Here is a 72,089-nt window from a genome sequence, read left to right as displayed (position 1 = left end):
ATCGGTCCACCTGGGAAGGGAAAGAAGCGTTCTTTCCAACGTCCCAAGAAGAACGTGCCCTTGAAAAAGCAGACTTCGGGTCCCGTTGTGGCAGCCATACCAGTGAAGGCTGACAAGACTGTTGACATCTGTCATCACTGCAAGAAGCCTGGACATTGGAGGCGTAATTGCAGGGAATATCTGACCCAGAAGAGTTCTGGAAACGGTATGTTCTATATTGAAGTAAACATTTCAATTAACTCTACTTCTTGGGTATTGGATATCGGATGTAGCTCACATCTCTGTAATGAGTTATAGGTGATGGGAAGAAGTAGGAGGCTCAGGGAAGGTGAGACCTTCTTGAGGATGGGCAATGGAGCAAAGGTTGCTGCCAAGGCTGTGGGAGATATTTACTTGCATTTGAACAATGATTTTAAGTTGATTTTGAGAGATGTTTTGTTTGTACCAGACTTGGTGAAGAACAATATTTCCATTTCTATGTTAGATAAAGATGGATTTTCTTGTTTATTTAGCAAAGGTGTTTGCAATATTTACAAGAATGAATGTTTAATTGGTACTGGAGAACTTGAAAACGATCTCTACATCTTAAAATTGAAAGATATTCCACTTAACAATGTCCAAGCTATAACAACAAACAAGCGCAAACAAGATACTCTAAATTCGGCACAATTATGGCATGCTCGATTCGGACATATTTCCCTAAGAATGATGAACAAGCTAGTGGGAGTGGGCATTTTTGATATGTCTGATATTAATGCTCTCACGACTTGTGAATCCTGTCTAAAAGGAAAGATGACCAAAATTCCCTTTAAGGGCCATGTGGAGCGAGCCAAATGGTTATTGGATTTGATCCATACCGATGTTTGCAGTCCGCTTAGCATCACCACTAAGCATGGACATGCCTGCTTCATCACCTTTACCAATGACTTCTCGAGGTATGGGTATGTGTATTTGATGAAATACAAGTCTGAAGCCTTTGAAAGGTTCAAAGAATTCAGAAGTGAAGTAGAGAAGCAATTGGGACGAAGCATCAATACACTTCCATCGGATCGAGGTGGTGAGTACTTGAGTGCCGAGTTCCAAGAGTATCTTAGGGAGAATGAGATTCTCTCGCAATGGACTCCACCCGCTACACCACATTTGAATGGTGTTTCGGAGCGTCGTAACCGGACTTTGATGGACATGGTTCGGTCTATGATGGGGTTCACGGAGTTGCCGCCATCCTTTTGGGGATATGCGCTTGAGATTGCGGCACTGTTGTTGAACAATGTCCATTCAAAGGCAGTTGACAAGACACCATATGAGATATGGATGGGTAAGCCACCCAAATATTCTTATCTTAGAATATGGGGGTGCCCTGCTTATGTGAAGCAGGTAGTGGAAGATAATTTGGATAGTCGATCCATTTTATGTTACTCCGTGGGATATCCAAAGAATTCGGTTGGATACTACTTCTATCATCCCAAAGAAACAAAGGTGTTTGTTTCTAGGAATGCAACCTTTTTGGAAAAGGAATTTCTATTGGATAGAAAAGGGGAGATGATAGAACTCGAAGAGGTTCGAGAGACACCCACAATTATATAACCCACACCCGAAGAGCCAAGAGAGGAGATACAAGCTCCTAGAAGATCCGAGAGAGTCTCGAGACCACCTATGAGGTATGGTCTGCTTTTTGAAGAGGGCCATGATGAGCCTATCCATGGATGTGATCCAAGGACCTTCAAGGAAGCGTTATCTGATGCCGATTCATCCAAGTGGCTTGAAGCGATGGAATCCGAGATGAATTCCATGCATTCGAACCAAATGTGGAATCTCGTGGATCCACCTGAGGGAATTGTTCCCATAGGGTGTAAATGGATTTACAAGAGGAAACTTGGGGCGGATGGGAAGGTATTGACCTTCAAGGCACGATTGGTGGCAAAAGGATATACTCAAAGACAAGGAGTTGACTTTGAGGAAACCTTTTCTCCAGTTGCAATGTTCAAGTCCATAAGGATTTTGCTAGCCATAGCTGCATAGTATGACTATGAGATATGACAGATGGATGTTAAGACAGCCTTTCTTAATGGGGATATTAAGGAAGAGATTTACATGCCTCAACCCGAAGGGTTTACATCTATCGGAAGTGAGCATATGGTATGCAAACTTCAAAGATCTATTTATGGTCTAAAGCAAGCATCTAGGAGTTGGAACCTCAAATTCGATAGTACAATCAAAGAGTTTGGTTTTGCTAAGAATTCTGAGGAACCCTGTGTGTACAAGAAGGTCAGTGGGAGTGCTGTGACATTCCTTGTGCTTTATGTTGATGACATTCTACTCATTGGGAATGATGTAGGGATGTTGCAATCAACTAAGATATGGTTAGCAAGTAAGTTCTCGATGCAGGACTTGGGTGAAGCATCTTTTGTATTGGGAATACAGATCTATAGAGATAGATCAAAAAGATTGCTTGGTCTCACCCAGTCCACATACATTGATACCATCGTGAAGTGGTTCTCGATGGATGAGTCCAAGAGAGGACATCTACCAATGTGTCATGGCGTGTTCCTATCCAAGTCTATGTCTCCCAAGACTGATGCAGAGATAGCGGCGATGACCAGCATTCCTTATGCATCTGCGATTGGTAGCATCATGTATGGGATGATATCTACACGTCCTGACGTGGATTTTGCACTAAGTGTAGTGAGTAGATATCAATCCAACCCTGGTCTTCCACACTGGAAAGCTGTGAAAGACATCCTCAAGTATTTGAGAAGGACCAATAAGTTGTTCTTGGTCTATGGGGGTGGAGAACTGAAACTGGAAGGCTATACCGACTCTAGCTTCCAAAGCGATATCGATGACTCGAAGTCAACCTCTGGATTCATATTCATGCTCAATGGTGCTGCTGTCTTTGGAAGAGTTCCAAGCAAGACAATACAGCGGATTCCACCACTGAGGCCGAAAATATAGCTGCATCAGATGCAGCAAAGGAGGCTGTTTGGATTAAGAATTTCGTTCAAGAGTTGGACGTCATTCCTTATATATTTGATCCTGTCCCGGTGTTGTGTGACAACACGGGAGCTATAGTTCAAGAAAAGGAGCCAAGGTCTCATCAGAAGTCTTAAACATGTATTGAGAAAGTACAACATCCTCCGAGAGATCATGGAAAGAGGAGATGTCACGATTGACAAAGTCGGCTCCGCAGATAATGTTGCTGATCCACTAACTAAGCCTTTACCCGGACCATTGTTTGAGAAGCATCGCGAATCGATGGGTTTGAAGCATATGGGTAGTTGGCTCTAGTGCAAGTGGGAGATTGTTAGAGTAGGTGCCCGTCGAGCCAAGTGTTGGCCGAGGGTTCATGATTAAACTCTATGTATAAACAGTCTTTATTTTAATAATATTTGAAATTATTATTTTGGCACATCTTTATCTGTATACCCATGCTAGTTGTATAGATAAAGCCCTTGAATATACAAATAGTAGAAAGAATATGAGATGCTCATATGATGAGTATCATGAAACTCATATTTGGAATACTGTATATTCTGAATAGTTCCTAGTCGATTCAGCCGCCACTAAGAAGGATATAGGCCGCTCGAGTTCGAGACTAGTATCTGCGATGTGAGTACCATGTTTCACTGGTAGGGGACATTGTGATGTCCGAGCATGCAGATAGGTGCTCCTGGTAGAGTGCACTGAACAACCCTCCATAAAGGACTTTCCAAGTGGTTCTCACTTATCTAGTGAAAAATCCTAGTTTATGATTGTACACTATTAGTCCTTATGACCCGGGACAACATTGAGACTCTATGTGCTACAATTACACTTTGACTTGTTTACCGACTCTCATGAGGTCATCAGATGGCAAGGTTGGGTGTTCTGTCGAAACATATAGGAGTCGATGCATTGTAGTCGGGGATTCACCGCTTACCTTCGGGTATGGATATCCTATGTGTTCTCATGTGTATGTAGGTTGAAATATCTGATCAGAGTATGATGGTAATTATGAAAGGGGTTTTATAGATTACACCATCGATGCAACTACGACATGACACATAGTATCGATTCATTGACAACTCTCGATAAACCAATGGTTTTCGAATCGGTCGGGATATATGAGTTGAAGGGACCGTACTGTACGCTAACCATAATTGAATGGTTTTTGCAGGCACTATCATTTGATACCTAGGGAATCATGTAAGCAATGCTGCTAGGCGTTTAACACGGTTGGTTGGGTACTATCAGACTTGTGTTCTGACGTTCTTGTTATCAAGGAGTTGATAAGTAAGAATGGAGCAATTAGGGTATGCTCATATAAGGACATGTTTAGTCCGAATCACATGGAGATGTGAACCCACGGCTAGTTGTATCAATGAACCATTGAGGGCCACACAAGTACTAGCTTTGTAGATCCCGTTGAGAAGTAAAATAGTTCAATGTGTTGAACGGCTTATAAATGAGTTTATAAGCGTAAGAAAAATAGAAGTATGACTTCTATGAGAGAAATGTAACTTTTAATTTTTGAATGTGTACCTAAATTAAAAGGTTGGCCAAATAAATAATGTATTTGAAAATTGTGATTTTCATAAACATTATTATGGACTAAATTAAATTAATTCAAGTGTTGAATTAATTAAACACTAGTGGGCCTAGTAGAGTCCAAATAATTAAATTAGTTCAAGTGTTGAATTAATTAAATAACATTCGGCCTAGTAGAGCCCAATTGGAAATAATTATATAACTAGTGGACTTGAGTAAAATCAAGTAAAATTTAATTGGGCTCAAATATGTTTGAGACAATTAAATTAAAGTCCATGGGCCTTGTAATTGTTACAAGCCCACTCAAAAAGGCATGCAAGGGAGGTGAAGAGTTGGGAGACAACTTTTTGTACAACCAAGGAATGGCATGCACATGCTTAACTCAACTTTTTCAAGGACCACGAAAAGTCTTCCACTCTCCCTTCACTCCTCACTTGGCCGAAATTTTTGTGAGAGATCCTCCCCCATTTTTTCTCTTCAATTTCTTCTTCAATTTTTGAGGAAATAATTCACTTCTCCTTGAAAAATCTTCTTATTTTTCTAGTGCAAAATAAGAAGGGTTCTAGTTAGTTAGCGGTGGGCCTAATTTTGATGTAAGGAGAAGGCTTGTAGATTTTCTTGCCATTCAAGAGCTAAGGTGTTTACACCTTAGTTGAAGCCATCATCAATCTTTTAAGATTGATAGGTAAAGATTTTCTTAACACCCTATGTATGACATTTTGTGTTTAGTATATGTTACACACTAGTACTAAGGTGCTCGATTTTGCTCTTGCAAAAACCGAAAATTTTGTACCTTCCGTTGCGCATTCGGGCACCTAAAATCGATCCCTTTCAAACTGAAGGGGAGGGGCGGCTGCTCTCTAGTGCCAAGAACCCTAAAATTTTCTTTTAAAAAGGTGGAATGGTAACAAGAGAGATGTGTGTGTGTGTTATACGTGTAGGTGTGTGTGTGTTGTGATAAAAAAAACAATTGTAACGTGTGTGTGCATATTAGTGGGGAAATTAGGGCTAATTAATATGATTAAAATGTATCTACCAATTATTTAACACGCTAATTTAAAGTTAATCCCATAATAACCCCACTAGATTTTTCTTAAATTTAAATAAAATGCACAAGTGCTACAACTTTAAAAGTTTGAAATCATATAATTACCTAATAATTTAATTAGGCTACTAAAATGCTTAAAACTAATAAATCATTTAAAATGCCCCTTTTCAATTTAAAATAAAATACCGCATTTTAAAATTTTGCCAAAAGTCGTCACCGGTCTTCTCCTCAATCCCGCCTCGAATAATCGCCTGAAATATGAAACTCGAAACACATTTTAACATGCATCACATAAAAATAAATAATTTAAAATAATGCATTTAGATAAATCATGCATGGCAAAATGATACGAATCCTCGTATGAATGAAAGGCAAGCACGAATATAGAAATCGCACCCTCAATTCAATAACAAACAATGAACGATTATGTTGTCCCGATCTTTTGAAACAAGTAACGATTTTGTGATATTCACCTCTAAGCGATTATAACTTAGCAACAAATATCAACGATAAAACAATTGAATTTCAAACGAACCTTCAAAGAACTTGTTTTGACAATCCGTGCGAAGAACAATCGACAAACGCCACAAAGATGAAAATCTTTGATAAGTTTGATTTGGTTTTCTTCTTGTGAAGAACAAAGCTAAAAGCTTGGAAAATTGAGAGAACTCAATGTATTTGATATCAATCTTCAATTATCTCGTTTTTGGTCATTACAATGCATTATATAATTAATAAAACCCATAAAAAGTAGTGTAGAAAGCATTAAAGAAGATAACTAGCAACTTTGACACGGAAGTTGACAATAGACCGCGGGTGCGCTGCATACTGGACCGCGGGTGCGGTGCCGCTTCGACGAAGTTCGGATGCAAAGGACCGCGGGTTCGGTCCTTTTAGGAGCGCGGGTGCGCTCGCCTTCGGACCGCGGGTGCGGTATAGCTTCGGCAATATTCTCTTAAATTTGATTATTATGGACCGCGGGTGCAGTCCCTGAACTGGCGCGGGTGCGCTGTACCTTCGGCAATTGCACTTGAATAACATTCCAAAATCCTCCAATATTATTCCCACGATTCCCAACCTCTTCTAATTTAGACATCCAACTTGTAGGACTTCCTTGATAGCTCATCATGAGTCCTTGAAGTGCATCTTTAAACTTCTTACTTCGTCCCCTCGTTATAGGTCCTTCGGGCAACACCAACGACTCTCATGCTTTCTTTGGTGCTTGATCAACTACATTTGCATCATTCTCCCCTTCTTGAAAAGGATTTGTCCTCAAATCTTGATCATCTCCTACATCATACAACGAAAGATCACTAACATTAAAAGTAGAACTGACATTATACTCACCTGGTAGGTCTAATTTGTAGGCATTGTCGTTGATCTTTTCAAGTACTTGAAATGGTCCATCACCCCTAGGTAAGAGTTTTGAACGTCGCTTTTTCTGGAAATCTTTCCTTCCTTAAGTGCAACCACACCCAATCTCCCTTTTCAAAAACCATCTTTTTCCTTCCCTTGTTGGCTTGCTTCGTGTATTGTAAATTCTTCTTCTCAATGTTATCCTTGACCTTCTCATGCAAACTTCTAACGAATTCAGCTTTCTTCTTTCCATCCATGTTCAACCTTTCACTCACAGGTAAAGACATCAAATCCAACGGAGTCAAAGGATTAAAACCTTATACAATTTCAAATGGCGAATAATTTGAAGTAGAATGCACGCAACGATTATAAGCAAACTCAACAAAGGGTAAACAATCCTCCCAATTCTTTAAGTTCTTCTTGAGTATAGCATGCAAAAGTGTTCCTAGAGTTCTATTAACAACTTCAGTTTGTCCATCCGTTTGAGGATGACATGTAGTAGAAAACAACAATTTTGTGCCAAGTTTAGCCCATAACGTTTTCCAAAAATAACTCAAGAATTTAACATCACGGTCCGAAACAATAGTCCTAGGCATGCCATGCAACCTAACGACTTCTCTAAAGAATAGATCCGCAATGTGAGATGCATCATCAGTTTTGTGACAAGCAATAAAATGTGCCATCTTAGAAAATCTATCAACAACAACAAATATAGAATCTCTCCCCTTCTTTGTCCTAGGCAACCCCAAAACAAAGTCCATAGAAATATCAACCCAAGGTTCACTAGGGACGGGAAGTGGTGTATACAATCCATGTGGTTGTGTTCTAGACTTAGCTTGTCTACAAGTAATGCACTTATCACAAACACGCTCAACGTCACGTTTCATATGTGGCCAATAAAAATGCTCATGCAAACAACTCAAAGTTTTAGCCACACCAAAGCGCCCCATCAAACCACCACCATGTGCCTCCCTTACAAGTAACTCACGAATTGATGACTTAGGAATGCACAATCTATCTTCTCTAAATAAAAACCCATTATGCAAATAAAATTTGTCATGTGGACCATGCATACATGTTTCAAATATCTCCTTAAAATCCTCATCCAACAAATACAACTCTTTCATATGTTCAAATCCCAAGATTTTCGACTCCAAGGTAGAGATTAATACGTACCTCCGTGATAGTGCATCAGTCACTACATTATCCTTACCTTGTTTGTATTTGATTATGTAGGGAAATGTACCTATGAATGCCACCCACTTAGCATGGCACTTGTTCAACTTCTGCTGCCCCTTAAGGTGCTTAAGAGACTCATGATACGTGTGAATCACAAACTCTTTAGGCCTCAAGTAGTGTTGCCACACCTCCAAAGTCCTCACAAGTGCGTACAACTCCTTGTCATACGTTGGATAGTTCAGCGCTGCTCCATTGAGTTTCTCACTAAAATAAGCCACTGGTCGTCCTCCTTGCATCAAAACACCACCAATACCTACACCTGAAGCATCACATTCAATTTCAAAAGTATTAGAAAAATCAGGCAAAACAAGTAAAGGCGCATTAATTAACTTTTGTTTAATAATATTAAAAGACTTCTCTTGCTCTTCGCCCCAATGGAATGGAACGTTCTTCTTAATCACCGCCGTCATCGGTGCCGCCAGTGTGCTAAAATCTTTTACAAACCTCCTATAGAAGCTTGTAAGACCATGAAAGCTTCGAACTTGACTAACATTAGCAGGTGTTGGCCAATCTCGAATAGCACTTACCTTGTCCTCATCTACTTGTATCCCCTGCGAACTTACCACAAAACCAAGGAAGACAAGTTTGCTTGTACAAAAATCACATTTCTTTAAATTAGCATATAAATTTTCAGCCCTTAGTGTGATTAGCACAATTCTCAAATGATTAACATTCTCATCCAAGTCTTTGCTATATACTAGGATATCATCAAAGTAAACAACAACAAATTTTCCTATGTATGCACGCAAGACATGGTTCATTAACCTCATAAAAGTGCTAGGAGCGTTAGTTAAGCCAAAAGGCAATGACCATCCACTCATATAACCCGTACTTGGTTTTAAAAGCCGTTTTCCACTCATCACCTTCTCTCATCCTAATTTGGTGATATCCACTTTTCAAATCAATCTTGCTAAAAATACAAGCACCATGCAACTCATCTAACATATCATCTAGTCTAGGTATGGGATGCCTATACTTAATGGTTATGTTATTGATTGCCCTACAATCTACACACATACGCCATGAGCCATCTTTCTTAGGAACTAATAAAACAGGTACAGCACAAGGAGACATGGACTCACGAACAAAACCCCTATCTAATAATTCACTTACCTGCCGTTGAAGCTCCTTGGTCTCCTCCGGATTGCTTCTATACGTTGGACGATTTGGTAATGCACTTCCGGGCAAAAAATCAATTTGGTGCTCAATCCCCCTCAATGGTGGTATTCCTTGAGGTAGCTCCTCCGGAAATATATCATCAAACTCCTGCAAAAGGGAAACAACAATGCTCGGAAGATTTCCGGCTATATCACTTGTGTTAAAGAGAATCTCTTTGTAAAGAATCAACACAAGTGTATCATGTGTGTGCAGCAATTGTTTCATGTCACTCTTTTGGACCATATATATTTTCTTTTTGGTCTCTTTCCTCTCATTTTCTTTTTCCTCATTTTTCTTTTGTATGGCTATCTCAATTTTTTTTATCACTTTTGTTTTTAGCCATTTCATTTTTCTTTTCAAAGGTCATCTCACTTTTTAATTCACTATTTCTTTCGGCCTCATCTCTCTTATTTTTTTTCAATTGGTCCTCCAACATTTGTTTTGGGGACAAAGGAAGTAAAACAATGGGTTCTTTCTTGAGTACAAAAGAATATTTATTTCTAAACCCATCATGTGTCACTTGCCTATCATATTGCCATGGTCTTCCTAACAAAATATGACAAGCATGCATTGGTACCACATCACACAATACCTCATCAACATACTTCCCAATCGAAAATGCAACCAAAACTTGTTTGTTCACCTTCACTTCAGCACAGTCGTTCAACCATTGTAGCCTATATGGTTGATGATGTTTCAAAGTAGGCAAGCTCAATTTTTCAACCATCTCAAGACTAGCAACATTGGTACAACTTCCTCCATCTATAATAACGTTGCAAACTTTGCCACTGACAAAACATCTAGTATGGAACAAGTTTTCCCGCTGATTCGTCTCCTCTTCTTTGACTTGGGCACTCATGATACGCCTAGTCACTAATGCCTCACCCACAACTGCTTCATATCCCTCATCAGGATCCTCTAAAGCAGGCATCTCATCTTCATCCTCTCCATCATCTCCCTCACTATGAGATTCATACTCCCCATAATTATTCAACACCATCACCCTTTTATTGGGACATTGGCTAGCAATATGTCCAATTCCTTGACACCTAAAACATTTAATATCTCTAGAACGATTAATAGGAGTTTCAGGTTTACCTTGCATTCCCTGCTTAGTCACCTCCTGTTTAATGTCAACTTTGGGCTTGACCACTACCTTGCTTTCTTCACGTTTAACAACGTTGGAACGCCAAGGTGTTGATGTATTCCCAGTTTGTGTGGTACGACCAACTCCTCTCCTTTTGAGTTGTTGCTCCACTTTTATCGCCATTTGCACCATTTCATCTAGATCCAAGTAATGTCTAAGCTCCACTTGGTCTTGAATTTCCCTGTTCAAACCACACAGAAAACGAGCCATAGTAGCCTCCCTATCCTCATCTATGTTTTCTCTAATCATGACTACTTCCAATTCTTTATAGTAGTCCTCAACACTCTTCACACCTTGTCTCAAAGTTTGTAACTTCTTAAACATTTCTCTATAGTAGTGATTTGGTACAAACCTCTTCCTCATTACGCTTTTCATCTCCGCCCAAGTTTCTATAGGCCTCTCATTGCATCTTCTCTTAGTGGTCACTAATTGATCCCACCAAATAAGTGCATAGTCAACAAATTCAACCACGGCCAACCTAACCTTCTTTTGTTCGGAATAATGGTGACAATCAAACACAAATTCAACTCGCTTTTCCCATTCTAAATAAGCCTCTGGATCCGACTTACCATGGAACGACGTAATTTTCATCTTAATGCTACCTATGTTATTATCTTCCTTATTCCCATCATCGTACCTACCACGTAAGGCTTCTCTTCTTCCCCTACCAAATCCTCTACCTCTTCCGCTTCTACCCCAATTCTCGTTTTGGCTCTCCTCTTCTCCTTCCAAATCATAATCATTCTCTTCTTCATCCACTCTACCCAAACCTTTAGGCTTAGATTTATTTTCACTCGTACTAACTTCAAGCCTATCCAACCTCATATAAAGGATCCAACTCGGCCCTCAACATTCTACTAAAATGCCCAAATAATGCCTCCATTTGAACCTTAGATAACCCTTGGTTCGAACTCTCTCCTACTTCCCTCTCCATTTTAATTTCAGATTTTGTACCTGCAATAAAATGTTAGTAGAAATAAAAGATTTTCCTCACCCAAATTCTCACGATCACTCCAAAGAAATAACACTCGCACTCAAATGTTTTTCACTAGAATTTGATAGTTCTCTCAAAGGTGTGCTCAATCTTTATATATATATTATTATTATTATTTTTTCTTAATCAAACTAACAAGATTCAACTTGTGAACACTTGCAACTGTTTCACATGGATTGCACAAAAACAAGAACGACAGAATAACACAGAACAAATTTTTTTCGGAAATTCTGGATTATCAAAAGATGATAGAAATAACGCAGATCTTAAAATAGAACAAAGGATAACACAAAACTTGAAACAGAACAAATTTTTGTTTTTGTTTTTGGTAGATATGACAATAGAAACAAAAGGATACCACAGATCTGAAAACAGAATGAAATTTGAGACAGATCTGAAAAATAACAACAACGATACTTACTTGAATTCAATGAGCCAAAGCTCTGATACCAAATGATACGAATCCTCGTATGAATGAAAGGCAAGCACGAATATAGAAATCGCACCCTCAATTCAATAACAAACAAGGAACGATTATGTTGTCCCAATCTTTTGAAACAAGTAACGATTTGTGATATTCACCTCTAAGCGATTATAACTTAGCAACAAATATCAACGATAAAACAATTGAATTTCAAACGAACCTTCAAAGAACTTGTTTTGACAATCCGTGCGAAGAACAATCGACAAACGCCACAAAGATGAAAATCTTTGATAAGTTTGATTTGGTTTTCTTCTTGTGAAGAACAAAGCTAAAAGCTTTGAAAATGGAGAGAACTCAATGTATTTGATATCAATCTTCAATTATCTCGTTTTTGGTCATTACAATGCATTATATAATTAATAAAACCCATAAAAAGTAGTGTAGAAAGCATTAAAGAAGATAACTAGCAACTTTGACACGGAAGTTGACAATAGACCGCGGGTGCGCTGCATACTGGACCGCGGGTGCGGTGCCGCTTCGGCGAAGTTCTGATGCAAAGGACCGCGGGTGCGGTCCTTTTAGGAGCGCGGGTGCGCTCGCCTTCGGACCGCGGGTGCGGTATAGCTTCGGCAATATTCTCTTAAATTTGATTATTATGGACCGCGGGTGCAGTCCCTGAACTGGCGCAGGTGCGCTGTACCTTCGGCAATTGCACTTGAATAACATTCCAAAAACCTCCAATATTATTCCCACGATTCCCAACCTCCTCTAATTTAGACATCCAACTTGTAGGACTTCCTTGATAGCTCATCATGAGTCCTTGAAGTGCATCTTTAAACTTCTTACTTCGTCCCCTCGTTATAGGTCCTTCGGGCAACTCCAACGACTCCCATGCTTTCTTTGGTGCTTGATCAACTACATTTGCATCACAAAAACTCATTTTTAAATTAAAATAAATGATATAACAAATAAATAAATGCATGGATTTTACGTATACTGATTTTGGGCTCTACACACACTTACAAGTTAATAACACACACACACAAACGTTGAAAAATATGAGAGTAGCTAGGGTTCTTGAAAGTTCTTTCAGCAGCCACATTTCTCCTTGCAAATTTCTGGTGATTTACATCTTTTTTTTAGCAAGAATCGTGTAGCAAGCGTTCCCTGGTCATCTCCCATAATTCACCACGTCGATATTCATTATCTTCGATCGTTTAGACGCAAAGGCATATATATTCTTTTATTTTTACATCAATCTTGTCTTAGTAAGTATTTTGATGCGTATTGTATGCAAAATCCGTGTATGTTGTGGAAATGTTTGAGCAAAAATGTTTTGAAAAGATTTTGGATCAAAATTTTGGATCTCAAAAGCGAGTCTACTGTCATTTCGAATCCTGCAAATTTTCGGTCGGTTTTCTGGAAAACTTTCAACATATAAAACATAGTACTTTTTGATACCTTCGATTTGATAGTAAATTCGAAATTTTCGGACAAGAAACGATAAAGTTATGATCATCATCGCGTGACTGCTCAAACTGTGTTGGTTTTCAAAAAATTTCGCGCAAGGTGGCGCTCGGGCCTCGGGCACGAGATTTTACCGCCCGAGTGCCAAACACTGTGGAAAAAAAATTAAAAAAATTTGTCTTAGGCAGGCATGCATAATGTAATAGTATGTTCGACGTACAAAAAAAATGTTTTATTTTTTAGGTATGCTAAATGTATTGTAACCAGTTATGAACAGGTTTGGAAGCCAGAGAACGTATCCGGGGACCTCTTGTCCCCGGTAAAGTATGACCGGATTTTGATCAGGATTGGAAAGCGGTAACCTATGACTAGGGACCAATCCACCCGATAAAGTATGACCGGGGATCTTATGTATGTGGTAGTGGACATCCCTGCCAGCCCAGTACTGTGATTTAGTCTGATCAGGCGCATTTATGTATGAGTCACTTACTTTGAAACATATCTCTACGCAAAATGATGATGATTATGTATGTTCACGTATGTATGATGCAAGTACTTTTATGAAAATGTTAATGAAAAGTTTTACGATATGATGGCACGTCTATGTTTATGTAAGTACGTTCAATTTTAAGTATGTACACTCTGCTTTAAAATGCATGTGGTTTTATTACGTATTATTTGTTATTCTGAGTTTATACATGTTGAGTCTTTAGACTCACTAGACTTGATCGATGCAGGTGAGGACGAGTTAGAGGAAGCGAGAGGTGGGAACCAGTGAGTCGGCTCGGATTGCACGAAGGCTAAACCCGAGGACCTCCTATGTTTTCAAAACTTTTCAAGCATGTTAATTTTAGTTACTCTGATTTTATGAAACTATTTCATGATGTTTAAACGAGTACATTTTTGCCAAACTTTGTGATGCGATCATGGTAGGCCAAGCCCCAAGAGAAGCATGGGATCCTTTGGAGTTGTCGGCATGACCAATCACGAGGGGACGACTGAAGAGATTCAAGGAAGCATTGCAGGGGCTTATGAGCAAGGATGAAGGAATTACAAGCGAGGTGCAAAGTGCTAAAGTGTTTGTGATGCAAGGAAGTAAGTTTGGGAGCCAAAGGAACATTATTCAAGTGATAAATAAAGAGGAGTCCAGAAGCATTGGCGCCCGAGCGGCCAAAGATTACTGCCTGAGCGCCACACTTACTGTCCGAGGAGAAAAATTCCAGAACGCCTCGCGCCCGAGCGGTCACATTTTTACCGCCCGAGTGCAAGTAGTACAGAACCCTCGGCGCTCAAGCGGTCAAATTCTACCGCCCGAGCGCGAGTCATTTTCGAGAAATTATTTATTTCCTTGATTAGAGTCCTAATTATTTTGGCAACTAGATATGGTTATCTTTTGAGTATGTAAAAGATATTGCACGAAATTTTTAACACAATTCAGATATTATTATTGAGTTTATCAAACTTTTGAGAATTTTCTCTCAAGCTTTTCAAAGCTTTTGATTTGTAACCAAAATCAAACTTATCAAAGTTTTACTTTGTGGCGTTTGTCGGTTGATTTCATACGGATTGTCAAGGATAGGTTCTTTGAAGGTTGTCTGTTTTTCAATTGTTTAATCGTGAATATTTGTTGCTAAGTTTTATCACTTAGAGGTGAATATCACAAATCCATACTTGATTCAAAAGATCGGGACAACAAGAATTCCTTGTTCGTTATTGAATTGAGGGCGCCTTTCATATTTAATCGTGTTTGCTTTTCTTCGTACGAGGATTCATATCACTTTGTTTGTAATCATTTTTATTTCAAATATTTTAGACAAGCAGTTATTTTTATCTCAATTTGAAAGATTATTATTTATTTAAGAAAATTTTTATTTTTTCGCAAATTTTAAGTAGTTCAAAATATGGTACGTTACAGTTGGTATCCGAGCAGTGTTCTTGTACAGGGTTATGCCTACTGCCAGTTGTGAGAAGCTCACGAAGTCACACCTCAACTCTGTAAGTTTATCTTTCATGTAGTAAGCATCAAGTCATGATTTCAGCATGTACATGTTTTAAGCTTGAATTACGTGCATCTTATGATATAGATATTATGTTCATGCATGTTGGGTTTACATGTTGGATAAATATTGGAACAGTATGCCTCCTATATGTATGATTGCCCGTGGAGCAAGGGATGAGAATAGAGAAGCTCAAGATGGGGAGAGGGCCACTCCTCCTTGTCCACCCTCAGACAGGTTCAGATGGTTGTAGGGATGACTCAGTTCTTCGCACAGTTTGCGGGGAACCATGCTGCCATAGATACGGGAGCGAGGCCTAGACCAGAGGCGGTATATGAGAGGTTCAGGAGGATGGACCCAAAAGAGTTCTTGGGGACTACTGACCTGATGATAGCTGAGGGATGGATTAAGTCCATCGAGGTAATTTTTGCTTTCACGGAGCTGCAGGATGTAGACAGGGTCAGGTATGCCACTTTCCTGCTGACAGGAGACGCCCAACTCTGATGGGAGAGCGCATATGTGTCAGTGAACTTGCAAACACTGACTTGGACTGGTTTCAAGGAGGTCTTCTACTCCAAGTACTTCATTGAGGAAGTACGCTCCCGCCTGACCAGGGAGTTCATGACATTACGACAGGGAGACAGGAGTGTAGCCAAATTTGTGAGGAAGTTTGAGAGGGAGTGTCACTTCGTGCACCTGATTGCTAATGATGCTTGGGAGAAGCTGATGCATTTCATAAATGGTTTACGGCCGATCTCACGCCATGATGTTAGAGTTACTGGTCCTACCACCTATACTATTGTCGTGTCAAGAGCTTTGGCGGCAGAACCGGACCAGAAGGACATGGAGAATGATAGGCAGGGCAAGAGGCCCTATCAGGCACCCCAGCAGCAACCCTCTCAGCAACAACAGCAGTTCAAGAGGCCTTTCCAGGGACAGCCGGGAAAGAGGTCCTTTCAAGGACCGCCGGAAGGCAAACGTCCTATGCCACAAAAGAAGGCCCCTCAGCAGCATGAGTACACAATGTACCCGAAGTGCAACCGTCAGCATATGGTCTAGTGTTTATGGGGCTTGAGTAAATGCTTCAAGTGTGGGGCCAATGATTACATGCTGAAGGACTGGCCACAGTGGAGCCAGACATATCAGGAGAAAGCGTTCGCCATTCATGCCGAGGAGGCGAACCCAGACATGACTCTACTGACTGGAAATATCTTTGTAAATAGATTAACCACGAAGGCCATGTTAGATTCCGGGGCCATTAACTCTTTTATCTCAAAGACGTCCGCTAATTATTTGAATGTCCAGTCCATTGGACTCGACGTGAACTTCTCCGTGATATTCCCATCGGGGGAGCAGTTATCGGCTACTAGTGTGGTCAGAGATATCGATCTTGAACTACATGGACACCTAGTTTATGTCGTCCTGATTGTGTTGCCCATGCCAGAATTTGATGTCATTTTTTGTAAGGACTGGTTGATGAAGAACTGAGTTCTAATTGATTTTCAAAAAATATCAGTGTTGGTAAGACCGTTGGGCATGGAGCAATTTCTTTTTGAGCCAGACTGGTGGAGAAGTTTCCCTCGCATGATCTCTTGCATGCAGGAACAGAAACTTATACATAAGGGGTGTCAGGCATTCTTGGCCAGTATTATATCAACACTTGACGCACCCACCCCATCGATATCTGATGTACCAGTTATCAGATATTTTCCTGAAGTTTTCTCAGACGACGTCACAGCCTTCCACCAGAGAGAGAAGTGGAGTTCGCCATTAACCTTGTGTCAGGCAGTGTGCCAATATCTAAGGCACCGTATGGTTTGGCCCCAGCAGAGATGATAAAGCTCAAGCAACAAATTCAGGGGCTCCTAGACAAAGAATTCATCCGCCCTAGTTTCTCACGATTGGGCGCACCAGTGCTCTTTGTAAAGAAGAAAGATGGGAGCATGAGGTTGTGTATCGATTACCGAGAATTGAATAAGGTAACGATCAAGAACAAATACCCATTACCAAGGATCGAGGACTTATTCGATCAGTTGCAGGGAGCTACAGTGTTATCTAAGATAGATCTATGTTTTGGGTATCATCAACTGAAGGTAAAAGATGCAGATGTTCATAAGACAGCCTTCAGAACTAGATATGTGCATTACGAGTTCTTGGTGATGCCATTCGGACTGAAGAATGCTCCAGCAATTTTTATGGACCTAATGAATCGAGTATTTCAACCCTTCCAAGTTCAATTCGTCATAGTATTCATTGATGATATTCTTATATACTCGAAGATCCATGAGAAGCACAGTCAGAATTTGGGTACAGTTTTTCAAGTCATGCAGAGTTGCAAGTTGTTTCCAAAATTCAGTAAGTATGAATTTTGGTTAAAGAAAGTAACATTTTTGGGACATATCATATCTAATAGTGGCATTGAGGTGGATCCATCTAAAGTGGCCGCAGTAAAAGAATAGGTTGAGCCGAAGAACACGTAAAAGATCCGTAGTTTCCTAGGCTTGGTAGGCTACTACAGGAAATCTATTCAGGGGTTCTCTTCAATTTCAGTGCCACTCACTTTTTTGACTAAGAAGAATACTAAATTTGTATGGAGTGAAGGATTTCAAAAGAACTCTGATACTTTGAAGCAAGCTTTTATCACAGCGCCAGTCTTAGCCATGCCAGTAGGACAAGGCAATTTTGTGCTATACACTGATGCTTCTAAGCTCGGGTTAGGCGCAATATTGATGTTGCACGGTCGGGTTATAGCTTATGCCTCTAGATAGTTGAAAGTGCATGAGGAGAACTACTCGACTCATGATCTCGAGTTAGCTGCCATTGTCTTTGCGTTGAAGATATGGAGAAATTATTTGTACGGTTAGAAATGCCAGATATTCACTGATCACAAGAGTGTCAAGTATTTCTTCACGCAGAAATAACTTAACATGAGATAAATACGTTGTCTGGATTTAGTAAAAGACTACGATTGTGAAATTAGCTACCATCCAGGGAAAACTAATGTTGTGTCTGATGCTTTGAGCAGAAAAGTTGCATTCGTAGCACAGCTGTCAGTGCAGAGATCTCTTCAGTCAGATATTCATAGGTTTGGCCTGGAATTTTATCTTAAGGGTAGAGCTCCAAAGCTGTCTAATTTGACAGTCCAGTCTTCTTTGCTAGACCAAATCCGTAGAGGTCAGCCTTCTGATGAGCAGTTAAAGAAATGGAGACTGAAGGATGAGGCCAAGGGCAGTGTGATCTACACAGTGTCTGATGGTATTGTGAAGTACAGAGGAATGATGTGGGTGCTTAGTGTTGATTCGATCAGAGAGGATATTTTGATAGAGGCACATACATCTCAGTATTCAATCCATCTAGGGGGTACCAAGATGTACAAGGACTTACAGATGCTGTATTGGTGGCCCGGATGAAGCGAGATATTCGACACTTTGTATCTGAATGCCTCACTTGTCAGCAAGTAAAAGCAGAGTATCAGAGGCCAGCCGGGATGCTTAAGCCGCTTCCTATTCCTGAGTGAAAATTTGAGAATATCACTACAAGAAAATAGACCTATAGTGACAGGGAAATATCATCATTAAAAATTCAAAACCCGTAGTTAAATACCTTTAATGACGGGAAATTTCCCGTCATGGACCATCGTTATTGCCCTCCTTGGTAAAGGTAATTAATGATGGGAATGACGTCCCGTCATTATTGTTTTAGCATATTTAGTGACGGGATTTTACCGTCATTAAAACTAATTTAAATGACGAAAAATTTCGTCATTATAATACAATTTGCCTCTCATTAAATAATTTTTTAATACAATATACCTCTTCATTATATAATCATTTACCCCTCACTAAAAATCGATTTAACAATAAAATTATCCCGCATTAAATTATTAATTACCCTTATTAAAAAATATTTTTAATTATGATGAAATTTATATAAAAAAATATATTAATTTGTCATTATATTAAAAGATGACATTACAAATAAAATATGAATTCTAAAACAATTAATTTTGTTGAACAAAATATTTTATAAAAACAACTGCATCAGCATCTATTCATATATTCAAAATATACAAACTATCTAGTAATAATTTTCTAATCTATCAATGCTTGAATTCTTCTTTGATGCACCATCCGATTAAGGCAAGCTGTTAAGTCCCGTCAGTGTGACATCTGTAAAATATAAATAGGAAAATTCAATTAAAATAAAAATATACTCAAATGATCAAATACCAAGATCCACTTCATGCAACAGTTTATATCAAAATATATTGAAAATAAATTTAAATATTTTAAAGAAACAATAAGAAATATTCCTTCCTGGACTATCCTATGCTTCCAACAATTTCAACTTTCATCAGACTCAAATGGCTACTTAACATCAGCATCATGGTCTTGACAACAGAAATTGAATGGATATAAAACATTGAAACAATTTACTTGCCAAGCAAAGATGGGCCAAAACTAACTGCCATAAAAACAAGCTTAACCCACTTATTCATTGCTCAACAGCACTGAATGAATAAATTTTTATGAGTCACAAGTTCATTTAGAGAGATACCCAATTAGTTCATCTAGCAGCACTGAATAAATAAATTTTTATGAGTCACAAGTTCATTCAGAGAGATACCCAATTAGTTCATCTGGAGAAGAAAGACTAAGTGACTGTAGAATATAATTTGTAAGCATGGTCGCTGGACCACGACCATCACGAGCCTTCACCACCGCGGTTAATCCTTTAGCAGCAATTCCAAAATCACTGAAGACAAAAAAAAGCCAATCAAAACGTCGATTGAAACATGAATGTGCATGGACATCATAAAACTCTTACTCTAAATAAAATTTTAATGCTTTGGTCCCTACAACATGGATATAAATATTGCTTGTCTTTTTTACCCCAAATGAGTTCTTAAAGGCACATTTAATAATTAGAAACTGACCAGGAAGGACGTGAGCAACGAAGAACTTACTTAAAAATCATATCCTTAATATGCATAAATATCATATTCATATGAATTCAACTTTTCCGACTCTAGAAGAAGAGAGAATTATATTAAAACATATTATTAATCTAATAGATGCATAATATAACAAAGATCTGTACTTTGTTCATTACCTACGACAATGTTTCTCCAAAAAATTTGTTTCTAATTTCGGTTACTAATTTATGTCGATTTTACCTGCCCCAATCACCTAATACAGGTCCTCACCAGCAGCACGAGCTTCTCTTCCATCCTCAGTGCGCGGTTCAGGTCGCAAAATCACCAACAATTCAAGCTACCTTTGATCATAAAAAATCTCACAAAGACAAGAGGTCGCAAAATCACCAACGATACAGGGAAAACTTAAAGCTTCAAATCCTTACTCAATACACTCCAAAGAACCAAGAAAAACGAAGCCCAAAAGCTCACCTAAAATGAAGAAGAAGTAGCGCGCGCAGGGTCGCAAATTGCACAATAAATCCAACAATAATCTATTTCCCAAACTAAACTCGATATTTGACTATAACATTCAAAAATATCCAACAAGTCATCTAAAGTTCCAACTTTTCAAATCAACCAATTTATCGGCTAATCCCGCTCCAAATAAATTCCAACAGCTTTAATAAACAACATATTATCATAATTACCCAATACGCATAATAGTTCCAATAATTATTCATTACACAATTTAAATCCCAAAGTCGATTAAAATATCGAATTAATCAAAAATTTCAATTTAAATTTCCAACTTTTTAGCAATACGATTTTATTTACTAAATATTTCCCAAATCAAATACAAAAATTCCAAACATCAACTAAATAATCACAATTCTCAAAATAGTCGCACAATTAATTCGATACTAATTTATAAACTCGTCAAATTATACCTCAAAGCTTTCCAACAATCGAACCTACAATATAAACCCAATATATACGTCAATATAACGCATTACAATCGACGAACACAAATTAAATCGAAGCGGGTAAAAATCCAAAATTTAGCAGCCTACTAAACCGAACAAAAGCTGGAATTTTGGACCCGGAAATCGCAAGATCAAAGCTTACTCTACTCACTAGCCGTCTCGAGGCGGTAACCCACCGGGAACACGTCGGAATTACTATTAATGAGCTGAAAAATGGGCTGGAGTTACTGGGGAAAAACCAACCGACATAATAAGCTTCAAATCCCTACCAAAAGACAACAAATGAACCAAGAAATCGAAACAAAAGCTCACCAAAAATTGGAGGAAGAACACGGGCCGAGCAGCTCGCTACATGACTCGCTGTAGCTCAACTTTCACTCGATTCAAGCCCTAATCGAGTTCTTGGGGTCAAGGCTTACCTGCTGCGGTGGCCGGAGCTTTGGTTTAGGCGACGAGGTGATGGTTGGATGAGGAGGAAGGTGGCCGACGGGATGCAGGGGAAAGGGTTTGGCTTTTTTTTTGGGCTTTTTCTTCTTTTCTTCTTTTCCTACACAAAAATATATACCCAACTATACTATGAGGGGAAATATTAATTTTAATTCAAATAATGACGGGATTAGTTATCTATCGTTACGAAATTAAGAATTCGTCACTAATAATTCAACTATTTAACCATATTTTTTTTACCCTCATAAAAACATCAAAAAAATACTCTTTTAATGACCACTTTTGTATACCCTCATTAAGTTTTTGTCATTATTGATCAAATTTCTTGTAGTGTATCACCATGGATTTCTTTGTTGGATTGCCGAGGTCGGTTAGGGGATCTAATGCTATTTGGGTTATAGTTGATCGACTTCATAAATCGGCACACTTATTACCGGTGAAGACGACTTTCTCCATGACTAGGTATGCAGAGCTCTATATCAGGGAGATATTTCGATTGCACGGGATCCCAGTTTCTATCGTGTCTGACAGGGACCCGAGATTCACATCATCCTTTTGGAAGAGTTTACATGTAGCCATGGGGACGAAGATAATATGCAGTACGAAATTCCACCCTCGGACAGATAGCCAGTCTGAGCGAGTGATTCAGATATTGGAAGATCTGTTGAGAGCTTGTGTGATAGATTTTCATGGGAATCGGGAATCGAAACTACCTCTAGTGGAGTTCACCTACAACAACAGTTTTCAAACATCTATATGTATGGCTCCCTACGAATCATTGTATGGAAGGAAGTGCAGATCGCCGATTCATTGGGATAAATTCGGTGAGAGATTAGAACTTGGCCCAGAGATTGTTCAGCAGACTGCAGACATGGTGGTCAAGATTCGAGACAGGATGAAGATCGCCCAGAGTTGCCAAAAGAGTTATGCTGACAAGAGGAAAAGGGGTCTCAAATTTGCCGTAGGAGATCGCGTATTCGTGAAGATAGCACCTATGAGGGGTGTTATGAGGTTTGGAAAGAGAGGCAAGCTGAGTCCGAGATTCATTGGGCCATTCGAAATTCTTGACAGAGTTGGGACACTTTCTTATTGTGTAGCTCTACTGCCGAATCTAGCTAGAGTACATACACAATGTATTACATGTTTCGATGCTGAGGAAGTATATGGCAAATACTTCGCATGTTTTGAGCTATGAGCCCTTTCATCTTGCTCCATATCTGTCATATGAGGAAGGACCCGTCCGAATTCTAGACAGACAGAAGCGAAGGATTCGGAACAAAGTGACTAGGTTGGTCAAAGTCCAGTGACTGAATCAATCAGTGGAGTAGGCCACTTGAGAGGCCGAAGCAGATATTAGAAGTCGCTACCCAGAGTTTTTTGATAAGATTTAATTTCGAGGACGAAATTTATTTAAGTGGAGGATGAATTGTAGAGCTCAAATTCCGTACACGTAAACCCTTGCATTTATTAAATGGTTAAAATTATTTATTTAATTTTTAAAATAATTTTAGCGATGCATGATTTATGCTTTGAAATATTTTAAATTATTATATTTTTATTTGAAGAACGTTAAAATTTTTTCTTGAGTTTTATGTTTCAGGCAAATAGTCAGTGCGGGATCGGAAAAAGAGACCGATGACGATTTAGGCGATTATCGTAATGTGATATTTTATTTCAAGTCAAGAAAATTGTTATCTTAAGTGCTTTTTGAAATTTGAAGCATTTTAAAGTCTAATTTAATTTATTAGGTGATTTTGAGATTTTAATATTTTCAAATACCAATTTGACAATTTGGAGATTTTAATCTTGAAACTTGGTACTTAATTATTTTATTTAATCTTTGAGTATTTTTGAATAATTAGAGTAGTATTATTTTTATTAATAATTTTTTAATTCAGCACTTTTAGCCCCTAATTAGTTAATTAATTAGTTAATTAAGCAAATTAACTCCCTAATCCACACATACACACTTACACGTTGACAACACACACACAACACACACACACAAGCGTTGAAAAATATGAGAGTGGCTAGGGTTCTTGAAAGTTCTTTCAGCAGCCACCTTTCCCCTTGAAAATTTGTGGTGATTTACGTCCCTTTTTCGAGAAAGAATCGTGTAGCAAGTATTCCCCGGTCATCTCCAAGAATCCACCGCGTCGATATTCATTATCTTCGAGCGTTTAGACGCAAAGACATGTATATTCTTTTATTTTTGCATCGATCTTTTCGTAGTAAGTATTTTGATGCGTATTGTATGCCAAATCCGTGTATGTTTTGCAAAAGTTTGAGCAAAAATGTTTTGAAACGATTTTGGATCAAAATTTTGGATCTCAAAAGCGATTCTTCTGTCATTTCGAATTCAGAAAAATTTTTAGCCGGTTTTTCTGGAAAACTTTCAATATATAAAATGTAGTACTTTTTGTTACCTTCGATTTGACAGTAAATTCGTAATTTTTGGACAATAAACGAGTGAGTTATGTTCATTATCGTGTGACTACTCAAACTGTGTTAGTTTTAAAAAAAATTCGCACAAGGCGGCGCTCGGATGCTGAGATTTTATCGCCCGAGTGCCAAGCATTCTGGGAAAAAAAAATTGTCTTAGGCAGACATTCATAATGTAATAGTATGTTCGACTGCAAAAGAAAATGTTTTATTTTTGAGGTATGCTAAATATCTTGTTACCAATTATGAACGGGTTTGGAAGCCGGAGAACGTGTCCGAGGACCTCTCCACTCCAGTAAAGTATGACCGGATTTTTATCAGGATTGGAAAGCGATAAAATATGATCAGGGACCAATCCACCTGGTAAAGTATGACCGGGGATCTTATGTATGTGGTAGTGGACATCCTTGTCAGCCCAGTACTGTGGTTTAGTCTGATCAGACGCATTTATGTATGAGTAACTTTCTTTGAAGCATATCTCTACGCAAAATGATGATGATTATGTATGTTCACGTATGTATGATGCAAGTACGTTTATGAAAATTTTTATGAAAAGTTATACGATATGATGACACATCTATGTTTATTTAAGTACGTTCAATTTTAAGTTTGTACGCTCTACTTTAAAATGCATGTGATTTTATTACGTATTATTTGTTACTTTAAGTTTATACATGTGGAGTTTTTAGACTCACTAGACTTGATCGATGCAGGTGAGAACGAGTTTGAGGAGGAGAAAGGTGGGGACCAGTGAGTCGGCTCAGATTGCCCGGAGGGTAAACCCGAGGACTGCCTATGTTTTCAAGAATTTTCAAGCATGTTAATTTAGTTACTCTGGTTTTATGAAACTGTTTAACGATGTTTAAACGAGTACCTTTCTGAAAACTTTGTTTGTAATCATTTTTATTTCAAATATTTTAGATGAGCAATTTATTTTTATCGCAATTTGAAAGAATATTATTTATTTAAGAAATTTTTTTTTCCGTAAATTTTAAGTAGTTCAAAATACGGTACGTTACAGTGCGACTTGGCTGAGGGCTGGGGCTCGGTGTTGGTCTATGATAGGTCGGAGAGTGTTCCAGTGATGGTTAGGAGGGTTTGGGCTCGGTGTTGGTCTATTATTTGCTACTCATGTTTAGAACGTGCTGAGTAATTAGAGTCACAAAGTTTGAATGCTTCAGGTGATGATATTATTGAGGGAGGCGCTGACGCTTGAGTGGATCGAGTCTGGCAGTACACTCCCGAGGGACATTATTTTTCGCATTAGCTTGATATTCAATGTTTTAAATATTTTGTTAATGATTTAATTAGAGATTTTTATACTTTATTTTGAGGTTAATTGATTTTGTTAAAGGTCGATGTAGGGTTTTTGGTTAATTAACGTGTTAGGGATTTTTATGAACTTGAGATTTCAACTGCTGAATTATTTTGGATGACCGAAATATTAAGTTATTTTCAAATATGAATTTCGAATTTTATGTTTAAAAAAAATTGTAGGATTTTAAAGTTTAAAAAGTGGACGTTTCAATATATTAAGACAGAAAGAAGATGAAGACATCATTTAACCTCTTTATTTTTCTTTCAAATAAAATTTGTAATGTTTTCGTTTCATGTGACTGTAATTCCAGCTACTATAAGTAGCTAAACAAGTTTCTCATTCTCTAAAGGAGGTTGCTATGTAATTGTAACGTCCCAAAAGCAACCTACGTAAACCACATGCATGCAAATGATTTAAATTTCATATTTAACTTACTTAATTGATTTTATGTGCTTACATTATGCATACAACATGATTAAGGGACTGATTGCATGATGTTACGAAAATTCTAGATTTTACTCGAATATTCGATAATAGGCTGAGGGAAGGAGACAGGGGACGACCAAGATAAAATAAATGTTTTTCGATAAATATTTTCGAGGCTTATTAATATGATTAAATATGATTAAATTTTTCTAAAAATGATAGAGTCCAAATTATTTTACGACATGAGCCTAATTTTTATCCAGAACGCCGGTTTTGGGCAAATGAGTGACTTTTAAAAGATCAAAAGCATTATTTTCGAAAACTAATTTTATAAACTTTTATTTTTCAGTTAAATAGACGATATTGGGCTCAATTCATCTATGTTGAGTAAGCCAATTTCCTATAAACCCCAAGGCCCAAAACATAAGCATATTAACATGCAAATTAAAATTTGTAAAAAAATAAAAATCTAGGTCTTTTGTACCCATAACCTGCCAAAACATTACACACACAACACACATATTTTCGAAAATCTCAAGGGAAGAAACAAGGAGTCTTCGTCGCCCGTTTGTTCTTATTCGCACCCCACGTCGACGATCATAGATTCGAGCGTTCTAAAACACAAATGCACGTTTCTAAATTCTTTTGACGCTTCATTCAAACTATATTAGCATGTTTGATTATTTTTGTATGAAAATAGTTATGCTCGATTGGTTTAATGATAGAACGAATATTTCAAACGTTTGATGATTTTATGCTTGTTTATTAAATGTTATGATTCCTAAGGACATGCTGCCAATAGGAGGTGTTTAAGGGACGGGAAAAGAGTCGTTATTGGATGAAATACATGCTGGAAATCGAGCTTGACTAAGCAGGAGAGTCCTAGGGTTTTCCTAGGCCACCCGATTCGAATAAGGCTTAGCTAAGGGTTGGGCTGCTTGCAGCCCGGCCAGGGCTGGTTGGGGGCTCTTTGAGGGACCTGACTAAGGGCTAGGAAGAGTCCTAGCCATGCTAGGACTCAGAGGCTGCCGTAGGGGAAGAGTCCAAAACCGCATGGACTCTTCCCCATGCCCAATATAGAGGCCACGGGCAAGAGGGGCTCACGACTGTTGGAGATTGGCTAGGTTGGGCCTGGGGTTGGTCCAGGGCCGGCTAGGGTCTGGAGTAGTCGGTGGTCAAGTAAGGAGAAGAGTCCTAGTTTAGAAGGAGTCCTAAGCGAGCAAGGAGCGTCGTGGCTCATGTCACGAGCAGGAGGTTGCGACGTGGGATAGGGGCTGGTTAGATTGGTCAGGCATGGTCAGGCCTGGTCAGTAGAGTCGCTAAGAGGTCTGGTCAGGGGATGGCTCGAGATAGCTCGGCCATGGTCCAAGAAAATCAACAGATGGCTCGAGAGGGGAGCTAGGATTCGAATATCGGCTAGGAAAAAGAAAAAGGGACGAACCATGCTCCACGGGGGTTGGTTCATGGTTCACGAAGGTTGTTTAGGTATAAAAAGTCTATGTTAAAGTTTGGAAAAAAAATATTAAAGTTTGAATTAATTCGGGAATCAAGCGCTTCACAAATTAGTAAATAGAAAATTAAATAGAAAGCCTCAAATTTAAGTTAAATAAAAATATTAAAAATTAAATTTAAGCTTAAATAATTATTTGGGATAGTCTAGATTCAACAAACGTAAGAAAAAAGTCAAAAAACAAGAAATTTTAAGCAGGGGCAAAATGTTATTTTACTCCTAGGTAGTACAAAAAAGGTTGTCAGTGTCCCGAGAAATCATAATGCATGTTAAATAATATGTTTGAACGTTTATAAAGAAAATATGAGATTTTATAATTTATGATAAAGATGTGAATTTAACTGTTAAAATACTGTTTTTAGAAAGTTGTGATATTTTATGATTTAAAAGGAAGGGGAATTTTTTTTTGAAGGATCTGAATTAACTGTGACAAAGAGGATATGATATATGATTTTGGGAATATCGTGAGAGAAAAGGCATCAGAGGGAGCCTGACGATCGTAATTCCATTTTACATCGCTGCCTAGTGCCCGTCCCCATACGCAATGGTGAGCTAAGACTGATCAGTCGACCAGAGGATAAAGGCTAGTCACTTTCAAGGATCAAACTTCACCCAAAATGATAAACAATTGACAGCTTTACGATTTTACGATTTTCGATTTATTTATGAGTACAAGCTTATTTTGAATAAAAATATGATTTAATGCATGTGCTTATATATGTATTATTTGCTACTCATGTTTAGAACGTGCTGAGTAATTAGAGTCACTAAGTTTGAATGCTTCAGGTGATGATGTTATTGAGGGAGGCGCTGATGCTTGAGTGGATCGAGTCCGGCAGTACACTCCCGAAGGCCTTTATTTTTCCGCATTAGAGTTGTGCTAAGTGCTGGGTGCTAAGTGCTAAGTGAAATGATACAGAGTTGTGCTAAGTGCTGTTGAAAAGATATACGACATAAACCAACTGTTTGGAATGAGTGGTTAGGCTGTGAGAAGCAGTTTGTAAAACTCGATGGATATAATCCGATGACACTTCGGTCAAAGGAATAAAATGTTTAGTTTATCATCTGAATTATGTTATATAGACTAAAAATTTTGTGCTGATATATGTATTTAGGCTATATACCTTTAAGAACGAGCTTAATAGGTATAACAATACACGTATCAAGTTCAAGGAGCAAAAGGATAACTTTGAAAAGATGTAAGTAAACAGGGAGCTCAAACAAAAATTTCAGGGGCTAGAGGGTTAGGAATAATTGAAGTTTGAGAAGAGTTATTGTCAATTTGTCCATAAAAATAACCTCCTCAAGTGATAGATAAAGTCAAACATACAAAAAAATTTTAATACAAAATTCCAAAATATCAAAATAATTTTCTAAAATATCAAAAAAAAATACTAACACTGATTGTTTTATTTTTCAATACAGTACGAGGTTACAAATGGGAAACTTGATTGTTTTTTAAATTATTAAGCCCTCACAACATGGGGAAAAAACTTTATCGATTCAAAAAACTTCAAGTAACAAAAGGAGTAGGTCCAAGTTTTGATCCAGTTTGAATGCTATAACATTTTACTTAAAATATAATTATAATTAAGTTAAAACTTCTTAACTTTTAAGTCAAATCATCGATGTTAATAAATTTTTAGTCTTATAAAAATCCATATTTATATTTTTAAACTCTTAAAAATCTAAAAACTTACTTATAACGTTAATAAAATATTTTAGTGACCCTAGTAAGTTTTTCCTGAAAAAGAAAAAGTTTGCACCCAAACACAATTTTCGAGCGACAAATATTTGACGGAACTTTTTTGGACAAGTTTCTTCTATATACGAACAAACCCTTTCCATCATTCAAAACTGGACCCTATTAATTACTCGAACCATTATTATCATAAATAACTTAACGACAGTCAGCTTCTCCGAATCCATTCCCACCGTTGTCGTCGGTCCACCTTTTTAGTTTGAAACGAAAAAAAAAAATTCAAGACTCTCTTCGGGTGATTTGTTGGTGGGTTTTTATTTTCTTGATCTTGAGGAGAAAGGGAGAAAAATGAGCGGGGGAGAGGAAGGTGAAGGGGCATCTTTAGAGTTCACTCCCACGTGGGTTATCGCCGCCGTGTGCACCGTAATCGTCGCCATTTCTCTTGCAGCTGAGCGCCTCCTTCACTACACTGGGAAGGTTCTATTTTTTTTTTGTTATATACATGTATTCATGTTCATGTGATCTTATTTGAAGTTTTTTTTTCTAATTTGAAGTTCGATTACTGAAGGTAATGGGAATGGGGAAGGTTATGACCTCGTTATTGAAGTTTTGATGGGAAATTTGATTTTTTCTTAGAAATTTGTTAGAAAGATTTTATATTTACGCCTTTTTTTCTGAATCTGGGCTGCTTCCGAATGGCGTAACGGTTTGTTAATCGTGCACAGTATTTGAAGAGAAAAGACCAAAAACCACTCTATGAAGCTTTGCAAAAAGTCAAAGAAGGTGAGCGTTTTTTTTTTTTTTGGTTTAATTGTCTAAAAAATTCACACTTCCTTTTGTTCTTCTTTATGAAACTTGAATTGACTTTTGCTTTATAAATCTTATTTTGGTGGTCGTAGAGTTGATGCTGTTGGGGTTCATATCTCTCATGTTGACGGTATTTCAAGCCCGGATAGTTAAAATATGTGTGCCTTCAAATACGATGAAACACATGCTTCCATGCTCGTTGTCTCATGAATCTTCTTCTACTGGAGAAGTACCTGATGCTAGCCCAGATTTGAGTTCACATCACCGCCGTTTGTTTGCCGCAGAAGCGGCTGGCAATGGTTACTGTGCTGCAAAGGTTATTTAATAATCATCCAGTTCCTTTCATTTGTGTCTTGCAGCAAGGTTTAAATAAACTTTAAAGAATAAAACAAGACAGATTAAATAATGCACAAGTATTTATATTTGTACAGTGGCTCAGGGCAAACCAATTCACTAAAAAACTTAACAATTTACAAAAATCAATACTAATGAACAAATAAATGCTAACTCCCTTAACAAGTGAGGGAACAAAGGACATCCAAACATATATATCAAACCTTATAACCAAAACTACGGATGCAATAAACGTGAAGCTGAATTTCTCGAATAGACGACACACTAATCAAAACAGTGATTGGTGTACCGATTTTAATGTTCTCAACACTTCGATACGCTTTGCTTGAGCTCTTTATTAATTCACTGACGTAATTCCTTGCTCTTCCAGTCACGGCTCTCCTCCAACTTAAAAAACCATATGCGTGCAACATCAATGATCTCTTATTTATACACTTCATTTGCCATAAGATTTATTTTTTTTATATTCCTACACAAATATGAAAACAAGAATTTCAGTAGGAAGTAAATTCTTTTGAATAATAGTATAATATCTAGAGATCTTATCATGAATATCATTATTCTAGCAAATCTTATTAGTCTGGAAAAATAAAACTCCATATGTTAATATAATAATATTATCAACATGAAAAATTAATTAAGGAATAAAATATTCCTTTCAGTTTCCTGTATTGGGATGTTTGTTACTGTAGAGAGCCTTTATGTCCTGTCTTTGTCCATATTAGTTGGTAATAGACGTTGGATGTGGCATCTTTTTTGGCTTCACTGTAGTATCATTAGCTATCAGCAATCGTGTTTTGCAATCCTCTCATTTTTTGTATAAAAGAAGACTTTTTCTACATTGGCTTGGAACAAAATTGTTTCTTGGTAAAATTTCAAGTTGTCACATGGGTTATTATCATTTCAGTCGTGACATTTACTTTGATAGCACTTCTATGTATTAAATTAGAACCTATTTGAGATCAACTGTAGTTAGCTGCTTGTAACGGAATATGAGGTAACATAGAAAAAAACGAACAACAATTTAACCACCCTAATTCGTTCATCTTAAGAAAAAACGCTCAGGCACTCAGCCAACTTGTACTATGAAACAAAATCTTCTGAACTGTTGTTTTCTACATATTTTGTTGATAAATGCGTACAGACATCCTTACCTTCGTAAACCACCACAGGTACATACTCACTGAATTCTTGTTCATAAATATCTTTGTTAAATTTTCTAATTATATTCTTCTTTATCTTTACGCAGAATAAGGTTCCTTTGTTATCGCTTGAAGCATTACATCATCTTCACATATTTATCTTTGTTCTAGCAATCGTCCATGTGACATTTTCTGTTCTCACTGTTGTATTTGGAGGGGCTAAGGTTGGTAGTAACTTTCTCATTAAGTTTGATATGTATGGATTCTATCGTTTGTAATATTTCCTCAAAAATATAAATATTTTTAGATACGGCAATGGAAGCACTGGGAAGTGTCTATAGCTAAAGATAATCATAGTGTTGGAGAAGGTATAAATTCATTGTTCTCAAGATTTAATACCAACTTTTGTGGCCTAGAAATTTTGGAGCTCGTGAATAGTATGATTGATTTTTTAAAATTCTGCAACTGGTGAAAAATAATTTTTTTTATACTGGAGTAAAGGTTATTTGCAATCTATGCTGTTGGCATTCGATTACCTAACTTTAAGCAAGCAGCTAGATTATTCGTGAAATGTGAGGTTTCGGGTCAATTATACCGGTGCCAAGAAATAATGTTTTGGCAATGTGCAGTTTTGAAGCCTAAGTTCACCAATGTCCATCAACATGATTTCATCAAGAAGCGGTTTTTGGGCCTTGGGAGGCATTCAGTCTTGTTGAGCTGGTTGGTAAGTTAAATTTTCATGAAATGTTTCCCACATTTTATGGTATATCAATCATTATTCGTTAATTTATTTATGTGAAGTTGAAAAAACTCTGCTAGAAATTGCTGCACCTGATTATGATGACTCTTGATTACTCGTCTTTTTTATGTTTTTCCATTCATTGATTAGTTGACTTCTTGCATTCCCTGTTTCCGTTCCTGAGATTGCTGAATGTTGATTTCTTATTTGGTTAATGTCTCAGCATTCCTTCTTTAAGCAATTCTTTGGATCTGTAACCAAAAGCGATTATACTGCTCTCCGACTTGGTTTTATAATGGTTTGTGCCAAAGCTCTTAGTCATCAATTCATGAGCTCGGTTATGTTTTATTCTTCTCTACATCTTTGAGCTAATTCCTTACATAGTACTCGTACATTGTTGCAGACACATTGCAGAGGAAACCCAAAGTTTGATTTCCATAAGTACATGATACGTGCTCTTGAAGCAGACTTTAAGACTGTTGTTGGTATTAGGTATTTATCTGAGGAAAATTTTGAAAAATAACCTTGATCAAACTAAAATTTTAAAAATGACAATCTTCAAGTGTATCTGTGTGTTTTCAATACACTTGATTGGGTTAGTTTTCAAAAAAAAGATTTCACCAGGTTATTTTGCTAACTATCCCGGTATTTGATTGCTGAAAGAGCGAGTAATGTTGGTGCCTATCCTTGAACCCTGTGGCATGCTTAGCGTTAAATTTTTCTTTTAAAGGCGCCATTCTTTGGCTACTAACATATGTTTTTTATCTATTACAGTTGGTATTTGTGGATCTTTGTCGTCATCTTCTTGTCGTTGAATGTTAATGGTATGCATTTCAAATATCTTTCTCGACACCAGATGGTGGGAAATTATTCATGCATATTTTATGTTTTCTTAATAACCATTGCTATTTTTATTTCAATGTAACGTGGAAGTTGCTGTATTAATTAGCTCTGAAAATATAGTAACTTGAGGGGCACTGTGGTGATCGGTAAACATGAATATACATTTTTTGAATTGCAGGTTGGCATACTTACTTTTGGATTGCTTTTTTTCCTTTCTTTGTAAGTATCTCTGACAAATGTTACTCCTGCCACATACTTGTCCTCTGTAAGGAATTGGAAGGAGTTATATCAGTTCATAAAAATATGTTTATCTTTCATATTGACCTTGTTGCAAATTTCCTTCTGATTAATGTGCAGTGCCTTTGGCATATTATTTTATTGATGAATTTATTCAGTGGCTTTGGTCCACTTGCTTGTGGTACTCTTATTTTCTGTAATTATGTTTGTGCTTACAGAACTAGCTCCCTCTTATTTTAGTGAAGCAGAGAGTTCACAAAAATAGAATTTCCCCGTCTAATTGCAATTGTTTAGCTACCCGCCTTTTTAGTGTTGGGACTTCGTGTTCTCGCACCCAAGACGTAGCGGAAGTTTAAAATTTTTTTTCTTAGACGTCGTGTGTTTAAAAACATTCATAGGGTGCTTAAGAATTATACCTTTGCATTTATTACGCTGTATTCCAAACTATTCCGGTTTTTACGCGGAGATAGCCCTTCTTGTAAATCTTTACGAACGGCTCTTCTCCCTTGATCACCTAATTAGGTCCACGATCAAAAACTGTCTTCCTGATTTGGTTTGCACTAGAAATCCAAATGATTTGTGCGTTGAGACTATAGTCTCCGAATTTCCAAAATCCGGAAATGGTGCAACGACGGAGGCGCGGGGATGGAAAAACCAAAGGGCCGAAAATTTTCCTTCAAAAATGAAATAGTAGCCGAGAGGTTTTCAAGGGAGTAGAGAAATTTTGTGAGTTTTTGTGTGCAAAAACTTAGGTTAATAACTATGAGTCATAGTGGTGCAAAAACTAGGAACCTGTTAGGTTAATAACTATGTGCAAAATACATGATATAATAATATCATATACACATGTTTTATATCATCATATAAAATATATACATGTATATGTATATTGAATTAAATAACCATTATTTAATTTATAAACTAACATTTTGGTTAATTTAATTCTAGATTCCTCTAGAATATTTATGGGAATTTGTGCATATTAGTAGTCACTACTACTAGCACAATCATTTAATTAGTAAATTCCAAATTCACAAAAAAGTGATTCTGAACTCATTATAAACCGATCGACGATCCGAGAGCGCCGATGTACCAAAGATACAAATCTTGTTCATATAATGAAAATAATAAATTTCGAAGATCAAAATTTTCATTTACTAAATTTGGCAGCTGCCAGTTTTAGTGAACTCCTTCACAAAACAGGCTGTTCCACTCTCCTTCCTTATTTAGCAATCATGCCAACTTTCATTTCTTCCATTCTATGGAATCACTCATAAACTCCTTTATCAGTTTCCTGTTTGATCTCCATCAAACTATAGTCGCCAAATTCCAACTCCTTGAAATTTGATTATCTCAACGGGAACACAAAATTTGATACTTGTGTGACCCTCAATGGTTCAGAGATACAGCTAGCCGTGGGTTCACATCTCCATGTGATTCAGAATAACATTTATTCTTATTCGGGGTTATCTTAGTTAGCCCCATTCTTTTATCACATTTATTCTTATTCGAGCTTATCTTAGTTAGCCCCATTCTTTTCATCAACACCTTGATCAAGAATGTCATAACTCATTTCTGATTGCACCCATCGGATCATGGTAAGAGCGTCTAGTTGCATCGGCTCATGATCCCTTAGGTATCACTGATAGTGCCCGCAAGAACCTTTAGTCATGGTTAGCGTACAGTTCGGTCCCTTCAACGCATATATCCTGATCGAATCTACAACCATTGGTATATCAAGAGTTGCATATGAATTCGATAATGATGCGATTTATCTTTGAGTACTAATAGTGGCATGGTATGTGCAACTAGGAAAAATACATTTCCCTGAAGCACATTTCTTGTTCTGGCCAGAGATTCCTTGCACTATCAACTCATTAGATCACATAGGATATCATCACCCGTAGGCGAACGGTGAATCACTGCCTACAATGCATTTGCTGCTACGTATTTTGAAATTACACCCAACCTCGCCACCTGACGACCCTCGATGTAGTCGGTAAACGGATCAAAGTGCATGCTAGTACGTATAGCCCCTACATTGTCCCAGGTCAAAGGACTAATGGTATGCAACCATGACTGCGGACTATTCCACTCGATAAGTGAGAACCACTTGGACAGTCTGAGTGAGGGTTTTTTAGTGCATCATCATATGATCACCCATTCGTGTGAATGGACATATCCATGCCCTTGCCAATGAAACATGGCGTTTACACCACAGATGCTAGTCTCAAACTCGAGCTACTTTTATCCTTGTTTTAGGCGGTTGAATTGACTAGGAACCTGTTTAGAATATACGGTACACTTCCTAATGAGTTTTATGATCTTACGTTGCGACGCAGACCTCATGGTACCTATTGTATATTCAAAGACTTTATCTATGCAGCTTGCATGGGTATACAGATAAAATATAATGTCTTAATCGAATGAAATCATAAAATATTATTAAAATAAAGATTGTTTTACATTACAGTCAATAAAAGCCCGAGCCACAAGTTGGCTTGCTGGGCACCTACTCTAACATTTAGGACATCCTCAAATGATATTTTGTTTCCTAAAACGGTAAGTTTCTTTCGAAAATGGTGTCTTTGTAAGAAAAATGACTCATATCAAAAAGAAGGAAAAACGTGTAGAAAATAGCGACGACTATAGCCTACAATTTTGAAAAACGATACATGCACCGCCTCAACTTTAGAAAATTGAGGCACGCATGCGCCTCTTATTTTGACTCTTGGGCTCCCGATAAACTCATCGATGGTATGAGAAACAGCTATAATATTGGTGATTGATGTCCCTAAGCACACAGCTCATAAGAAAAAAATACACCATCCACAGAGAGTGTTGGAGTATTTAGAATGAATCAATTGGAGGAAAAACAGAGAAATTATAAATTTTCAATGACCGGAGTTAATGCTCGATCTACTTCCGTATATTATTTATCATGTTTATAAATATGTTGAAACATGATTTTTGAGAAAAATTCTGAAAGTATTTTCTGTCAAAGAATGATTTGGCACATTCTATTTCCAACAACTAGTGTTGATTAATTGATTGTAGAAATTTAAACAAAATCGAAAGTTTTTGCTTTTGTTTTCTGCTATCCCTAGAACTTGTTTCAGTGCAGAATGATGACTTGTTCAAAACGGCTCAGAGGGATTACTATATCACGGCATCCTTGATTTTGGTTCATTTACATCAAATTAAATGTACACGCATGACCGCTTATGTTGCAGCTTCTACTGGCTGTTGGGACCAAGCTAGAGCATATTATATCCCAGTTGGCTCATGAGGTAGCTGAGAAACACGTAGCCATTGAAGGCGATTTGGTTGTGCAACCATCCGATGATCACTTTTGGTTCCGCCGGCCTCAGTTGGTCCTTTTCTTAATTCATTTTATTCTCTTTCAAAATGCTTTTGAGATTGCTTTCTTCTTCTGGATATGGGTACGTTTATTTTCATGAACTCAATTTTAGAATGGAAAGTTCAATTGTTTATCACATAAAAAACGCCGAAATCTTCGTTGCCTCTAGGTTCAATTTGGTTTTGATTCCTGTATAATGGGACAAGTCCGCTACATTGTTCCTAGGCTCATTATCGGGTAAAGACTCCTATTACTTTGTGGCTTCTGGTTCTGTGATGCGTCCGAAGTATGTTTGACATTCCAAACCTTATTCCTTTTCTTTGTCATTTAAGTGTGTTCATTCAGATACTTTGCAGCTACAGTACTCTACCACTCTACGCCCTTGTTACACAGGTAAGAGCTTTTTCTACATTTTCTCCAACAGTATAATTTCATTTGATAATCTGGAACTGAGATTGTGCCTCGACTCACTCTTGTTCTTGCGACACAGATGGGAACCCATTTCAAGAAATCGATATTTGACGAGCACGTGCAAGCTGGGCTTGTTGGTTGGGCACAGAAAGCCAAGAAAAGAAAAGGGTTGAAGGCTGCAATTGATGGCTCGACTCAAGCTGGGTCGACTGATGGTTCTGCTGTGAGGTCATTACAGATGGTTGGCATTGGACGCAAGGAAACAACAACACCGCCTGCTGAAATTCAACCTTCAAACGGTCCTTGAGAGTTCGGGAATTTCGAAAATTCTTGGTTTGTTTAATATCTTTGGAGGTTTGGCCAACTTGGTGATGTGGATTCTTGTTGGATCAGGGCAATGTTGTTGAGCGACTCTAGTGAAAAGATTATAGATACATGTTTTAATGAGTGACCAGATATGATGCATGGGAAACTCCATTCAAAACAAGAAAGTAATGCTTGGTTATAATATTTGGGATATTATATGTGAAACGTCTGCCATTCGTTTTGCTTATAGAATATTAGAATTTTTTTTTCTCCTTCAACTTGATAATTCGAAAATACACATATATATATACTTTAAAATACCTTGACATCATTTTAAAATAAAACAACCAACTAGTATTTGAAAAGTCAAAAAAAATCGTCAAAACATGAAATCGTTAAATGTCTTACCAAATTTAAAAAACAATAATTTAAAAAGTATAGCACATACTAAATTTTTCAAAAATCCCTCAAGACATAAATAAAAAGTCGTAAAAATCTTTTAAGATAATCATAAACATAAATGCGGAAAAGTAGAAGCGCTGGTTCACGGGTCATGTGCACCTCCAGTCTAGCCAGATCAGGCATCCAAGCCTCCCTCAACAATATTATCATACTCATCTGCATCAATAACACCTAGTGAGTCTAAAGACTCAACACATCATATTCTTGATACCAAATAATACGTATAAAACCACAAGCAACAGTGAAAATATTTTTACGTAACAGTGCCATTTTCATGACATGCATAACTTCAAAACATAAACATTTTTGTAACCATTTTTCATATCGTCTTCAACATATTCATATACATATTATAATCAACATATACGTATTCTTTTTTTCCTTTCGTTGAATTCAGATCGTTGATTGTGACTTTCGTGTTCGTCTACGTGTTGGGCGATAGATCCATCTGCATATAACCACAGTACTGGGCGGCAGGGAATCAGCAACACTCTCATAGGTCAACTGAACGTTGACCTTACGTATTAACATATCATCGTATACATATTCGTATCCATGGAAATACGATCGTCGGGCTCTCACTGGGACCGTCACCCTCACGATATCTCTAATATATCATCGTATTTGTCACAATTACTTCACTGCCTTCAACGTTTCATATTCTCATCACTTTATAAAATTTGAACATACATATAAAGTTTTTCTGTTAAACCAAGTATGCAACATATCTTTTAACGTTATCGTTTTATCATAAAAATCCATAAACTTTTGAAATAAACATTTTAACATATAAAAATCCTTAAACATTTAAAATAAACATATTAGCATATAAAACAGCATTCAGAGCACTGCCATGACGTTTACTAATTTTCGGGTGTAAAATTACCGTTTTACCCCTAGACGTCAAATTCCTCGAATTTGACTTTTTCTTAATTTCATTAATTCTAACATGTTTCAAATAATTATTTAAGCCAAAATTAAAATTTGCATAATTTTATTTAGCTTAAATATTAGACTTTTTAATTAATTCATAATTAGTCGTTTTGAAGGCGTGTTAATCCCGAAAAATTCCACACTTCAATATAAAAATTCTAAATTCAAAACTTAGACTTTTAATATTATTTTAGCCCTCGTGAACCAAGACTCGACCCCCGTGAGCCGTGTTTCGATTAATTTGCTCAAAGAAAACCCTAACTTGACCCATAAAAGTTAGCCCCGAGCCATGGTCCAATTTTCACGAGCCACCCTCGAACCATGCTGGACCAAACCCTGACCAATCCCTCTGGACACCCTCCTGGACCCTTGGAACCCACTGACTAGACCCCTAGCTCAAAACTGAAGGCACACAACAAGCTGCAAAAGTGGCCGAGAACTCCCTATAGACATAGGACCCTTCATGCGCGCCTAGGACCTAACCCACAGAGCCATCTCTTGAACCAGCCCTTCAAGCACCTTCCTAGGACGCTAAGGATGAACCCTAGCCTAGCCTAGCCCTAAGCCCTCGGGCCGGGCCATCTACCCTGCACAAGCCCCGTATCCCTGTGCGTCTCTCCTTGGAGCTCTCGGGTGGGAGTCCTTGCTTGCTAGGACTCCTCCCAGCCCTCTTGATGCTAGGACTCCCTCTCTGACCCCTCACGAGACTCTAGCCCAGCCATGGTCCAACCGAGACCCAAGCCAAGAAAATGACAAGGAACCCGAGCCTTCGACCCCTAGATAGCAAGGGTGGTTCCAACTTTGATTTTTGTGTTGTGCAGCCTCTAGGAGGTGTTCTTAGGACCCTAACGCATGTAAAACAATGCTTGATCATAACCTAAATCATGGCAGCCCCTTAACACATATTAAATATGATTTTTGTGTCAAATACAAGCCAAAAAAATTTGACATATGCCATAAAACCGAAAATATTTCAAGTTCCCACTTGTTTTCCATGAAAATTGATTTTAAATAATTACTATGGCATGAATGATGTGTAAAAAGGCCTTTGCGTATATAATGCACGAATTTTCGATGACGATTGCGAAGAACGGCGACGACAACCTAGGCTTGATTTTCCTTGAAGCTTTTCGAATTTTCCTCTCAATTCTAACTTGTGTGTGCCGTGTAACTTTGAGAAGAGTTTTGGGGCGAAAAAAAATCTGAAAGTTGCATGAGTTTACGAGGGTTCGGGGTGGGGTTTTGTACATTATATATTTTAATTAACCACTAAACAAGTTTAGGCCCATTAGTGGAGTTTAATAAGACCCATTAGTGTTTAATTAAAATATTAAAATTATTTTGTTTAAATAAGTTTGTGAATTTATTAGCCGGGTTGCCAAAACGTTCCTATTTTTGTTGAAAAACTAACACCGATAAAATTTAAATAATTGAAAACAATTATTTGATAAAAACATTTTTACATTTTACAGCTCTCGATCTCCGTTCCTCGATCGCAACTCGAATAATCCTTAAAAATATATTTTAATGCATGTAAGTAGAAAACTACTTAACACGTCATGTAAACATGCCACATAATCAATTAATCAATTAAAATAATTTAATTAGCCATTTTCATATTTCCTAGATTTGCATGCAGTTGAATTACGTCGTCTTAATTTTGGACCTTACAATTCCTCCCCCCCTTAAATAAAATTTCTTCCTCGAAATTAGAACTTACCGAATAGCTTCGGGTATCGACTCTTCAAGTCCCTCTCGGTTTCCCAAGTGACTACTTCTTCCGAGTGATTCAACCACTTGACCTTGACCATTGGAATGACTTTGTTATGCAGTCTTCTCTCTTTCCTTGCCAAGATTTGGACATGTCTTTCTTCATATGTCATATTTGGAGTCAATTTTAGAGGTTCATAATTTAGCACATGTGATGGATTCGACATGTACTTCCGCAGCATCGAAATATGGAACACACTGTGAACTCCAGAAAGTATCGGTGACAGTGCCACTCTATAAGCTAGTGTCCCAATCCTCTCTAAAATCTCAAACAGACCTATAAATCTTGGACTAAGCTTGCCTTGCTTGCCAATACATGATTTCCCACTGCAAACTCTAAGTCTCTTCGTCTCTTGTCAGCATAACGCTTTTGTCGGCTTTGTGCAGTTTTCATTCTCTCACGAATTTTGACTACAAGCTCGGCAATCTCTTCAATCACATCCGAACCAATCTCCATTCTTTCACCAACCTCGTCCCAATGAATAGGAGATCTACATTTTCTTCCATAAAGTTCCTCAAAAGGAGCCATCCTAATTGATAGCTGTTATTGTAGGTGAACTCCACTAGAGGTAATTTTGGTTCTCAATTGCCTTGGAAATTGATCACACAAGCTCGCAGTAGATCTTCTAGAATTTGTATAACTCTTTCGGACTGACCATCAGTTTGAGGATGGAATGCTGTACTGAATAATAACTTGGTCCCTTTCGCTGTATGCAGACTTTTCCAGAATGTTGACGTAAATCTCGGATCTCTGTCAGAAACAATAGATACGGGAATCCCATGCAGACGAACTATCTCTCGAATATACAACTCTGCATATTGAATCATGGTGAATGTCGTCTTAATAGGTAAAAAATGTGCTGATTTCGTAAGATGATCAACTATCACCCATATAGCATTAAATCCTGATAGGATCAGTTAATAATTAGAAAAGTGTTTAGTAGGTATTTTTATAACCTTTTCGAATGAAGTATCAATTTTATGATAAACTGAAACTTAGGAATCTTGTAAGTCGATGACAATTAGTTTAACTGAATATAGTTGCGGAAATAAACTGACTGAAAGATAGAATAAATGACTGAAATAATAACGCAAAGATTTATGGATGTTCGGAGAATGAATAACTCCTACGTCACCCCTTCTATCACAAGGATAGAATATGCACTAAAAGACTTTGATCAATACAAAACTTGTACAGATCCACTTCAATTTGGACTTAACACTGCCAAAACTGAAACTCTTAGTTAACAACAATTTTCACAGTTCTTCGACTGGATTTAGCACGACTGATCTAACTTAGATCAAATAAGTAATATAATAGTTTGTGCTAGTAAGCTCGAAAAGTAGCATCAAATGCTACGAATAATTCTGATAAGTGTGAGCTTTTTGAATCTCAAATAAGAGAAATAAATTTAGCAGAGTAACAGCAAGCTTGAGAGAATAGGTGAGTCATATTGATAAGCGTTATTTCTCAACTGCTCTTCTCGCCTATTTATAGGCTTCTTTCCAACGGTAACTTTAAATATAATTTGAATCTTTATATCCGTTGATTGCCACGTCAATATACTTCTTACATTCATACACTGTAGTCTCTGAAATGCGACGTTCCACTACGAGTCACAGTCTGCTTTGTACTATTTTCGGTTGAATGTCCTTTTCAACTGATGACGTGTACTGCTGAATGATCAGCTGATAGGCATTCGCTGGTAATCTCATAACTAAATATATCAACTGATTAGTTTACAACTGATCAGTCAGTTGTCTTCGAAAGTTCAGTTTGCTCAAAACTGATCAGTCAGTTCTAATTTTAGTTCAGCTGGCTTCACTTGCCTTCGATAATCTGCACATTAATCTTCAGTTAGGCAGCTGTTAATACGTGATCAGTTAGTTCAATAGATTTAATCTTTTAATTTGTCAAACCACCGAAATTAAGTTTCCAACAATTTCCCCATTTTTGGTGTTTGACAAAACTTGTAAGATATGAACTGATCAACTGAACTAAAAATAAACTTCGATTTCATTGTAGATAAAATAACTCTCTCGTGTACAGATTCGTACAAAGAATAAAGAATCATAAACTAATGTAAGTACATATTCGTACAAAGAATAAAGAATAAAGAATCTTCAGATTTTCAACCATTTACTGAAGTCAGTCAGTTGATCTTCATATTTTATTTTTCCCTTTTTCTTCTTCTGTCTCTCGAATAATTTCCCCCTTTTTGTCAAGCACATCCACTTTCTTTGTTAATATACGAACATCTGCTGCAATATCTGATGCGGCATTCATCACAATATTCTGCAGCATATCAATTTTCTTAGTGGCTTTACTCTCGAGAAAGTCAAAACATCTGCCGACTAAAGCTTGAGTTTGGAAGTGGGATTCAGTCGACAGTCTGTCTTTCTTTATTTCTTCCATCTGGAGGTATAGAGAAGTCACACTTTGATTGAGTATATTCAATCTGTTCGTAGTAAACTCATTGGTCGAGTTGAGCCTCAATGTGTGTGCGAGCTGAGTGGACTATATTGGAGAAATAGAATTCATCATACTGACTAGGTTTGACTGAATGGTTTCAAGTTATTCAAATAGAGCATCAGTGGTTGAAATTCTAGGAGATATGGCTCCAGAATTTTCAAGAATCTGTTCTCTTTCTGGTTGAGTAAATACAACCATTGCACTGTCAGTTGGTTCTGTTTCATGCGCAACTATTTCTGAAATATCTTCAGTTATAGGGTCCTGGGGAAGAGACGATACAGTTAGAAGAGCAGAAGTATTAGAAGGTTCTTCGGTTGATTCAACAACTGGTTCTTTAGTTGGTTGTAGAACTGGCTCTTCAACTTGCATTTCTTCAGTGGGGACTGAATGCAGCTGAGCCTCTTCATTTGGTTGAGAGACTGCCTGTTCAGTTTGTTCCAAAACTTCTTGTTCAGTCACAGCTGGTGACTGAACTTGTTCTCTAGTTTGTTCAAAAATAGGCTCCTCGGCCTTTTCTTCAAAATTGACATCTTGAATAGCTGGTTCTTCAGTCACAACCACATCTTCGACTGATCTTGAATTGTCCAGCTGAATGTCTGAGATTACTGATTTGATGACCTCATCTAGATTGGCCAAAGATAATTCAGCTTCAGAATATGGCGTTGGATCAGCAATCGATGATTGAGGTGCTGAAGATGAAGATTGTTGAGCAACTGATGCGGAGGGTTCAGTTGCTTGTAGAGTAGCTTCAGCAGCTGAGACTTTGGGTGGCTTTTGAACTGACTGTTCAGCTGGCTCTTCTGCACTTGATAAATCTTGTGAAGCCGCTGGAATAATCAGTTCTTCATCCATTTCCCAATTTTTGATTTGCATCTGCAAACAGAGAAGATCCTAGTCCAGTTGATTATGAATCAATACAATATCAGTATATACGAATCAACAACTCATCTGATCCAAATGTGAATAATATCAATACACTCAGCAATACATTATCAATCAGATATCGATCCCAACATCTCATAATTGATGACAACACAATTCTGATATCAAATCGGTCTAACAATCAAATCAATTCTGAAAATTCATAATAATTTCATACAGTATCTGTTCTTCGATCCAGTTTCGATCATACGATGTCTAAAACCGCAATAACAACATATATCAATCGTATCTGATTCTGGCATTATCATAATTTCAAATCGTATAAAAAACGTAAGAAACTTACGTCCAGTTGCAGCCGGTGTCGATAAGAATACGATACCGAAGTTGGATTCAAAATCGGATGGACGGATCTTGTACAATCTAATTTCTAATCCTTGAGAATTTGAAGCTTTCCCTGGATTCCATTCTCGTTTCCTTGCTGATTAACCAGTAATGAAGGTTACATATATATATATATATATCTTGCATGCACGGGGCAAGTGGCTCTTTCTTTGAGAAGCACGTCTCGCCAATATGCGCGACACTACTCGGCGCATATGAGCGACACTACTCGGCGCATATGCGCGAGACCTTAGGTCTCGGCGCGTAACATCACGACATCTCGCGCATATGCGCGCCTCACTTTCGCGCATATGCGCAAGACCTACTGTCTCGGAAAATCACCACTCGCGCATATGCGCGCCCCACTCGGCGCATATGCGCCAACTTCTCTGGACATCACATTTAAATCCTGGAAATCTCGCGCATATGCGCGAGGTCTTCTGCCACTGTCGCGCATATGCGCGGCTCCTTGTCGCGCATATGCGCGAGGTGTTCTGTCCTCGCACATATTTTGTGTTTTCTTCCGTCTTTTCCGTTCTAATCCTTTAACGTCTATAATCATCTCAATTATCACCAAATCCTTTCAGATTACGGTAATCAAATTCTCGGGCCTTACAGGTAATCAGATCATATCACAGGTAATCATATTATACTAGGAAGAAATGTATAATGGAAGTAAATCATAAAACTCACCGAAATGAAACACTTCTGAAATCTCTGTCTTATATTAGATTCTGTTCCCCAAATAATTTCTTTAGTACCATGGTGATTCCACTGAACTTTCACAAGTGAAATAGTCTTCATTCTGAATTATCTTTCTTTCACGGCTTTCTGAATCTAATCTGGGATAATAATTCAAGAATTATAATATCATAATACAACTCGAAGTAACGCTGATAGCATCAATCTCAATTACTGGCTATACCATATCCGTATATACCAATCAACAGCTCATAACAAATCAACACTATCATCTGCTACCAAGTCTGTCTAATCCCAGTCAATTCAATATTCAATCTTCTGCCTCAAATATCAACGGTCATCGTCTGACGTTGGCATATTTAGTCTGTCTATTCTGAGCTGTCTTCATTTTCTTCTGAATCAACTTCACTTTCTCAGTCATATCTCTGATCATATCAGGTCCAATTTCAGGTATCTCAGAGATATCATTACACTAAAAAGGGGATCTACACTTCTTGTCGTACAACGCTTCAAACTGTATTATTTCAATATTCGTCTGATAGCTGTTATTGTACGAAACTCACGAAGTGACAATAAATTCTGCCAACTAGTGCTACAATCAAGCACCACAACTCTAAGCATATTTTCCAAAATTTGGATAATCCACTCTGATTATCCGTCAGTCGGTGAATGATATACGATACTCAGATATAATCTCGTACCCAACTCTTGCTGTATACTCTGCCAAACATGCAAAGTCAACCAACATCACGGTCTGATCTAATCAACTCTCGACACTCTGTGTAATCTGATCACTTTTTTGACAGAAATTTCAGTAATATAATCATATATGTACGTCCTCATGTACGATCTAGCACTCGCAGAGTGGGTCAATCTGTCACTCCTAACTAAATCAATGCCCAATTCCGAGAGGAATACGGTAGCTTCATCACGATATCCCTGGAAATGTAATCCCATTTCCATTCAGGAATCGATAAGCTATATAACCAATCTCCTGGCTTCTTTCTTTCTGTCTTCATAGGTCGGCAATTCAGACGTTTCAGTACAAACTCAACTATATCTAATCTCATCTGTTTCAACTAAAACTATCTTTCCAATCATCAGAATAAATATTGCATCAATTATTGTGCACTTCGGGCAATACCTGTAGTTTCAAATCCGAAATATATGGCCCAACAAATCGGTTATTAACATATAACATACTGTCACAAACTTGTTATTCTAATCGATGCCCTGTTCTGACTGTCGATATCGAGTTCTGAAAATTCTAATCAACTTTTTGAACTGTTTTAATTATCAAAATTAGCTCTGGTTCAGACTGTACAATGTAAATTCTCCACTGTTTACTATCTGTTTCAAACACGGATTCATATCTGTTTCAAACACGGATTCAGAAAAACAGCAATATTCAATCAGATTCGAAACATCAATCAGCAATATTGATCTGCTAAACTCATAAAACTGTAATTTCTGACAATACTATCAAACTCAGCCAACTGATCACAACTTCAATTGTGCTAAGATCAATCGATATACTATCTTCGGATATAACATGTTTCGAATACAATCTGTCTCGGCCAAGATTCACATCTCAACAGTTTCTGTATACAACATTTCAATTCTCAGAATATGCAATACAATTTTTCAAATGTTCGATCTGACCAGTCATATGCTTCAAATATCTCATGATATCATAGATGAAATAATCATAGATAAGACGAGCATAAAATCATCAGAATACTTCTGAACACAAGGTTCATCAACCCAAAAACATAGTTAGAGCATCCCAAATAGAAACAATCAATCAATTGTAATTCTCGGCCAGAAATCTTCTAACTGGTCTTTCTAGTCTTTCAATTCAATCAGTACTATCTGTCCAGTATTTCAAAAATAAGAACTGTACCTGATATTCAATCAATGCTGAAATCTATCTTTCTGACTGAAAGCAACTCTGAAATCCCATCTGAGAAAATATCAGCAATTTCATATATCTCTGGCAAATCAGCTAATGATAATTCGATTTCAGTATGTCAACTGAATACATAAGGAATCCCTCCTTTCCTTTCCGTAATAATCGAGTCCTCAACATCACCCATATCCAAGGAATCCTAATCTAAAATTCTTACCGTAAAATTTCCGTTCATCAGCCATATCCGGTCTGAATTTCACAATCTGTTGGAAATAATCAACGGTAAATCTGTACTTGGTCAACATATCAGTCACGATAATGTAATCACATTCAGATAACCCAAGTACCATATCATCTAACTCAATCTCATATCTATCATACTGTAGCATACCATGTCTAACAGATATCACTAATACAAAACCTCTCCCAAACAGAAAAGAGATCAATACTACAGCATATAATAACTCAATACTCAAAGCATATATCAATGTAATTCATTTAAGAATAATCGTATGGAATGCATTAGTATCTATCAATACATATGCAAAATAACCATACAATAAATAAGTACCTGCCATTACCTCGTCAGGTGTGTCCTGGCCTTGGTTGTGATTGAGGAGTCGTCGGTGGTTGGAAAAGTGAACAACCGGTTATTGTCTATCAGGCGGTGCCACTGATCCAGATGGTTCTGCTCCCTGAAATCTTCGGGAACCTCTATGTGGACAAACTCTAGCAAAATGTCCCGACTGTCTGCATATGTGGCAACTACCAAGTACTCCTTGGCATTGCTCTGTGGAATGTCTTCCTCCACAAGTTCTGCAATAAACTCCCGTATAACTCTGGCTAGAACCACTGGAGCTCGACGAACCACTCCCTAGCTTCTTAAACTCTTTTTCTTGTGAGCTTTCAGGAAATCTTTCTTTCCCCCACTACTACTGCCCCTATCAAATCTAGACGATGATTGCAAGAATTGAGCTGTAGGTTATTGTTTCTGGGGGTGAGCACCATATGACAATTCTCGTTGTGAATCAAACTTGCCTCAGCTCTCTTTGACCTGTTCAAGACGTCAGCAAAATAACGGGGACGTTCCGCATTCATCAATGCTGATATTTCAAGATTCAGTCCGCTGATGAACTGATCAACTACATCTTTATCATTCCCAGCCACCTGAGGAGCAAAACGTAGTAAAGTAGAAAATTTTGCCACATATTCTTCAATATTCATCTGGCCCTGTGTCAAGTTGGCAAACTCTGTACTCTTATCTTGTCGGTACGATACTGGAAGAAATATTTTATGAAACTCAGCTTTAAAGATTTTCCACGTAATCACGGTACCCTGCTGTTCCAAGGCTTCCTTGGTTGCGATCCACCAACTCTTTGCGACTTCATATAATTGATGCCCAATCAATCCGACTCGATGTTCGTCTGAGTAATCAAGTGAATCGAACATCACTTCAATATCATTCAGCCAACTCTCACAATCATCAGACGTCTCAGTACCCCTCAGAATCGACGGTTGAAATGACTGCAACCTCTTCAACATTGTTTCCATCGGAGTTTCTGACACATCCATATGATAAACAGAAGTACCACCTGATTCTGGAATTCTTCGAGGAGGTATATCTGATTACCGCAAGAGTTAGCAATCACATGAGACAAATCCGTCTCAGTCCTTTTCTGATCAGCTTACCTCTGATCAAGAATCGGTCCTCAATAATACACATTACCAATCAAATCAAATTATTCAGGTGAACATGTATTAAATAAAGCAGTAAATCATGCTAGCATTCACAAGCAAGGAAAGAAAATTCGTTCTACCCCGCTCACTAGCTCCTATCTCAGTCTAAAGGATCTATCGCTATGATACCACTTGTTGTGGGGACCCGGACGCTAATCATTCTCTTAATCATCATTTAGGATAATTTAATCAATTATAATAAACATGGTCTAATTTTTTTTTCTTTTTAAAATACAGTATTACATGCGGAACGTAATGGAATACATCCTAATATACATGTCAGTATTAAAGTACAAGTCTTGTACTATATACAATCATTCAAACTATGCTTTAACGACTACAATCAAGTGTTCAAACCCTATCTCAATCAAGTCCGTAGTCTCTACTATAATCACGATCTCTCTTTATCTCCTCGACCCTGAACCTGTCCCACCTGTTGCCATGCACACATACAAACACGACAAAAGCCGGATAACTCCGGTGAGATATATATCCCAGTATAAATCAACGAAACATGCAATCATATAATCAATATAAAAACATAAACAGATATCAGGAATATGTATCAAAATCTGAAAACATAATCAATATAAGACTGTCAATCAGACTCGTGACTCCACGTCTCAGACTAGACTCAATCCTAGTCTAGGGATCCCGATTTTCAGACGTTGGCATTCCTATATCAAACATCAGTAATAGAAAAAATTCCAATTCTATCCACTTCGATATAACCAAACATCCGGTGTCTTGACCTATCCATCACAGACTTTGGCACTATAGCCAATTCACTATCTTGTGACAAGGTGCAATGTGCCAGTGACGATTCCATCACTATCGGCACTTATGTCACAAGATCACTCGTCTAATATTCGTCTAATACCTGCTTCTATAAATCCATAGAACAAGCATATCAAATCAAATCAATGCACATAATAACAATAAGTATGTGATTTAGGGAAACTCAAGTATATCACACTCGAGTCGATCTCCCGGTACCACATTGACTTATACATTTCTCTTCTCGGTCTGACGAAGTCGAAGTCTCGAAGTCAAATATGTCCATATCAAATCTGAAATGACAATATCGAATAGGCACAATATCAATATACAACTCAATTCAAGACCTGTTCTGATCAATACACGAATCAAGACATAATCTGATCAATGTCACGATACTACGATCCAATTTCAATCAATAATGAATCCGATTAATATCAATCTACTGATGTTTCGACGGCATAACAATACAATCTTAATAACCCCGTCAATCTCAACATCACAGATATAATACCACAACTCATAATCAATATCAATACGAATCATAATCTTCAAAAATAACAGGTCATAATATCAAATATGTACAATCTCGCAATACCTGCAATACAATATCAGTATATATGAATCAACAACTCATCTGATCCAAATCTGAATAATATCAATACACTCAGCAATACAGTATCAATCAGATATCGATCTCAACATCTCATAATTGATGACAACACAATTCTGATATCAAATCGGTCTAATCACAATCAAATCAATTCTGAAAATTCATAATAATTTCATACGGTATCTGTTCTTTGATCCGGTTTCGATCATACGATGTCTGATACCGCAATAACAACATATATCAATCATATCTGATTCTGGTAGTATCATAATTTCAAATCGTATAAAAAACGTAAGAAACGTACGTCCAGTTGTAGCCGGTGTCGATAGGAATACGATACCGAAGTCGGATTCAAAATCGGATGGACGGATCTTGTACAATCTAATTTCTAATCCTTGAGAATTTGAAGCTTTCCCTGGATTCCTTTCTCGTTTCCTTGCTGATTAACCAGTAATGAAGGTTACATATATATATATATCTTGCATGCACGGGGCAAGTGGCTCTTTCTTTGAGCAGCACGTCTCGCGCATATGCGCGACACTACTCGGCGCATATGCGCGAGACCTTAGGTCTCGGCGTGTAACATCACGACATCTCGCGCATATGCGCGCCTCACTTTCGCGCATATGCGCAAGACCTACTGTCTCGGCAAATCACCACTCGCGCATATGCGCGCCCCACTCGGCGCATATGCGCCAATTTCTCTGGACATCACATTTAACTCTTGGACATCTTGCGCATATGCGCGCACACGTCTCGCGCATATGCGCGAGGTCTTCTGCCACTGTCGCGCATATGCGCGGCTCTTTATCGCGCATATGCGCGAGGTGTTCTGTCCTCGCACATATTTCGTGTTTGCTTCCATCTTTTCCATTCTAATCCTTTAACGTCTATAATCATCTCAATTATCACCAAATCCTTTCAGATTACGGTAATCAAATTCTCGGGCCTTACAATATCTGATTCCTACAATATCATATTTTTGAATCATATCAAAATATAAGAAAACTTACGTCTGTGTGAAGCCTTTGTCGAGAGGAACACAGTACTGAAGTCGGATTAAAAATCGGACGGACGGATCTTGTGTAATCACAATTCTAAGAAGTGCAAAGGCGTAAGGATTTCCTTGACACTTTCTCTGAAGCTTTCTACGTTTTTCCTTGCTGATTCTGAAGGAATGAATCAAAGTTATATATATATCTTGCATGAGAATGTACGGGTGGCTTCATCTTCTTGCTGCACGTCTCACGCATATGCGCGACCCTCCTCGGCGCATATGCGCGAGACCTACTGGTCTCGGCATCTTTCTTATATTCAGCTCGCGCATATGCGCGTCATCTCCCGGCGCATATGCGCGAGGTTCTCTGCCATACTCGCGCATATGCGCGGGTCCTGGTCGCGCATATGCACGAGGTTCTCTGCCTACCTCGCGCATATGCGCCCTGCTGGGTCGCGCATATGCGCGAGGCTCAGTCCTCGCACATAATTCAAATCTTCTCCGGTCTTCCCCGTTCCCATCCTTTCCGTCTATAATCACCTCAATTATGAATAAATCATTTCAGATTACAATAACAAAATTCTCGGGCATTACAAGTCTCTTTGAAACGTCTGCTTATTCGTTTTCTTAAAAAGTACTAGAATTTTTTTTTAAAACCTCACTTAGCATCGGCCGAACCATAAAATATTTTTGACATTATTTTAAAAATAAACATCCAACTGCCATTTAAAAATCCAAAGAAAAATATTTTAAAGCATAAAATCGTCAAACATTTTACCAACCTAAAAACATTATTCGAAAAGTATAGCTCATACTATAACCTCTCAAAAATCTCTCATAACAAAAATAAAAGACGTAAAAAATATTTTTAACATATCTTGAAATCATAAATCATAACTAGTGCGAAAAACTAGCGTCAGTCCTCGGGTTATGTGCACCTTCAGTCCAGCAAAGTCAACCATCAAGACCTCCATTATCATATTCATAATCAATATCACCTGCATCAATCACACCCAGTGAGTCTAAAGACTCAACACGTCATATTCTTGATAACGAGTAATACGTAATACAGTTAACATATAACAGTGAAAAATACTTATACTTAAAATATCATTTTCATGAAGATACATAAACATAAATATTTTCGTAAACATTTTCATGATGCGTAAAACTTTTAAATAAAAACATTTTCATAATCTTATGCATAAACATTTTCATATAAACATAAACATATTCATATTCGTATCCATATTCATATCATCATATTCATATTCATGTTCATATTCGTGTTTGTTGAATTCAGATCGTGATTGTGACTCGTATTCTTAAACGTATTGGGCGATGGATCCATCTACATGTAACCACAGTACTGGGCGGCGGGGACACCAGCGACACTCTCACCCGTCAACTGGGCCTTGGCCAACGTATTAACATATTTGTATTCGTATCACGTATTCGTATTCGTATCCATATCCAAGGAAACAAGATCGTCGGGCTCCCACTGGGACCATAACCCTCACGATATTTCCAACATGTAGTAGTCACAATCCCTTCACATCCTTCAACATGTTATCATCACTTTAATAAAAATCATGTATATACATATCGTTTTATTTTTGAAACCAAGCATGCAACATATCTTTTAAATGTCAAAGATTAAACCATAAAAATCATAGACATTTAAAAATCATAACTTAACATATTAAAAATCATAAACATCGATGAACATTTTAATATAAATATTTTAACATCGTAAACGTTTAAAATAAACATTTAAATCATAAATATTTAAAATAAACGTTTTAGCATATTAAATCATAAAACATCAAACATATTATCTTAAAAATCCATAAACATTTAAAATTGACATATGAACATATAAACATCCATAATCATTGAAAATAATCATATTAGCATATAAAACAGCATTCAGGACACTGCCATGACGTTTACTAATTTCTATGTGTAAAAAGACCGTTTTACCCCTGGACGTAAAATTTCACGTTTTTGATATTATCTTAATTTGATTGAATCCATCATGTCAAAAATAATTATTTAAGCTTACATGAATTTTCTCATATTTTTATTTAGCTTAAATCAAGGACTTTTAAATTAATCTTTAAATGTAACGTATTAATGCGTTTTAATCCCGAATTAAACCAAACCTTAATATAAAATTCCCAAATTTAAAACTTAGACTTATAATAATTATTTAAGTTTAAAATTTTTTTTCATAATTTTATAAAGTTTAAATCTAGGCGTTTCAATTAACTCGCTAATTAGCATTCCGTGCGGCGATTAAATTCCGGATAAATCCAAAACTCGTTATTTTGATCTCAAATTTTTAACATAGAATTTTTATGATTTATCCTACCCTTCCAAGTCGTGAGACACTCCCGTGGACCCTTGGATTCAATTTTACTTCTTAAATTCTCGTTTTTGACCCTTTATCGAACACGCCGAGCCATCTCCTAATTTACTCGAGCCACGCCCAAGCCACCTCGAGCCAAAACTTAGCCAACCCATCTAGGCACCCTCCTGACCAAGCCCAAGCCCCTGAACCTAACCCATGCTCGCTCAACAAACTGCTGAACAGCAGCCCAGTTTGCATGTGTGTGTACGTGAGGAGTTCTAACTACACTAGGAATCTTTACTAGCCTAGGGCTCTTCCAGCCATCTAACCACCGACCACCCATGAACCTAACCTTACCTGGACCACGCCCAGACAAAGCCCAGACCGACCCAGCCCCTGGACCCTGCGCACGAGCCACCTGAAGAAGACAGCAACTTGTGCGCTTCAAACATCCCTCACGTTTCTGGTTTTCTTCTCGTGCCCTGCCTGAACCAACCTCTAGCAGCCCCTGCCCCAACCTTAGACCACCTTCTCTAGACCCTAAAGGACCTAGTTTCACCCAGCCCAGCCCCCTGGCCGAGCCCCTCCTCCCTGCCAACACTTCTGAAACCTGCGCATGCTTCCCCCTAAACTCACGGGTGGAGTCCTAACTTGCTAGGACTCCTCCCCAGCCCTTGGCCACGAGTCTTAGCATGGCTAGGACTCCATCCCAGCCCCTAACCGAGACCCAGCTGTGACCCAAGCTAGGCCATGCATCGATAATCCCTTAAACCGAGCCCCATGATCAATACGTTCCGATTTCGGTCCCGACTTGTTTCTATTATTGTTTGTGGCATGTTGTGTAGTTCTAGGACCCCTTAGACTCATGTAAAACATTCCTATAACATATCCTAATCATGGCAGCCCCTTCTAGCACATATAAATCATGTTTTGAAACACAATCAAGCTTTTAAAAAAATTCATGAAGATGCATGAACGAAAATATTCAAGGGTGCAACTTGTTTTTCATTCAAAACTCAATTAAATAAATATTATGGTGTGATAGATGAGTAAAAGAAGAATTATGGCGTGCCTTTGTGTTTTAAACACACGAAAAACCGCTGACGGATCGAAGAACGACGGCGAAGAGACGACGGCTAGAAAACCTTTGCAAAAACTTGAAGCTTCTCCCTTGAAAATTATTATGTGGGTGCCGTGTAATTTGTATGAAAGAGGGGTGGGGAGAGTTTTCCAATTTTTAAATAGTGGTGGCCGATTATTTTTGATGCTAGAATAGTGTTTTAGGTGTTTTAATATATTATATACTCTAATTAAATTACTAACTAGACTTTAGGCCTATTAAGCCACAATTAAGCCCATTAGTCTTTAATTAGAATTAAATAAAATATATTAGTAAGGTTTTGATAAAAATAGTTTGTGAATTAAATAGCCGGGTTGCCAAAAAGTTCGTATTTTAGTTGAAAAACCAACACCGATAAAATTTATGTCCTGGCATATAAAATCACCTCAAAACCCCTTATTTTCAAAAATAATAAAAAACATCACCCATATTTTAAATAATTAAAAACATTTATTTAATAAAATCATTTTCCATTTTTCAGCCCTCGGTCTCCGTTCTTCGATCGAAACTCGAATAACCTTTAAAAATATATTTTAATGCAATCGTGAAGAAAAATATATTTTAAACATGCAAATATGCACAACATAATTAATTCATGCAATTAAAACATTTATTTAAAATACAAAGGAATTTAATAATTTGCGTGCACGTGGTTTGCGTGGACTTTAAAATTTTTGGGGCGTTACACTCTTTATCTTCTTCAATTTTAAATAACAACTGTCTATAAGTATGATGAAAACAATGTTAGATTATAACAATTCAATATGTTGAGTGTGTCTGGTTTGTCCAGTGAGTCTGGTTCAATTATTTCAGATGCTTGTAGCAGAAATCATCAGTTTTCGACACAAAGGGCACGAGAACTGGAAGATGTGAAGAAAGCTATCCAAGAGTTCGTTTGGTTGAAAGTGATGTCTTCTTGGATTAAAGTTCACGAACTTCATTCTATTCGGAGACAAGGTCCAGTTCCTTCTACTCAACAAAGAGCTCTAGACAGAAAGTATTTCAGGCGTTTTAACGTCCGACACGTTTCACAGCTTGTCACTGATATAGTTATGTGGCATGTGATGCTATGGAAAGAATGGCATCAGCTTGAGAATGTAATGCCCGAGATTTTAGCTTAATACTTTTGAGTTAGTATGTATTATGAATAAGGGAATGGAAGAACAGATATGGAGAAACGACGTTGCAATTTGAATTTAGTTGCAAAGTATAGTGTTGGAGTAGAAAGACCAGTGCACCCGCGGTAAAAGAGCCAGCGCACCCGCGGTGGTTCTTCTGAAATTTTGGAGTTGGTATAGTAGAGTCACCGCACCCGCGGTCAAAAATGCACCGCACCCGCGGTCCAAGGGCTAGCGCACCAGCGGAAAGACGTGCAGAACGTGCAATGAGCCACCTAGCCTCTCATGCAACATGTATATATATATATATATATATATATATATATATATATATATATATATATCAGCTTCATTTCTTGAGAGAAGACAATCGAGAAACCTTCAGAAATCCCTCAAACTTCACTTTGGTTTCAATTTAGGATTTTGTGGAATCCGTCCGTCTGATTTGTAATCTGACTTCAGTACCGAGTTTCTAGCGATGACAGCTACAACAGGACGTAAGTTTTATTGAATTCTGGCATCATTTGAAATTATGATATTGGGGAAATTGTGATTTGACTGATATATTGTGTTCTGGGTATACTAATTAGTATATAACTGAAGACAGATCGAAGAACGGGCAGTGTATGTAATTGTTATGATTTTCTGAAGTAATATGATCGAGATTGTACAGATTTGATATCATGACCTGTTCTTATTGAAGATTATGATTCCTATTGATATCGATTATGAATTATGGTATTATTTCTGTGATGTTGAGATTGACGGGGCGATCAAGACTGTATTATTATGCCATCGAAACATCAGTAGATTGATTGTGATCAGATTCAGTATTGATTGAAATTGTATCATGATATCGTTGATATGGATCAGATTATGTTTGAGTTGAGTATTGATCAGAACATGTTTTGAATTTGTATATTGATACAGTATATTCGATATTGTCATTTCAGATTTGATATGGACAGATTTGACTTCGAGACTTCGACTTCGTCAGATCGAGAAGACAAAGGTATAAGTCAATGTGGTATTGGGAGATCGACTCAAGTAGGATATACTTGAGTTTCCCTAAATCACATACTTATTGTTATTATATGCATTGATTTGATTTGATATGCTTGTTCTATTGATTTATAGAAAGCACGTATTAGATGAGTATTAGACGAGTGATCTTGTGACAGAAGTGCCTGATAGTGGTGGGATCGCCACGGGCACATTGCACGATGTCACAGGATAGTGAATTGGTGATAGTGCCAAAGTCTGTGACGGATAGGTCAAGACACTGGATGTTTGGTTATATCGACGTGGATAGAATTGGAGTTTCTTCTATTACTGTTGGTCGATATAGGAATGCCAACATCTGGAAACCGGGATCCCTAGACTAGGATTGTGTCTAGTCTGAGACGTGGAGTCACGAGTATGATTGGCAGTTTATATTGATTATGTTCTCAGATTTGATACATGTTACTGATATCTGTTATATGCTTTACATGCTTTTACGTTATTTATATAACTGCATGTTTCGTTGATTTATACTGGGATTGATTTCTCACCGGAGTTATCCGGCTGTTGTCGTGTTTGTATGTGTTCAAGACAACAGGTGGGACAGGTTCAGGGTCGAGGAGATGAAGATAGATCGTGATTAGAGTGGAGACTACGGACTTGGATTAGAGATAGGGTTTGGACACTTGACATTTAGTTGTTAAACCTTAGTTGAATGATTGTATATATAGTACAAGACTTGTACTTTAATACTGATATGTATTATTAGATTGAATTCCATTATATTCCGCATTTAAAAAAAAAAGAAATTTAGACCCTGTTTATTATAATTGATTAAATTGTCCTAATGATGATTAAGAGTATGATTAGTGTCTGGGTCCCCACAACAGGTGGTATCAGAGCGATAGATCCTTTAGACTGAGATAGTAGCTAGTGAGCGGGGTAGAATGAATTTTCTTTCCTTGCATGTGATTGCTAGCATGTGATTTATTATAATGTTGAATTACATTGTATATGCTAATATTGCAGTATGTTTTTACTGTTTTTGAAACTACATGTTACCTGAATATCTGAGTTGATTTGGTAATGTGTATTATTTGAGAATGAATCAGAACCCATTCTTGGTCAGAGGTAAGCTGATCAGAAAGGGGCTGAGATGGATTTATCTCATCTGATTGCTAACTTTTGTGGTAACAAGATATACCTGATTGAAGAATTCCAGAACGTGGTAGTACTTCGACTAATCAGAGGGATGTGTCAGAAACTCTGATGGAAACACAGTTAATGTAAAGGCCTAAAATCTTACTTGGAAATTTGCGGAAAATTTAAAATTTTTCTTTTTAAATAATTAAAATTGCCTCCTTCATAAATGAACTTATAAATAAAGTTTGATGTTCAATAGCGGAAGAATTAACATTTTTGAAATAACAGTAAAAAGTTTTTCCAACAATAATTAAAACGTTTGAGCCATCAATTAAAAATAAATGCTGAACTGAGGTCCTCGGGTCCTACTACTGCCGACTCGAGCCTGCTCACTGGTCCCCGCCCTCAGGCCCCGGCATCATCAGAACCTACAACAATCAAGTCTAGTGAGTCTAAAGACTCAACATGCATATATCGTAAATAACGAGTAAATACTATAGTAAAATTTCATGGAATAAAAATGTCGTGTCATGAGGCATATCGTAAAAGTGTCGTGTCAAGATTAATTATAATAAGTGCATAACTGAACTGAAAATATCATGGTAAAAATGTTTGCTCCTTGGAGCCCTGTACTGAAATAGCCTGTAATAATAATTTTCCTGGTGAGATTATGGTATACGCAAGTGGCCCCTGCACTGAAACTGACCGGTAACTGGCGACCGGATAATAAAATGCTCCCATGACCGGTAACTGGCGACCGGATAAAATAGTAAACGTCTGATCAGACTGTAGCCACAGTATACTGGGTGAAACAAACTCAACTGACCTGGTAACTGGCGACCGGATTTAGCAATAATCCCATGATAGTGAAATGGCCACAAGCAATATCGCATAATCTCAAAAATGAACATTTTATATATTTATGCACGTAATATAATTAAATGGCACAATTAAATATCCTGAAATAATTTACTTCTTGGATTGGATCGCTCCCAGGCTCGCTGCAACCTAAATATGTCATGAAAAATATGCAATAGATTTATGAGACCAAACTATGCAATAACATTCTAAAATGTGACAATTACGCCTACCGACTTCGTATTTAATCATGACTCCGAACCAACCCGAACCAACACTGAACCGTCATGTAGTCATGATTAAAATACGCCTAAAATGATAAAATAATGCTCCTAAAATGGTGAGGGCCGAAATCTAGGTGAATGGAGGCCAAAACAAGAAACGCTCTTTCGAGAGTCAATTTGGCACATCGCACCGTAAATTCTCGTACGACCTAAAAAATGAACCGAATTACAAACGGTCAAAAACATGACCTTCCTAACTCAATGAGGCACTGTCCAGTCCAGGGTCATAGGCTAAAAGCCGACCGAGAACTCGAACGAGCCACTGAACCGTCACAGCAAGTTGCTGTCCAAAAATACAGCAGCTGTGCTTGGTTTGCTTGCGTCGTTTGCGAGGCTAATGGCCATTGGGGCTTGAACCTCCGACCAACACCTCTTACCAACATCCCAAGGAATGATTTAAACCATGGCTAGGGGCCCTAGGCCAGCCACAATCCTCACCATTCCAGCAACCAACCAAAAAGTTTCACCCGAAAGCACCTTTGCGCGTGTGAGGGGTGTTGTGCTTCGCTTGTTGTCTCGTCTCGTTCCAGTGGCCATTTGATTGACCATGGCACGATCTAGACATCTTGGGGCATGGTATGAACCGTGGCTAAGGGCCATAGGCCAACCAAGATCCACACCAAACCAACCAAATCGAACGCATCTATGCTGTAAAAATGAAGAAGCCGAATGTGGGGGAAGGGCTGTTCTAGCGTTTGATTTAAAAACCGATTAACCATGGCCCAAGCCACCAAAAGGGCAACTTAGTCACGTCTTAGACATATTAGGGAAGTGATCTAACCATGGCTATAGGCCCCTGGGGCAGCCAAGATCAGATCCTTTCCCCTCATGACAGCAAACTGAATTTTTTTTCGAACACAAATGGACACCAGTGGAGTTGCTGGCATTTTCGAATTTCCAGCAAGCATGGGGGTTGAAGTACTGGACTAAAGTGATCCTAATCCATCCTAGAACATGTCTAGATGTCGCCTTGGGAGCCTGGAATCAAGCCAACCACCTGAAGGTACAAAAACAAGCAAAAACCGTGAAGCTGCATCATGAAATTCGAAATTTCTGCATGTGAAGTTTTCTTAAAATGCTGAGGTATTTCGGTTTTTGCTTAATAAAACATGATCATGTAATGAAAATAATTGATATTAGGACTTGATTGAAGAGTCAAGGAAGAGTATATGCATGCCTGGTTTCGTTTGAAAGAAAAACGAAAAGAAGAGACGATCCGGCGCGACCTATTCTCCCTAACTTGCTCGATTTTCTCTCTTCTTTTCTCTAGTGCTAGCCACGATTTTTCTTCTCAAAAAAACTCTGAATTTCGGTGATGGAGGGGGGAATAATAGTGGTTAAAAGAGTGAGGAGAATGGGTGCAAAATATAGGGAAAGATATCAAGACCAAGTCTACTCTTTTTGAATTTTGAATTCTAGTTGCTATCAAGTCTTCTTGGATGGATCTAGAAAGGGTTGCCGATAATCCTTGCTAATCTAGACTAATATAATGCTCATTAATTAATTAAATAAGGTTGACTAGTAATTAAAAAGATTAGCATGCTAACACAACAAGGAATGGGTCAAAAGGGTGATGAGTTGGCAAGGCAATGGTCTAGACATCTAAGGTGGCCGAAAATTTACTAATAAATGGAGGGGAAATGTTGATTATCTAGTAAATCAATAACCCTTAAAAGCCTCACTAATCCTTTAATTAATTTAGTGAATTAAACCCTTAATTATTGGAACTTAAATGAACTTATTTCCTACTCACCTCAAGTAATTAAATTAAATCCCCAAACCTCCTTATTAACTTAAATGAACTTACTTGCTAGCTAAAATAAATTCCGGAAATGTTTTCTAAATCTTAAATTCTATCTCAAAGCTCCAACTCCAGTCCGGCCTCACTGAAATAACTGAAAGAATAAAATTAAAACTACTGAAATGAAATAATTAACTTTAAAGAAAGGCACTTTAAATAATCATGCAACAAAAATCATTTTAATTTAAATACTAGAATTATGCATGGTTTATACATAGTCTAAGTTACGGGTTCAACAATCCTCCCCCCCTTAAAAGAAATTTCGTCCTCGAAATTAAAACTGTAATGCCCTAGATTGTATGTGGATAAAATGGAAAGATGAAGTGTTGCTTAAAGAAAGGGACCGCACCCGCGCCTAGAGAAGCACCGCACCCGCGGTGCATGGACAAAAAGTTAGTCATTTTTACAGTAGGGTCACCGCATTCGCGGTCCAAGAAGGAGTGCACCCGCGGTTGATGGACAGAGAGTTGGAAATTAATTACAGAAATGACACCGCACCCGCGGTTCAAATGTAACCGCACCCGCGGTCAGAGTGTAACCGCACCCGAAATCCATCGTATCAGACCGTGATCCACGATTCACTTCTCACTTTTGGCACAGTCTGCAGTAGGCTTTAGGTACGACATTGCACCTGAGCACTGCTTATCATCCCCAGACAGACGGACAGTCAGAGCGGACTATCCAGACTTTAGAGGACATGTTGAGAGCTGTAGTGCTAGACTTTGGCACTAGTTGGCAAGATTCACTACCGTTGTGTGAATTCTCGTACAACAACAGCTATCAAACGAGCATAGAGATGGCACCGTTTGAAGCATTATATGGCAAGAAGTGCAGATCTCCTCTATATTGGGATGATATCTTTGAGGCACCAGAACTTGGACCTGATATGATCCGTGAAATGACTGAGAAAGTGAAGATCATTCAGAAAAGAATGAAAACAGCACAGGATAGGCAAGCCAAGTATGCCAATATCAGACGTAGACCACTTGTATTTGAAAAAGGGGACAGAGTATTCTTGAAGATTTCTCCCTTCAGAGGCATTGTCAGATTTGGCAAGCGTGGGAAATTGTCTCCTAGATACATCGGTCCATACGAGATTCTTGAAAAGATTGGCGATCGAGCATATCGACTGGCTCTTCCTCCTTCCTTATCCGGGATACATGACGTTTTTCATGTATCGATGCTACGTAGATACATGCCAGATTATTCTCATGTCATTCGGCCTGATGAAGCTGAGCTGGATCAGACGTTGAGTTACGTTGAACAACCAATACAAATTCTTGATCGGAAAGAGAAACAGCTCAGAACGAAGACTATTCCGCTAGTAAAAGTCCAGTGGAGTCGTCATGGCACCGAAGAAGCGACTTGGGAAACAGAAGCAGATATGAGAAAGAAATATCCCGAGTTATTCTCATGATGTGAGTATTTATTCAGCTTTTGACTTTACTGCTGTGTGTACATACTTTGATTAATTAATTTCACGTTCGAGGACGAACTAATATCTAAGAGGGGGAGAAATGTAATGCCCTAGATTGTATGTGGATAAAATGGAAAGATGAAGTGTTGCTTGAAGAAAGGGACCGCACCCGCGCCTAGAGAAGCACCGCACCCGCGGTGCATGGACAAAAAGTTAGTCATTTTTACAGTAGGGTCACCGCACCCGCGGTCCAAGAAGGAGTGCACCCGCGGTTGATGGACAGAGAGTTGGAAATTAATTACAGAAATGACACCGCACCCGCGGTTCAAATGTAACCGCACCCGCGTTGATGTTACCGCACCCGCGGTCTTATATGTAGCGCACCCGCGGTCGTCGATTTTGGAAAATGAATGGATTGCCGAAGCTTGAGCGCAGCCGCGGTTCATGAACTACCGCACCCGCGGTCATACGTGTTACTTGGAAAATATAACACCTGCCCTTAACCATGCAATATAATGAGTTGTCCTTGTTCCTTTCCTTCTTCAGCAGATAGAACCGAGAGATTCAGGGGAGAAAGCTTCAACTTTTCTTGTGCTCTTGAGCTTGTGATTTTGAAAGATTCACACATCCAAACATTAATCCGATTTCGGGTTTGAGCTCCTCTCTTCAAGGGCTATCAAAGGATGTAAGTTTGGTTATGTTTCAGCATGTTTTGAAGTTCACGTGTTGGGGAAATTCTGTTATGCTTATAATCATATGTTCTTGAGATCATGGACATCGTAGAAACGTAAACGAATCGAGAAAATGAGGGCATATGCAATTGTTATGAATTTCCAGCATATATATGTATGAGCTTATGCAGATTTTGAGATATGACACATAGATTGTGCTGATTATGAGTTGAGGATTATGATTTGTTGAGATATGTTGAGATTTGAATGGACCGGTATCGAGAAACTATGCCGTTATACCGTCGAATTGTATCAAGATTTGATATTGAACTGTACTAGTTTTAGTTTGAGTTGTGATTTGATATTGTGCATCTCAACATTGTCATTTCAGATTTGGATTGACAGGTTCGATATCCCCTACTGCGAGACTTCGATTTATTCGACGACAAGAAGGTATAATGCATGTTTTGTTTGGGGAAGACACAAATAAAATGAGATTCAGTTTGAGTTTCCCAACAAAATCACATACTAGAATTATTGTTTATCTTTTGATATGATTGTGATTTGTTTATAGATTTATATTCAAATCTCTTGATATGATAATGCCTTGTTTATAGATTTATATTCAAGCCTTTGAGATAGGAGAGTCATTGGCAGACTTGCCAAACTAGATGTTCGGTGGTATCGACGCTTCGGACCAGATTTAATCCGATTGTAGACATTCGATACAGATATGACCGAAGTCTAGGAGTAAGACGTACAGTTACCCCGATTGGGAGGGTAGGTGACAGACAGTGACGTCTTATTCACACCGAGATCCCTAGAGTAGAGTCGAGTCGAGTCAAGACATGGTTTGATTTGAATTGCATGTTTATATGGATTGGTTTCATAGACTATGGAGCCCATTATTATTGCCTTGATTTACGATTTATGATTATGTATCAGCATGTATACATGTTTTATACTGGGATTTGTTCTCACCGGAGTTTCCGGCTGTTGTTATGTCTGTATGTGTGCATAACAACAGGTGGGGCAGGATCTGGGTCATGTCAGAGATGAGATCAAGATAGCGTGGTGACTACGGGCGCAGAAGATCACTAGTGATGTTGTACTAGATTTGTACTACTCGTAGTTTATGGTTTGTATTACACAATAGTGATGTGTTTGTAGTAAAACATGACATGTATACTATATGTGTTGTAATTAAATAAAGAAAGATATTATGCTTAGTATTTACATTTGAATTAATGTTAAAAAGCGAAAATTTGACCCACATTTTGAATAAAGATCCAATTAATCCCGAAAAGAATTGGGTTAGAGCCCGGGTCCCCACAACAGGTGGTATCAGAGCAGTAGGTTCTGTAGACTGAGATAGAATAGAATGAGCGGGGTAGATCGAGTCTTCTTCCTTGTTTTTGATGTGCTAGCATGATTTAATGCTTTCCCTATTATATGTTGTATTGTATCTGAATTGATTTACAGCATGTACTTGTAAAGACTGAATCAGAACCGATTCTGGATCAGAGGTATATGATCAGAGGAGGGCTGAGACAGATTGTATAGACTGTGTACTAATCTGTTTGATAATCAGATTATGCCGCCTAGAAGAATACCACAACCAGCTGCAGGTCAAGTGCCAGAACAGGGGAGTACGTCAGGTACCCAGATGGACGTAACCGCTACCCCGATGGAGACTCTATTGAAGCGGTTTCAGTCATTCCGACCCCCGACTATGAAAGGCACTGAGAATGCAGCGGATTGCGAAAGCTGGTTGGATGATATAGAGATGTTATTTGAATCACTTGCCTATACAGATGAACGTAGGGTGAAGTTGATTGGGCATCAATTGCAAGAAGTGGCCAAGAGCTGGTGGCTTACAACGAAACGAGCATTGGAGCATAGAGGTATCGATATTACTTGGAAAATATTTAAATATGAATTTTATCAATGTTTCTTTCCAGTGTCGTATCGAAAAGACAAAGGGGTCGAATTTGCCAACTTGAGACAGGGGCAGTGGAACATAGAAGAGTATGTTGCCAAGTTTTCTTCTTTGCTCCGATTTGCGCCACACGTGGCAGGAAATGACGAAGCGGTCGCGGACCAGTTCATCAATGGTTTGAACCCAGATATTTTTACTTTGGTGAACACGGGACGACCCAATACCTTTTCTGATGCACTGAACAGAGCAAAGGGAGCAGAGGCTGGCTTGATCAGGCAGCGAGGAGCTTCCTATATTGCTCAGAGTCAGAGACCGCCACAGCTCGCCGCCCAGTTTCCGCCCCCTCCTCCTCGATTTGATAGTGGAAGTAGTAGTAGTGGCAAGAAGGATTTTCTGAAGGCAAAGGGCAGACAGTTTAAGAAGTCAGGGAGCAGTTCGTAGAGCTCTAGTGGGTCAAGACAGAGAGGTCCTGGCCAGAGTGCAGAGTATACTGGTGTTTATTGCAGTTCTTGTGGTGGTAGGCATGCCACTGAGCAGTGTCAGGGAGTGATGGGCAGATGCAACATATGTAGGCAACAGGGACACTTTGCCATAGTCTGTCCCCAGAGAGGTGCACAGAGATTTCAGGGTGCAGGGTCATCAGCATTAGTGACTCAGCCTGAGAGGCAAGCTTCGTCTGTCCATTCCTCCAGCCCACGCCTACACAGTCCTAGACCAGAGCCAGAGGTAGCCAGACAGTGAGCCAACCTTCTAGACAACAGGCTCAGGTGTTTGCATTGACGGAAGAGCAAGCCCAAGATGCACCAGACGATGTGATTGCAGGTAACTGTTTTCTTTGCGGTTATCCTGCATATGTATTGATAGATACATGTGCATCACATACATTCATATCAGAACGTTTTGCATTGATACATGCATTGCCTGTCGAGTCATTGTCCCCTGTAGTGTCTATTTCTTCTCCGTTGGGAAGTGGTCTGATATCTGTGACATCAGTTAGACATTGTGTACTACAGTTTGAGGGGCATGAGATTGATTTAGAATGTGTTGTACTTGGCTTATCTGATTTTGATTGTATTGTCGGGATTGACATGTTAACTAAGTATAGAGCCACCGTAGACTGTTTCCACAAGATTGTCAGATTCAGACCTGAAATGACAGAAGTGTGGAAATTCTACGGAAAGAGTTCCAGATCTCGGATTCCCTTAGTATCTGCTTTGACTATGAGTAGATTGTTGCAGAAAGGAGCAGAGGGATTCCTTGTCTATTCTGTAGATCTACAGAAATCGAGCCCGGCATTGGCAGATTTTCCAGTAGTACGGGAGTTTGCAGATGTATTTCCTGACGAGATTCCAGGGTTACCTCCAGCCCGAGAGGTAGATTTTAGCATTGATCTTATTTCAGGTACCGCTCCTATTTCGAGAGCTCCATATAGGATGGCGCCAATAGAATTGAAAGAATTGAAAGCACAAGTAGAAGATCTTCTAGCCAAGGGATATATCAGACCTAGTGTATCTCCTTGGGGCGCTCCAGTGCTATTCGTGCGCAAGAAAGACGGTTCTATGAGATTGTGTATAGATTACAGGCAATTGAACAAGGCAACGATAAAGAACAAATATCCTTTGCCTCGTATCGACGACTTATTTGATCAGTTGCAGGGATCTTCTATCTATTCCAAGATCGATCTGAGATCTGGATATCACCAGCTGCGAGTACGAGATATTGATATACCAAAGACAGCATTCCGAACCAGGTATGGACATTACGAATTTATTGTCATGCCTTTTGGTTTAACGAATGCTCCAGCGGTGTTTATGGGACTGATGAACCGTGTCTTTCAGAGATATTTAGATGAGTTTGTGATTGTTTTTATCGATGATATTTTGGTGTATTCAAAGAATTTGAATGAGCATGCCAATCATTTGAGAATTGTGTTGCAAACATTGAGAAATGAAAGATTGTATGCGAAACTGTGAAAGTGTGAGTTTTGGCTGAGACAGGTTGTCTTCTTGGATCATATCATATCTGGAGATGGTATTTCTGTGGATCCGAGTAAAGTGGAAGCTGTGATCAGTTGGCCGAGACCCACTTCGGTGCCTGAGATACGCAGTTTCATGGGTCTAGCAGGGTACTATAGACGATTCATCAAAGATTTCTCCAGTATTGCGAAGCCGATTACCCAGTTGACACAGAAAAATGCGCCGTTTGTGTGGTCTGAGGATTGTGAGTCTAGCTTCTTAGAATTGAAGAAGAGGCTGACCAGTGCACCTGTCTTGATGATTCCTTCAGGTACTGGTGATTTCTTTGTATATTGTGATGCATCTCACAGAGGGCTGGGATGTGTTCTTATGCAGCGAGGTCATGTGATCGCATATGCCTCCAGACAGCTGAAGCCACACGAGATTCAATACCCCATTCATGATCTTGAATTGGCGGCTATTGTTTTTGCCTTGAAGATCTGGCATCACTATCTTTATGGTGAGAAATTTGAGATCTATTCTGATCATAAAAGCCTGAAGTATCTGTTTTCTCAGTCAGAGTTGAACATGAGACAGCGTAGATGGCTTGATCTATTGAAAGATTTTGATTGCGAGATCAAGTACTATCCAGGGAAGTCAAATGCAGCAGCAGACGCCTTGAGTCGAAAGGTATGTTCCTTATCCTTATCGACGATAGGTGTTTCGAATTTAGTTGAAGATTGCTGCTTGTCTGGTTTAGCATTTGACACAGATAGTAGACCATTGAGACTTTCCATGATTCAAGTTGAACCAGATTTGATTATGCAAATCAAAGAAGCGCAGAGAACTGATCAGAATATTCAGAAGTCGATTCAGATGGTCAGATCAGGACATCAGTCTGAGTATCAGGTACATGATTTTGTTCTGTATGTGAATAACCGTATTGTAGTGCCAGATGTTCCAGAATTAAAACAACAGATTTTGTCAGAAGCGCACTGTAGTAGGTTCAATATTCATTCTGGTGACAGGAAGATGTACAATGATCTAAAAACACAGTTCTGGTGGAAACAGATGAAGTCAGACATTGCCGAATTTGTGTCTAAGTGTTTAAATTGCCAACAGGTGAAGGCTGAGAGAAAGAAGCCCGGAGGTTTACTTCAGAGTTTGTCTCTTCCAGAATGGAAATGGGATCACATTTCCATGGATTTCGTGACGAAGTTACCTCAATCATCCCGAGGCTATGACGCGATTTGGGTCATTATTGACAGATTAACCAAATCAGCGTGTTTTATTCCATACAGAATGACATACAGACACGATCAGATGGCCGAGATATATGTCCGAGTAGTCAGATTGCATGGTGTGCCGAAATCCATCGTATCAGACCGTGATCCACGATTCACTTCTCACTTTTGGCACAGTCTGCAGCAGGCTTTAGGTACGACATTGCACCTGAGCACTGCTTATCATCCCCAGACAGACGGACAGTCAGAGCGGACTATCCAGACTTTAGAGGACATGTTGAGAGCTGTAGTGCTAGACTTTGGCACTAGTTGGCAAGATTCACTACCGTTGTGTGAATTCTCGTACAACAACAGCTATCAAACGAGCATAGAGATGGCACCGTTTGAAGCATTATATGGCAAGAAGTGCAGATCTCCTCTATATTGGGATGATATCTTTGAGGCACCAGAACTTGGACCTGATATGATCCGTGAAATGACTGAGAAAGTGAAGATCATTCAGAAAAGAATGAAAACAGCACAGGATAGGCAAGCCAGGTATGACAATATCAGACGTAGACCACTTGTATTTGAAAAAGGGGACAGAGTATTCTTGAAGATTTCTCCCTTCAGAGGCATTGTCAGATTTGGCAAGCGTGGGAAATTGTCTCCTAGATACATCGGTCCATACGAGATTCTTGAAAAGATTGGCGATCGAGCATATCGACTGGCTCTTCCTCCTTCCTTATCCGGGATACATGACGTTTTTCATGTATCGATGCTACGTAGATACATGCCAGATTATTCTCATGTCATTCGGCCTGACGAAGCTGAGCTGGATCAGACGTTGAGTTACGTTGAACAACCATTACAAATTCTTGATCGGAAAGAGAAACAGCTCAGAACGAAGACTATTCCGCTAGTAAAAGTCCAGTGGAGTCGTCATGGCACCGAAGAAGCGACTTGGGAAACAGAAGCAGATATGAGAAAGAAATATCCCGAGTTATTCTCATGATGTGAGTATTTATTCAGCTTTTGACTTTACTGCTGTGTGTACATACTTTGATTAATTAATTTCACGTTCGAGGACGAACTAATATCTAAGAGGGGGAGAAATGTAATGCCCTAGATTGTATGTGGATAAAATGGAAAGATGAAGTGTTGCTTGAAGAAAGGGACCGTACCCGCGCCTAGAGAAGCACCGCACCCGCAGTGCATGGACAAAAAGTTAGTCATTTTTACAGTAGGATCACCGCACCCGCGGTCCAAGAAGGAGTGCACCCGCGGTTGATGGACAGAGAGTTGGAAATTAATTACACAAATGAAACCGCACCCGCGTTGATGTTACCGCACCCGCGGTCTTATATGTAGCGCACCCGCGGTCGTCGATTTTGGAAAATGAATGGATTGCCGAAGCTTGAGCGCAGCCGCGGTTCATGAACTACCGCACCCGCGGTCATACGTGTTACTTGGAAAATATAACACTTGCCCTTAACCATGCAATATAATGAGTTGTCCTTGTTCTTTTCCTTCTTCAGCAGATAGAACCGAGAGATTAAGGGGAGAAAGCTTCAACTTTTCTTGTGCTCTTGAGCTTGTGATTTTGAAAGATTCACACATCCAAACATTAATCCGATTTCGGGTTTGAGCTCCTCTCTTCAAGGGCTATCAAAGGATGTAAGTTTGGTTATGTTTCAGCATGTTTTGAAGTTCACGTGTTGGGGAAATTCTGTTATGCTTATAATCATATGTTCTTGAGATCATGGACATCGTAGAAACGTAAACGAATCGAGAAAATGAGGGCATATGCAATTGTTATGAATTTCCAGCATATATATGTATGAGCTTATGCAGATTTTGAGATATTACACATAGATTGTGCTGATTATGAGTTGAGGATTATGATTTGTTGAGATATGTTGAGATTTGAATGGACCGGTATCGAGAAACTATGCCGTTATATCGTCGAATTGTATCAAGATTTGATATTGAACCGTACTAGTATTAGTTTGAGTTGTGATTTGATATTGTGCATCTCAACATTGTCATTTCGGATTTGGATTGACAGGTTCGATATCCCTACTGCGAGACTTCGATTTATTCGACGACCAGAAGGTATAATGCATGTTTTGTTTGGGGAAGACACAACTCAAATGAGATTCAGTTTGAGTTTCCCAACAAAATCACATACTAGAATTATTGTTTATCTTTTGATATGATTGTGATTTGTTTATAGATTTATATTCAAATCTCTTGATATGATAATGCCTTGTTTATAGATTTATATTCAAGCCTTTGAGATAGGAGAGTCATTGGCAGATTTGCCAAACTAGATGTTCGGTGGTATCGACGCTTCGGACAAGATTTAATCTGATTGTAGACATTCGATACAGATATGACCGAAGTCTAGGAATAAGACGTACAGTTACCCCGATTGGGAGGGTAGGTGACAGACAGTGACGTCTTATTCACACCGAGATCCCTAGAGTAGAGTCGAGTCGAGTCAAGACATGGTTTGATTTGAATTGCATGTTTATATGGATTGGTTTCATAGACTATGGAGCCCATTATTATTGCCTTGATTTACGATTTATGATTATGTATCAGCATGTATACATGTTTTATACTGGGATTTGTTCTCACCGGAGTTTCCGGCTGTTGTTATGTCTGTATGTGTGCATAACAACAAGTGGGGCAGGATCTGGGTCATGTCAGAGATGAGATCAAGATAGCGTGGTGACTACGGGCGCAGAAGATCACTAGTGATGTTGTACTAGATTTGTACTACTCGTAGTTTATGGTTTGTATTACACAATAGTGATGTGTTTGTAGTAAAACATGACATGTATACTATATGTGTTGTAATTAAATAAAGAAAGATATTATGCTTAGTATTTACATTTGAATTAATGTTAAAAAGCGAAAATTTGACCCACATTTTGAATAAAGATCCAATTAATCCCGAAAAGAATTGAGTTAGAGCCCGGGTCCCCACAAAAACTCACCGAATAACTCGGGATAACGATCTCTCATCTCCGACTCAGACTACCATGTAGCTTCCTCCTCTGAATGGTTGAGCCATCTGACTTTGACTCGCTTAACCAGCTTGTTCCGAAGCTTCTTCTCCTGCCTGTCTAGGATCTGCACTGGCCTCTCCTCATATGATAGGTTCGGAGTAAGCTGCAACGGCTCAAAGTTTAGGACATGCGAAGGGTTCGCCATGTACTTCCTCAGCATGAAGACGTGGAACACATTGTGTACTCCGGCCAGATTCGGCGGAAGAGCCACACGATAAGCTAGCGTCCCAACTCTGTCGAGGATCTCAAATGGTCCAATGAATCTCGGACTGAGCTTCCCTTTCTTGCCAAATCTCATGACACCCTTCATAGGTACCACCTTCACAAAGACATGGTCGCCGACAGCAAACTCTAAATCTCTCCTCCGCTGATCGGCATAACTCTTCTGTTGACTCAGAGCAGTCCTCATTCTATTACGGATCCGGGCTACTACATTGATAGTCTGCTGAATAATATCTGGACCCAACTTTGCTCTCTCTCCTACTTCATCCCAATGAACAGGAGATCTACACTTGCGGCCATATAGTGCTTCATACGGAGCCATACCAATGGAAGACTGGAAGCTGTTGTTGTAGGTGAACTCAACCAATGGCAAGTTCGACTCCCAACTCCATGAGAAATCAATGACGCAAGCACGGAGAAGATCCTCTAAAATCTGAATGACTCGCTCTGACTGCCCATCTGTCTGCGGATGGAAAGCTGTGCTAAACAGCAACTTCGTACCCATAGTCGAAAGCAAACTCTTCCAAAATGAGGAAGTGAATCTAGGATCTCTGTTAGATACGATAGAAACTGGAATACCATGGAGTCGGACTATCTCTCGGATATACAGCTCTGCATACTGAACCATGGTGAAAGTTGTCTTAATAGGCAAGAAGTGCGCTGACTTGGTAAGACGATCTACAATCATCCAGATAGCATTCGATCCTCTGGCTGACCTCGGCAATCCGGTCACAAAGTCCATGGTAACATTCTCCCATTTCCACTCGGGAATAGGGAGAGGCTTGAGCAAACCTGCTGGTATCTGATGCTCCGCTTTCACTAATTGGCAAGTCAGACACTCGGACACAAATCGCCTGATATCCTTCTTCATCCCTGGCCACCAATACAATAGCTGCAGATCCTTGTACATCTTCGTACTCCCTGGATGAATAGAGTACGACGACGTATGGGCTTCTGATAAGATATCTGC

At 38.5% G+C, this 72,089-nt stretch overlaps 2 protein-coding genes and 2 long non-coding RNA genes across 6 annotated transcripts; 2 read left to right on the top strand and 2 right to left on the bottom strand.

Moving 5' to 3' along the window:
* The first annotated feature begins 16,461 nt into the window (after window positions 1-16,461).
* Window positions 16,462-16,842, top strand: LOC142537673 (uncharacterized). Its single transcript, XM_075643169.1, has one exon. The coding sequence runs from the start codon at window positions 16,462-16,464 to the stop codon at window positions 16,840-16,842; it is 381 nt and encodes a 126-aa protein (XP_075499284.1).
* A 2,522-nt stretch (window positions 16,843-19,364) lies between these two features.
* On the bottom strand, window positions 19,365-22,009 carry LOC142537919 (uncharacterized). 2 transcript variants are annotated; one of them, XR_012818598.1, is made up of 4 exons: window positions 21,568-22,006; window positions 21,398-21,482; window positions 21,220-21,243; window positions 19,365-19,523 (listed from the first exon to the last, which is right to left on the bottom strand). It is a non-coding gene; the product is annotated as an uncharacterized LOC142537919 (long non-coding RNA). The 2 variants fall into 2 exon arrangements; XR_012818597.1 differs by having other exon boundaries at window positions 21,220-21,482; window positions 21,568-22,009.
* LOC142537920 (uncharacterized) lies at window positions 19,573-21,202 on the bottom strand. Its single transcript, XR_012818599.1, has 3 exons — window positions 20,716-21,202; window positions 20,531-20,631; window positions 19,573-20,109 (listed from the first exon to the last, which is right to left on the bottom strand). It is a non-coding gene; the product is annotated as an uncharacterized LOC142537920 (long non-coding RNA).
* Window positions 22,010-29,260: 7,251 nt separating the features above from the next.
* LOC142531851 (MLO-like protein 1) lies at window positions 29,261-37,509 on the top strand. 2 transcript variants are annotated; one of them, XM_075638120.1, is made up of 14 exons: window positions 29,261-29,577; window positions 29,826-29,883; window positions 30,000-30,223; window positions 31,511-31,627; window positions 31,711-31,771; window positions 32,033-32,127; window positions 32,366-32,440; window positions 32,546-32,634; window positions 32,917-32,966; window positions 33,164-33,204; window positions 36,456-36,665; window positions 36,753-36,820; window positions 36,916-36,976; window positions 37,074-37,509. In XM_075638120.1, exons 1-14 carry the CDS (start codon window positions 29,449-29,451, stop codon window positions 37,299-37,301), a joined length of 1,506 nt encoding a protein of 501 aa, XP_075494235.1. In that variant the 5' UTR covers window positions 29,261-29,448; the 3' UTR covers window positions 37,302-37,509. The 2 variants fall into 2 exon arrangements, with proteins under 2 accessions (XP_075494235.1, XP_075494244.1); XM_075638129.1 differs by lacking the exons at window positions 32,366-32,440; window positions 32,546-32,634; window positions 32,917-32,966; window positions 33,164-33,204.
* Window positions 37,510-72,089: the final 34,580 nt, after the last annotated feature.

Source organism: Primulina tabacum, chromosome 2, assembly GCF_025594145.1.
Source record: "Primulina tabacum isolate GXHZ01 chromosome 2, ASM2559414v2, whole genome shotgun sequence".
In the NCBI taxonomy this organism is placed as follows: domain Eukaryota; kingdom Viridiplantae; phylum Streptophyta; class Magnoliopsida; order Lamiales; family Gesneriaceae; genus Primulina; species Primulina tabacum.
Note: the sequence above shows the minus strand (reverse complement) of the source record. Positions and strands in the feature narration are given on the sequence as shown.

Excerpts from the sequence above, each read along its gene's own strand:
- LOC142531851 (XM_075638120.1), top strand. The coding sequence starts at position 29,449 with ATGAGCGGGGGAGAGGAAGGTGAAGGGGCATCTTTAGAGTTCACTCCC. Across the intron at positions 29,578-29,825 it reads TCCTTCACTACACTGGGAAG|TATTTGAAGAGAAAAGACCA; the intron begins GTTCTATTTTTT and ends AATCGTGCACAG. Across the intron at positions 36,666-36,752 it reads CTTTCTTCTTCTGGATATGG|GTTCAATTTGGTTTTGATTC; the intron begins GTACGTTTATTT and ends CGTTGCCTCTAG.
- LOC142537673 (XM_075643169.1), top strand. The coding sequence starts at position 16,462 with ATGCTGAAGGACTGGCCACAGTGGAGCCAGACATATCAGGAGAAAGCG.